Source organism: Mirounga leonina, unplaced genomic scaffold (genome assembly GCF_011800145.1).
Source record: "Mirounga leonina isolate KUSES-001 unplaced genomic scaffold, KU_Mleo_1.0 Mir_176, whole genome shotgun sequence".
NCBI lineage: Eukaryota > Metazoa > Chordata > Mammalia > Carnivora > Phocidae > Mirounga > Mirounga leonina.
The window spans coordinates 21,005,330-21,077,418 of NW_023270454.1; the positions used below are offsets into that span (position 1 = coordinate 21,005,330).

Below are 72,089 nucleotides of genomic sequence, written 5' to 3' on the forward strand. Positions count from 1 at the left end.
CATGATCCCAGGGTCCTGGGATCAAGCCCCTCACCAGGCTCCCTGCTCCACGGGAAGCCTGCTTCTCCTTCTCCCACTCTCCCTGCTTGTGTTCCCTCTCTCACTGTCTCTCTGTCTGTCAAATAAATAAATAAAATCTTTAAAAAAAATAAAAATTAAAAAAATAAACTTGTCCTGAACTGTTAGTAATGCCATACACTGAACACAAACAAAGAATAATCCTTCCAACTCACTAAAGGAACAAATAACTCCAATCTTCCGCAAAATTTCCAGAGTATTTATGAGGCTAACACAACCTTGACACCAAAACCCAACAAGAACAGTAAAAGTAAGGCCAATTTAACTAATGAACAGAGAAACAAAAATTCTAAAGTATGTATCAATAAACAGAATACAAGGATGTAAAAAGAATAATGGATTATGTTCAAATTGGGTTCATCCCAGAAGTGCAAAGTGGGTTAATATTAGTACATCAATTATCCTAATACACCATACTAACTGGTAAAATAAAAATAATCATATCATCTCAGTAAAAGCAGAATTCTTTAATCTGATAAAAATTATCTATTTTTTAAGGACACCAATAGCATAGCTGATAAATAATTTAAAGCATTCTACTTAAAATTGAGAACTGAGTAATCAGCCCTCAGTCATCATTTCCAAATAACACTGGAAGACTATTAGCACATAAGGCAAGAAAATTAAGTTAAATTAAAAGCATAAGAATGATAAAGGAAGAAACAAAGCTACAGGTTTACTGCAGATGAGCTGATTGCCTATGTGAAGAATATACAGATAAATTATTAATATGAGTGACAGATTGGCAAGGATTTGCAGTAAAAAGTAAACATATTAAAAATCAAATATATTCTATACAACAGCAGTAAATGGCTTAAAAGAAATTTCATAAAATGGTACATTTATGTCATCAAAAAATAGGAAATATATGAATGTGTCAAAACATGCAGAAAAAAACCTTTATAGTTAAAAATACTAAAAATGTGTTAAACCGTATTAAAGAAAGCCTAAACAAATGCAGATACATACCATGTTCATGGATTAGAAGACTCAATATCATAAAAATAATTCTCTCTAAATTAATCCATAGGTTCAAGGCAATTCGAATCTAAACAGTGGAACATGGCAGTTGATTTCAAAGTTAATAAATAACCCAAAAGTCCAAATATAACCAATATACCCCTGAAGGATAACAACCTGAGGGAACCTATGATAACAAACATCAGGTATGTGCAACTCAAAGGGATCATAAAACCTTTTTGCTTTACAAAAGACAAACTGTTTTTTTAAATTATTATTATATTCTGTGTTTCTTACCTTGCTCTTTTATATCCCTGTTTCTCCAGTCACTCAAGTGTACAGCCATGGAGACATCATCTTTGAGTCCTCCTTTCTTTCTCCCTCTAACCTTCACCCCCAAGGCTATCCAGCTGGTGACTGGTCTCTTAAATTTAATCCCTCTTTTCTAAAACTACTGCCCCAGTACAAATGCAAACACTCATCAACACTTGCCACTATTTTTACCATAGCTGTAACAAGTCTCCCTGCTCCCACAAGCTTCTTACCTTCCTACAGCTACCATATCAGACCATTCTTTACATTCCCACTTATCTCTAAAAAATAAGGTTGTTATAAGCCAGTAATCTGATCTAAATTTCCAGTAAATCCCCATCCTGATGCAAAGGGGATCAGGATTACCTCCACACCCCGGGCATTAAAAATTCTTTACACTGCACTTTCCCAAATCATTTCTTGCCAAAGCACGAACCCTTACATACCCTCTGCACTACCCACATTAGACTATTTACCACCTCCTATACCACCTCCTCTTTCATAGAATTCCATGAATCTTCACAGCTTCAGTTTTTAATCTTATTTAATTCTATAAGGTTTTGCACCACCTTTTGTCCTGGAGAAAAACTTGCAAGACTGAGATTCAACTCAAATGCACCTTCCCTGAGAAGCCTTCCCCATTCCAAACATCATTAATGCATTCCTTCCTCCATGTTACCACGATATTTTGTTTACTGCACTTTCATATTGATAACTGAAATATTTGTTGCTTTTTTTCTGGTAGATTTTGAAATCATTATAAGAAGGGACACATCTTATTTGTATCGCCCTATCTTCCTGAAACATACCAGGTGCAAAATATTGGTTATATTAATTTACATCTGTACAGTGCATCACACTTATGCATTTAATCCTTACTTATTTCACAGATGAGGTAACACTATCCCAATATTACAAATGAGAGAATTTAAGTTCAGCAGCATTAAGTAAGTAGACCAAAATAATAGATTTAAACACAGAAGATCTGAGACTTGCACCTAAGTCACCTAACACACTATCCAATGCTCTTTAAGTAAAACAACACTATCTAGATTCACGATACTAATGTCTTTCAGAGTTCATTCTTTACTATTATAAAGCTCAAGAACGAAAACTTCCTTTGGCAATGATTTGTTTGAGAATTTGAGACTCTTCATTAAAAAAAAAAACTATGAATACATAAGATAAATTAACTTATGATAAAAAAGTAGTTCTTTACTAGACAATTCAGATAAATTGAAAGTTTGTGAACTGAATTTTATAGAGATAATTAACAATATACACTTGTACCAAATGGAAGAATGTTTTCAGGATAGATATGTGATTAATTGATATAAGAATATATCTTTTAATATATTGTACATTTCATAAAATACTTTAAGCCAGAAAAACTTTCCCATAGATTCTTTGCCTATAGCTCTTGTTCTCTCCATTATGAATATTGACCTCAAACTTGAAAGAACTGAATTCTCCCCATCCACTGGCCATTTTCTCCCCATCTGACAAGCAATCATCTCTCCAGTGAAACAAATAGAGCAACGTTCAATTCTAATGGTAATGTGAAACTAACAAGTTCTGAAAAGCACATGGGTGATGTCTGCATACCTGGTCACTGTTTTGACAAATTTTTTACTGATGTACTGAGGCTGGAAAAGAGGAATGGGAAATTATGCATAAATGCTTTCAACGATAATTTTGGCAAAGTCAAGTCAAGGAGCTCCACAGTGATTGCAGCGGCAGTCTGTTGGTTGCTGAGATTTGGCTGGAACCGTGAGAAACCTGAGGGGGTACTTAACAAAAGTGCCCACTTGAGAGGTGTAAGCATCTTCCCTTCCCTCTCAATGAACAGTATAGGCCATTGGCCCTGCAACTTCCTTGTACCACTTCAGAAGAGCTCTTACTTCTGATGTCAGGGATATCAGGTTCAGAAAGCTTTGTAGCTTGGACAGTCTTAGATATCTAAACCTCACAAACTGAGGTCCCAGAAAATCAAGGGACATCCCCAAGGTTACACACAAATAAAAGAGCAGAGCCAGTAGTGGAAATTACATTTCTTACTACCAACCCAGTTTGTTTTCCAATTGCCATACCACTACCCACACCAAATTATTTAAAGAAAGCAAAACTTATATTTGCTTTTCAAAACCACAGTAGAATACTGCAAGTGAAAAGACTAGACTTTTTTTTTTCATTTACCATTTTTTTTTTTTTTTGCTTCTCTTGGACCTATAAACAAAGAAAAAGCCAACCATGTACATTTAAATATATTTAAGGATAAGGATATTGTGTGAAGAACAGAAATGTACTCTAGTAGATAATGTAGGAAAAATACGACAAAAAGTAGTTGAAATTTCTGAATCAAGCTATCTGAGAACAATAAATGGAAATCATATTACCAATACAGACTTCTTCCAAATAATTGCATAAGTAATTATTGGTTACATCCCATCCCAATCCACTGCCAAATAACAAGGTCTGCAAAGTACTTTCTTAAAAGTTTTTATGCTCTCCACAAAGCTTTACTCTTCATATATCATGAGTAAAGAAAATTTCAGAAAAAATTTATAAGAATATATATCTCGATTGTCACAATTTATAATAGTACCCATTTTCAAATGCATAAATTGAAATAACTTCAGCACTGAGTTAAGTGATTAGTGTACAAGCAACTATTTATACAGAAAATATTATCTACCTAAAAATGATAAAGTTAAATCTTTACACCAGGTCAGGCATTGTATCGTATTTCATACTTCTGGAATTCCAAGGATAAATCCATGTTTCATCCACAGTAAGTGTTCAATAAAGGTTTAATGAATTTATGAATATTTGTAGCTTAGAGCCATGTGCTTAAACTTAGCTCTGTGTAAACATAGGATTTTGAGTATGTAAGCTCTTCAAGTTAATCCAGATGGCAAATAAAATCTGTACCAGAAATTACTGAAAGACTATATAGCCAAGATTCTATTCACACATTAGTCAATGTGAATTGAAAATTGTCAATATATTTTGGGTCTATTAAGCATTTGAGGAAATAGCCAAGAGAACAACACCGAGAAGTGTGTACATTGGTTACCCCTGTTACCTTTCCAAACCTCCCTTACCTTTCCACTTGGAGATTTAACCTTTCAAATGCAAGATTTAGAGGACTTGAGAGGACTTGAGATATGAATGCATTTTTATATATGACAAGAAAAAAGAACTTTATCTACATATGTTTTTATAAAGATCATCTTCCCACAAATAAGTAGTTGCAATTAAAAAAAAATCCTCTACCTCCTATTTTTGGTACTACGAGTGAAAATTATAGTGTTTACTATGCTCCAGACAGAGTGATTTTTACTTTACATTCATGTAATAACACCATGAGGATCATAACATCATCTCCATTTTATAGATGAGAAAACTGAAGCATAAGAGGAATTGCAAAAAGCCACACACAGTCACCATAGGTGGGTCTGGTATTAGAAGCCATGCCTATTTCACTCCAGACCCCAAGTTTTTAACAGATGCACTATTTAGTCTCCCTGAAATCATAAAAAATAATTTTTGAGGGGCGCCTGGGTGGCTCAGTCGGTTAAGCGTCTGCCTTGGGCTCAGGTCATGATCCCGGGGTCCTGGGATCAAGCCCCACATCGGGCTCCCTGCTCTGTGGAGAGCCTGCTTCTCCCTCTCCCTCTGCTGCTCCCCCTGCTTGTGTGCGGCACTCTCTTGTCAAATAAATAAATAAAACCTTAAAAAAATAATAATTTTTGAAACCAACCCCAATTTTCAAAAATATACCTATCCAAAAGAGAGAGGGAGAGGGAGAAAAGAAAGAAGAAGCTGCAGCAGCAGCAACATGGCAACACATGGAATCCAGAGTTCTGGATTCAAATTCTGATTCTATCACTGGGTGCCATATGGTAAGTTATCTTAAAACACTAAGCTACGGGTACCATTCAATATAGAAATAAAATATGTTATGGGGTACTTTCTTCATGCTGCATACAGTTTTGTATATGAAGCCCCTTCCACCATTACACACACTGGAAATCTCTTCTTATTGTAAATTTTTTAACCCTGGACACACTGGAGGTGTATCTTATACTCAGTATCTTTTTTTCTGTATTTAACTCTTGGTCACAAGTTCACCCAGCAAATCTCACAAATCTCTTTCCCCACAGAAACAGAGGCAACACAAACGCCTGATTTAGGTCATTACTTCCATTACCCATTCCAAATGGCAAATCCTAATTATTCCTCCCTTGGTCGCTGCCTGCAGGCCACAGTCTACCCAGGTCCAGATATATACTATTTCTTCCCCTGGTACTAAAAAGTACTTATAAAAGAAAAACATCCCCTTGGTTCTTAGGTTTAGAAAAGAAGAAAATAGAAAAGGGAAGCCTGTTTCACCAGATTCTGTTCTTACCCATTTGTTTGAGAAAAAATACAAGCAGGAACTCTTCCTCCTGGAACACATGATAATTTGCTAAAAGTAGCATGTTTTCTTCAAAGAAATTGTAATTTAGTAAATATTACATAAAGTATATATTTTGAACATGCCAGACTTCCTAGTCTTAGGAAACCACACTGGAGTTCCAAGAAGTTTAGTTAACCCTATGATCCCCCAAGGCTTTCAAGCTTTTGACCTTAGGGCTTTTAGACAAGTTAGGATTGAAAAGATAAAGTTATTTAAGAACCTTCTCACAGCATATTTGTTTTCTCAAAGGCATTCACACATCATTTACATACATAATGTACACAATAATCCACTTTCCTGCATTGCCTGCATTTGAAAGGATGTTCTTCACACTCTTTATGGGCTCATAATCATGCACTGAATGAATACTCAGACAGCAAATCTAAAGTGTGAAACAATTTAACACATACCACACAAAACGTCAGAGCTTGTGCCAAGAATGGGACACTAATGACGGAATTCTGCCTAAATCCAACTCAGCTGCTGCCTTAACTGACATGAAAAGCCTGCTGTCACAATTAAATACTTGGGACAACGGGCAGCAGTGTCTCCCTGACACTATTTAGCACTCACATATTTCTTTAACTCTATTAAAATTAATCATATGCATTTTTATTTGTCCCATACATAATTGGGCATTTCATTTGCAACTCTCCACACTTAGGGAATACTCTTTTGCAAGGGACTAGGATCTGCCCTATATTACATTCTATGCAATTAAAAATACTGGCCTTACTCTGACAATACAGTAGTGGGTCATAAAATGCAAGAATGTTGAAGGCAAGATGTATTCTCGCTAAAGAAAGTCATTTGCCGCAATGGATAGATGTCCATGATACAAATACCATCACTTCAATTGCCAGTCTTAACACGTTTGTACTGGCTGAAGAGCCAGTGCAGGGGATTCAAAAAAAGAAGGGCATCTGAAATACAGAACCTGGGTTCAAGTTCTCACCACTTAGCAACGGTCATGACAGCCTGCCCGCTGAACCTTTCTGAGTCTGTTTCCTCATATATCCAAAAGGGGTAACAATAATATTAACTAATGGAGACATGGTGAAGATAGGAGACCGTTTAAGGACACAAACTGAGCGTTGCTGGAGTGGTGGGGGGTGGGAGGGATGGGGTGGCTGGGTGATAGACATTGGGCAGGGTATGTGCTATGGTGAGCGCTGTGAATTGTGCAAGACTGTTGAATCACAGATCTGTACCTCTGAAACAAATAATACATTATATGTTAAAAAAAAAAAGAAGAAGAAGAAGATAGCAAGAGGGGAAGAATGAAGGGGGAAATCGGAGGGGGAGATGAACCATGGGAGACGATGGACTCTGAAAAACAAACTGAGGGTTCTAGAGGGGAGGGGGATGGGAGGATGGGTTAGCCTGGTGATGGGTATTAAAGAGGGCATGTATTGCATGGAGCACTGGGTGTTATACGCAAACACTGAATCATGGAACACTACATCAAAAACTAATGATGTAATGTATGGTGATTAACATAACAATAAAAATTTTTTTAAAAATAAAATGTTTAATGTGAAAATAGGAATTATGTTATTTTGACATGAGTCACAAAGGCAATTCCTAGATATGTGAGGCAGATGGGGTCCAAGAATTCATTCCCTAGAAAGTTCTCCATGTGGCTGTTTTCTAGTTATGCATGATGTTCTTCCCTGGGGTATTTCAAAATTTAACTTCTACATATGAGGTATGCTTAATAACACAATAATCTGAATACAAAACACAAAATATCATAAACTCTCATCTACTAGGTATTTGTGGTCAGAAAGATCAGCCTAGAGGAATGGAGCACCATCCTTTCAGTATCACTAGTCCACAGAACTGAGGCCAAGGGGGTTCCCAGTGCTGCTCAAGAATAGTGATTATTTTAATAAACACTTCAAATCCACGCATGGCCAAAGAAGAGAGTTCAGAAATGTTGAGATCAGCTACCAGGCCAGGAACAATTCGGGGAGTCCCTGTGGTACACAATCCATGTGCTAACGGTTTAACACAGATGAGAAATGTAAAGAATGAAGAAACTATTCTACCCTCCTACACCTCCACCTCTGCCTCCCCCAACACATGAATTAAATATCGTCAATAGGAAGTTCACAACACAGGAAAGACATCAAATGCCGATAGTAAATACATACTTTGTGACTCCATCCCCATGGAACTCCCCTGATTTGTAAAATGGTGTAGTGTGTTAAAAACTGTTGAAATGTCTTTTTTAAACATTAAAGTGTATGCTTTGAGTAGGATACTAATACATAACATTAGATTTTGTTTGGGAAAAATAATATATGTGGAAGCACTTCTGACCTTCTTAATGTATGGTTTCAACTTTTTAGAACTATTATCATTCAAGAAAGTGTTTTGTTTTGTTTTGTTTTAATATGGTCCGTAGCAAATAGTTTAGCTCAAACTCTAAATGTAAACTGCAAGAGAAGAGCTGAGTAAGACAAATGCCTCCTTGGTTCACTTTCTGGATTTCAATTAACACCTAATTTACAATACTTCTTAATACAAATATATAGCTGAGCTCCTTAAAACAGCTTGACAGGATTAGCACACATTTTGTAAAGAGCTGACAAAACAAGCATTCCATTAGCCAACCCACAATGTCTCAAATCTAATAGTCAATATCCCATTTTCAGGGCTGACAATGGCAAGAACTAAATAAATAAGCAAGGGATTCCCTCCCTCCTGCTTTCTGGGAAAGAACACATTGTATGCAATTCATTCCATAGCTTTAAGGCTATAAATTTTTTTTTAATGTTCCTCCCTAAGCATCATTATTCAATAGATAACTAAAAGAAATAAACCACTAAAGCCATATTGCTAAATCATTCTACTGAATCCAGGGTTTCAGAGAGGACTCTTCACCCCTTCATTTAGGAAGGATAAGTCCAGGATTAATTCCAGATCTCAGAATATGAAAGAACTGTAAGAAGCCTCAAAATTCCCCCAGTAGAGGATATCCTACATCCCCAGAAACCTTGCCAGGCACCTGAGCCTCGGCCTGACCCAGGCCTAGCTATGGGCTCAAGATGCTGCAGGGGGCTCTCCTACAGTTCAGGGGAGCAGCATGGCCCCCTTCCCCCACCTCCCCAGACACCAGATGGTCCCAGCAGGATGTGCAAGGCCTCATTTTAAATGGATTATTTACCTCTATCTTTTCCAAGCATTCTTAGAAAAGCTTAGGGAGGTCCTAGTTTTAAATATTTTAAGCAGATGGGTCTAAGGTACTATTACAAACAATAGATAATATTCTAAAAAGACAAAAAGTAATGATGGTAAATCACTAGCACTTGATACCATCTACCTGAGTTCTAGAACAATTTAAAGGCTAACCTCTGTCCAATACACTTGCTGATGAAGAGGCTAAGAGATCATTAATGTGACCAATATTCTTAAGGTTTAGAGAGAATGTTATGGTAACTACAGACAAGTGAGACTAAATTTTAAATCAGGGAAAGCTGCTAAGATGTACAAAAATAGGATTCTTACATATACCATAGGGAAAGACAATATGGTTTCTGTAGAAGAAGCTATACACGGCATACATTAGGCTTTCCTAGAAAAGTGAGCCATCGGGGCGCCTGGCTGGCTCAGTCGGTTAAGCGTCTGCCTTCGGCTCAGGTCATGATCCCAGGGTCCTGGGATCGAGCCCCGCATGGGGCTCCCTGTTCCGCGGGGAGCCTCCTTCTCCCTCTCCCTCTCCCTCTCCCTCTGCCTCTGCCACTCCCCCTGCTTGTGATCGATCTCTCTCGCTCTCTGTCAAATAAATAAATAAAATCTTTAAAAAAAAAAAAAAGAATGTGCAATATTTGGCACATGCCTATATGAAAAATTATTAAAAAAAAAAAAGAAAAGAAAAGTGAGCCATCATGATGGCAAGAGGAAAAGTGTGGAATTATACACTAACTTTCTCAAAAAGCCTTTCAAGGCTCTTACACACTTTTAACTGTCCCACTATAGACTAAGGAGGCCTAAACAGGGAAGGGAGGACTCAAACAGCACCTACTGAGCTAGAAATCATAAAGATTCCAGTAATTACTACCCGAACTGCCTCAGTGAAGGGATTCCAGCTCGATTTTGAACTGGCAAATGACAGTACCCTCATCAGGGGCAAAAAAAATGGGAAGATCTCAGGAGACTACTTATAAACAAACAAAAAGGAGCTTCAAAGCTGGCTGACTCTGTGGGGATATATGTAAAAAAAAAAAATAGTCTATCCAATTCATACCTAGTAACAGGAACTGCCATTTATGGGCCAAAAATGGATGTGGACCCTCACAACAAGGGATACAGAATCACTACTGGCAAATGATGAACAGAATTCAAGTATACAGAATATAATATCTATCCATCCCCTTTGCAAAAATTATACTTTGGCCACTTCCAAGTTGGCATCAGAAGCAGGAGGAGGAAAAAGAAAAAAATTAAAAACAAGATCCGAGGAATGAAAACTAAAAGAGAAGAGAGGCTGGTGAAGCGAAGCCACTCTATGAAATGCATTTTTAACATGAGGGTTTGGCAACCAACAGAAGTGCGGACCAAGAAATATATGCTTCAATATTTAATATTATGAAAGAATAAAGTTGACACAGCGTTGAACATCAAATTCCAAAACGTCATACCTAGGAGGCTGACTCTGAGGCTAGAAAGTACAGCACTGAGGACGAAAAGAATGAGAAGATCTTACCAAGAGATTATAAACTTATGAAAATCATCCCAAAAATCAGTATACTAGGACACTGGGATACTGATTATAAAGAACAACAGAAAGAAGAATCCTTTAGGAGACCAAAAGCCTATCTCTATGTAAACAGGCTTGCATATGCCACTCTAAAGGCAAATTTAACCTTGCAAGTCACTGACCTTTAACCATGTTTGGATTTTTTCCAGGAAAAGGAGACATTTACTCAGAAGATTCAAGATAGAAAGCCTTTTTTTTTTTTTTTCAGGGTGTTCACACTTGTCCAAAAGGATAAGGACAAGCTTCTGAACAAACATTCTACATCATCAGTCTTCTCAGCCTCTACCCATCATTCAAAATACTAAATTCTTCAATCCCTCTTATTACATATTATATTTTCAATTGCCTGAGCTTTCCTGATATCCCCTTAAATACAAAAAGAGAAAAGAAGGAAGGGAAGGAGGCAGGGAATACAGAGTTGGTCTATCTGGTCTCCAGGTAATCTCCAGACAAATCTGGAACATTTAACTTGCACACTGAATTTAGCTCTTCACAGATATTAATACTCTGATTAACACCTATTGGAACGAACAGTACAACACTGAAACAGGATACCTTAGTCTCTGTTCTGGAATGACTTCCTGCAGCATCAGCTTCCCAGCGTCCCTTAGGAACCTTCTGAACTAGAGAGAGTAAGACTGCAAACTCAGATGACTATGTACTATGCTGAAGAAAGACAATCAGATATCCCTTTGAATTATATGCATCTTTGTGTTTATCTATATAGAGAGATTAATTACCTATATTCTGTCTTAATGGATTTGACTATATAAATATATCTGAAGTTATGCTGCACTAACTTACCTACTTTCACTTATACCAAAATGTCTTTCTAAGTGAAAGTTCAATTAAATTAACACAAGGTTTCCTTTCTGTCCAATAGTTTCATGAACTTGAAATTAGAGTTCTCATAGGTATAAAAATTATAGTGTTTCACAAATATATTAAGAATGGCACAATTTTAACAAGTTGTATTAAGAATATTTCTTCTTGGGTAACATTACTGGTTAGAATAGAAGTTTGTAGATAAGAGGTGAAGATCAATATTTATAGTCTATAGATATTGAGAAAGAATTGAGAACTTACTAGATACCAACAGTGGTAATCTATTCCTGGGATAAATATTAAAAATCAGGTATGATCTCTGTCTTCAAAGACTTTATATTACAATTGGGTTTGGAAAAGATGAAACTATGTTCTTAGTCATTTCATGCTTATCAGATATGAAAGTAACTGCACTTCTATTAGTCTAGACTCTAGGTAAACCTGGACAAATTTCTATTGCTTGCATTTCTAGGAAGGCCTCCAAAAGGCCAGCTAAGGATGCAGTGTAATTATTTTATCTATCTATCTATCTATCTATCTATCTATCTATCTATCTCTCTGTCTACCTAATTGCATGACAGGTTTTGCAACCAGGAGACTTCAAATCAAGTTCTGGATAATCTTAACAACCATTTGACCTTGTGGAACATCTGTTTTCCTATCTGTGTAATGGGACGATTAACAAGTTCCACCATATTGGACTGTTGTGTTGAGCTGAAATAATGTACTTAAGAGTGCTTTGAAACTATAAACCTATGTTAGTCATTATGACATCAAGCTGCTGTATAATTTGAGGAAAATTAGTATTTTGTTAGAGAAGTGCAGAAAGGACACTTTATTTTATGGTCCATGCCCTCCACTCTGCTCTTTGGAAAGGGCAGATTAAAGGTACCCCAGAATCTGGAGGGCACCCTCTCTGGCTTTTGTGTGGCCTTCTTTCACATATCTGTCCTCATCTTTCTATTTTAGTGACCTTTTTTTGACTCTTATTTGGGAGTTCAATGTGCTATTAAATTTTCTTTCTTGTTATTATAACTTTTACTTGTCTTACACAGTGCCAAAAGGGAGGCCACTCTTAGCCAAGACTTTGCCACTCTTTAGCCAAGATGGTAAATTAAAGTCTTTCATGTCACTAAATTTAAAAAGCAGGGTTGATCATTTAACAAGTGATCTCAGATTTTGGATATACTTCTCAGCATTCCACTTGGGCCATTCTTCTCTTTTCATTATACATATACAGTATACACATAGACACAGGTATGCCTCTTGTACTCAAAGGTTATGCTCTAAAATAAACCAGTATTAAAGGAAAAACAAAAGTAAATGCTCTTAAAGTTTTTTTTTTTCTTGCCCTAGATGTTTATTTGCTGAGGATAATAAACATTTATGCTTGAGGCAGATTTCAATACACATGGTGCAACCACTTAAATTTTAAAATTGAAAACATTCTTAAATAGAAAAAAAAGTTATGTTCACAGAACCTCATTCTGGACAATTTCTAACATAAGATAAGCCTAAACAACATAATTTCTGAAAATAGTATTAGCTCATTTTTGACACTTCTTATTTGAAATTAATGATTTTTAAAAGGCATAAACGTTTACTTGAATCTGTATAGAAAACTATATTTATTTTCCTGAAATCAGGTCAATGTATACATATGCACTGTTTTTTTCATATTAATAGCTGGTCAAATCTTTCATACATCAGAGCATCAGAATAGATGTTTTTCCTAGACAATCTTCAGAAATAACACTTCATTTCTGTATTATCTAAAACAAGAAAGTACACAATTTTCACCCAGTTGCAAACATGATTCAAAATTAATTTCTCAATAAAACTGCGGAGTTGTATGTATGTTTGGGGAGTTGTATGGTATTGAATTCTGGTTGTCCAGCCACTAGTCACCCATCATAGCAGAATGGTGTCTTGCTCCCCAAACCATCAGGGAAGGCCCAAGAAACTTATGGTGGGATAGACTGAGTGTTAAAGGTGATAGGAGGAAACTTATAAACAAAACAGAGTTAAAACAGAATTCTGAGTTCCAGACTGACAAGTTTCTACTAAGCTACTGCAAGTTTTGCATAAACCATCTCCAGTAAGCGCGAACGAAGAAAGATTTGATAACATGCACAGAACACACATACGCTCCTTGTCAGAGCAATGTGTCATCAACAGTACAAATTAACAAGGGAATTTCCAGCATTTTCCCTCACTGTGTGCACTTCTCCTTCCTTCAGGACCAAGAAAGGTTGAATAAGGTTTACCTTGCTATGAAAGGGAAAGAAATCGCAGTCACATACCGACCAAGCCCGCACAGAATCCGCAGAAGCAGAGGTACTTTGGGTCCTTTGCCCACTCCCTTCCTCTTTGCTTTGCCAAAGCCCACACCTCTAGAGATGGGGCAGAACGTGCCTTCAGCCCACAAACAACTCCACGAAGGCGGCCCCAACAACCCTTGTAACCCTCCTCCCGAAGTTAGTCGTGAGTCCACAATGAATTCCGGTCACCTCAACCTCAACTCCGCAGGGCCAGGGACCTGGGGCCCACCCCCCCGCCCCGGGAGTCCCGGGACGCTGCGCTCACGTGGTCGCCGGCCGCGGCACGTGCGGCTCCGACCTGAGGCGGCTGGAGTGAAGCACCGCCCCGAGCGGGAGGAGAGACCCGCAGAGGCGCTGGACGCGTGGGGGAGAGGGGAAAGACCCGGGGCGCCCCCGGACGCGCGAGGAGAAGCTGAGCTTCAGGCAGTGCAGGTCAAACTGCAATTCCCAGGGGTGTACGCAGGAAGGAAGGCGCAAGTTTGAATGGGTAACAACTTGGACTTTTTTTTTTTTAAGGTTTATTTTAAATGGGCAAATGCATTTGAATATCATCTAGCGTGAGAGCGTCCAAGGTCGTCACAGTCCCCTTCTCGCCTGGATCCCACATTTGAAACCCCTGGCAAAAAAGGAGGCAAAGGTGTCCCGAGGTAGCAATTCCATCCCCACCCATCTTTTGGGGAACTCTAACCAACTCGGTCTCGGGCGAACACTGGGGAACCGCACCCTGGAACAAAGAGGAGGTGTAGTCCCCTCCAGATGCATATAGTCCGCTGAGTGCTGGTATTTAAAACCCTCGGCAGGCCAGCTGTGTTTACGGTTTGTTTCGTTTTGCTGGGGGAGGGGAAGGGAATCCGAACTCTGGACGTTTTTCCCAAACTGGGAGCCGGGAGCTTGGCATTCGATCCCACCAGCACGGAACTCCAGTCAACTCGGGCCGTGGCGACTGTCACTTGGGGGGTGGGGAGGGGAAGGGAAGGAGGGCAAGAGACGGAGCGGCGGAGGGGCTGGCGAGAGAGGGAGGAAACAGGTGAGCTCCCACCACCACCCCTCGGAAATCCAGCGCGGCGGCCCCCCGCACGCCGCCGTCCCGACCTGGAGAGGCACTTACCGGCTTTACAAGGGTCCTTGTAATCTATCGTCTCCGCTTTATCCTCTTCGTTCCCATCAAAAGTGTAATCATAATCGAGGCCAGCGCAGACCCAAAGCTCCCCGTAGAAAACAATCCCCGAGGCCACCAGCCACACGAGCATCCTCGGGGGACGCGTTTGCAACCCCATCCTCCTCCCCTGGAGGAAAAGGAAGGGACGGGACCCGGAGGTGAGGCGTCCGCGGTCCGCGCTGATGTGCGGTGCGAGGGGAACCGGTGCTCCTCTCCCTACCGGGAGGCTCCTCGGCGACACTGGGGTGTTCAGGTGTCCGGAGACATACGGATGCCGTCGGGACAGTAGAGAGGGCAAGAAGTGCCTGTTACCCCCAGTTGCAGGGAGAAGTTGGCTAGGGGCCCGCGGCTGGGCGGAGGGCAGGTAAGGAGCTCGGCTCCCGGAGACGGGGAGGGGCAGCTGCGGGCAAACTCGGCTCTGGCGGAGCGGGCGCTCGCTGCCTGCCAGGTCGTCCTTCTGGCGGCCGAACTTCCCGCGGCCGCGGCTGGGCGAGCGGCGCCCCGCGGGCTCAGCTGCCACCGAAGCTTGGGCTCCCGCGCCGCGCCCCCGCCGCTGCCAGGACCCCGCGGTAGAGCGCGAGCTGCCGCCGCCGCCGCCGTCGCTCGGGGAAGATGAATCCGGTCTGCACATCAGCACATCTGAACTGAAAGGGGAGACCGAGGAAGGGGGTGGGGGGCAGGCATTTCTACGCCGCGAGACCTTAAAAGCCTGCAGAAGCCAGCAAAGCAACTGGCTGAAAAGAGCAAAAGTGTGAGGATTTGGGGATGCACCGTTTGCCTCCCCCCCCCCGCCCGGCTGTCTTTTTACCCTCTTCCTAACTTGAAAAAAAAAAAAAAAAATCTTCGCAGCATTTAACCCAATCACTTGCATCCTGCTTACTTATTCATACAATCAGGGTCAGGATCCGGGCCACAGCCTCCTCTCTGACTTCTTTTGATAGCCTTATACAAACAAACAGACACGAGCGCGCTGACAATCCATTTATATTTTACTAAAGATAAAAATGAATATATTATGCATCTGCGTCCGCGAACAGCAATTAATAGATGATGTACGTGTCAGCCAAGAGTGCCAGACCGGGGGTGGCGCGAAGAATCGTGATAACTTAACTGCAAACCTCTACTTCCCCTCCCCCCCAAATAAACAGCGGGTGTGTGTTTCTTTCCTCTGCTGCGGTTTAACCTTAGTGCAGCCCGGGAATGGAGGAAAAGTGTCTGAGCCTTCGCGACTTGGGTAAGGAAGGAGACTGCTGTAAAAGTCCCCCAACCAACAAAGTTTTGCTAAGAACTAAGATCTCCGGATCTGCAATTTAAAAAAAAAAAAAAAAAAATCCAAAATCAAGTTACAGATTGCAGCAGCAGGAAACGCTAAGACCTTGCTGATGGGCTGGCGCTATGGCTCACGTGGGCGCAGGAAGGGAAGTTGGAAGGAATACTCGGGAAGCAAATTTTCTGTGACAGTTCTGGCGCCCATACCCGGAGTTGCTCAGTATCCTTCGGCTTCAGTTGTTTTACTTCTGAGGAGAGTGTGTAAAACCTGGCAGCAGGATCAGCGAGGTAAACCACATGTCAGCCTAGCAGACGCAAGACAAACACAGGTTGTGGGAAATTGGGGAGGAAAAAAAATCAGAGGAAATCTCTGCAAAACCCCTGTTGTGAGCAATTCAGTGGTTTCCCCACATCTGCAAGTAGTTTCCAAAATAGGTGAGAGGACTTCTCCTCCCCCAGACTGGTGATTGGGAGCCTTGCCTTTTCCAACTAAATCTTGAACTGTCACTTTAGCAAGGACTTGTAAAAAATCTTCTCTTGCCTTTACATCTTTATTTAACATTTAAATGTCCCCCTTTTCCAAGTTACCATCAATATACAGTGTTATCTAGAGGAAAATGTGAAAGTAACTACCCTCCCACCCACACACATACTTTTGACAGGTAAGCCCAGTTAGGTTAGGGTATTTGACCAGGTTTTATGGATGTTAAAGAAAAATTGGAGGCTAAACTTGAAGTATCATCTATTTCCCACTTAAACTAAGACTAAAAGGATGGGAGGACTAGGTAGAGATGATCTGATATTCCTGGCGAAACTGGGTCTTTCTCAGAAGCCAATGCAGTAATGGAGACTTCCTTCTGTAGATCTCAAACTTTTAACCCCAGGTCACAGAACAGAGAGCAGATCTGAAAAGAACATGTTCAATAAGTAGGTAGAGGTATTTGGTTTTGAAATCTCTTGCTGAGTCATTCTCAAATTCTTTTACCCATCCAAAAAAAAAGGTTTGCATAATTAATAATGGTGTTGCTCTCGTGCAGGGCCAAACAAGAATGTATTGTGCTTAGCCCATCTGAAAGCCCAGAAAATGCAACTTTCCTTTAGAGGATCCTTGCTGTTGAGCTGCTGAAACTGTCTCTACTTGCTATCCCCAAACCTTGAAAATGTCGCTTGTTAATCTAAATGACTACAAATATCTCCTTAGGCTATTTTACCATAGGTAAGTTGGCAAGAGTTTGTACCTGGAGATTACCTAAAACATCACTTACTTCGCAGGAATTAGTATATTCATTCATTTTTCCTGAAAAAAAAAAAAGTAACATATAGGGACATCTGCCTCATTATATAATGGTGCCTATTATGGATTCCTTACAGAATTTATCATTGCTTAGTTTCACAATTTCATAAATTTACATTCTAGATTTAGAATGACTGACATAGTAAAACCTCAAACCAAAATATAGAAATGTTTCTTTATGGCTAAAATAGCTGTGGAGAATAGTTATTTACACCACAATATCCTAGGCCTCAATCCCTGATTTAATTATATTACTTTAAAATATTTATTAAATCTAACTCTACAGTAATAAAATAACTACTTTTTAAATTTTATTACTATACTTGCTATGATTGCAAACTAACAAAAGATTTTGCCCTGTCTGTTAAAAAAACATAAATTTGCAAGAATTTGAAGAAAACAGAAAATAAGAGTATGCATGTGAGAAAAGAGTTGAATGCTCAGAATATAGCTACAAACATGTGCAGTATGTGAATACAATCTCCTCAGGAAGATAAAAAGAGGTGATTGATTCCTTTAGTAAGACATGTGCTGAAGTAACTTTGGCTTCTAGCTGGCAACCGCCCCTGACCACCATCACTACCTGCAGCAGGACCCCAACAGCCCCCAGCAATCTTAGGGAATAAAGCCACCCAAGAGAGCTGAAGCAAGAGGTAACTCTATGCCAATTGGCATATACTGTTTTCTATCACAGTAATTAAAATAAACTTGCCCTGTGGATAACATGAATTAAAAATGTGTATTTTGCGGGCGTTTACGTGGCATAGTGGTTAAGTGTCTGACTCTTGGTTTTGGCTCAGGTCAGGATCTCAGGGTCCTGAGCTGGAGCCCTGGGTCCGACTCTGCACTCAGGCAGAGTCAGCTTGAGATTCTCTCTCCCTCTCCCTCCCTCTGTCCCTTCCCCCCACCCTGGGATCTCTCCCTCTCCTACCTCCCTCCCCCATGCCTCTCCCTCTTTCCCTCTGCCCTTCCCCCATGCTCTCCCTCTTTCTCTCCCCCTCTCTCTCTGCCTCTACCCCTCTCTCCCTCTCTCCCACTCTCTCCCTCGGCCACTCCCACTTATGCTCTCTCTCTCTCTCTCAAATAAATAAAAACAGATTTATTTATTTGTTTGGGAGAGAGAGCGCATGCAGGAGCACAAGCAGGGGGAGGGGCAGAGGGAGAAGCAGGCTCCCTACTGAGCAGGGAGCCAGATGAGGGGCTCAATCCAAGGACCTGGGATCATGACCTGAGCCAAAGGCAGACGCCTAACCAACTGAGCCACCCAGGTGCCCCACTTTTAAATAAATAAATCTTTAAAAAGAAAAAAGAAATGTCTATTATCTAGCCATTTTGTGAAAAGCTAGTTGTTATTGTTTTTTGTTGTGAAACCAAGTAATACGTGAATATACCCTTCTCATGTCCCTTGTTTAAAAAAAGATAATTCAGGGTGCCTGGCTGGCTCAGATGGTTAAGCGTCTGCCTTCGGCTCAGGTCATGATCCCAGGGTCCTGGGATCGAGTCCCACATTGGGATCCCTGCTCCTTGGGAGCCTGCTTCTCCCTCTGCCTCTTTCTCTCTCTCTCTGTCTCTCATGAATAAATAAATAAAATCTTTAAAAAATAAAATAAAAAAGATAATTCAGATAAGAATGGAATAAAATGTGTTTCCCTCTCTCTCTTGGTCTTACTCCCCTTGTCTGAAGTAGAAACTATTAACCTGTTTTAACCAAATAGTATATACAGAGACTGACTCCTATAAAATTGCCTTATCTGCAGATTAAAAACAGCAAATACTAGCAATTTCATATGGTTCAAACTATTATTTCAAGACTTAAAAAAATCCTGCTTTGTACTAATGCTACTGTTCTTTTGAATTAAATTATATGCATCTCAGTTAAATATTTTTAAATGAGAAGATGATTCTCTGGACCTAAATGGCCTCTGACTTCCACATTTTTAAATCTCACATTCTATGATTTTTTTGATATCACATTATTTCATATGTCACTATGGCAGGATGCTCCCAACTCTTGGTAATTAGGATGACGCTACATTCAATCAAAATCTGTCTTTATTGCTGTTTCCTAAGTAACAAATATAGTTTCAGAGACAGAATGAAAAAATGAACAGAAAGCAGTATTTGCTTCACAACGGAAGTGTTACACAAGGTGTTTATTTGTTTGTTAAGAAAAAGACATACACCTCCTCCAGGAAATGAAAAAAAAAAAAAAGAAAGAACCTTCCTCCTGCGGTGGATTCTGGTCTGAGTAGAGCCCACTGACCTAGGAGTCTCTGGTTATTCCTTGGTACTTGCTAGTTTGCTGTAATACTTTCTTCTCTAGCATATCCTCGCTGTGGGGGTTGGAGATCCTCTTTGTTTTTATGGCTTTTAGCTACTCCAGACCTTTTAACTCTCCCTTTCACCCCATTCTTATGTGACCATCAACAGCACACTTATGCTGTATCTTACTTTCTTTTCTCTTAGGGTCTCTCTCTCTCTTTCTCTCTCTCTCTCAGCCCTGAGCAAATCAACATAGCATCTCTTAAGTCTACGTCAGTGTCCCAAGGTGTGGTAAAACCCTGATACCACATGAGATCATTTTAGGTAACATAGTGATGAACTTCTAAAAAAAAAAAAAAAGAATAGTTACATATGTGTGTATATTATATATCCATATATGTTATAAAAATTAACAAATTTGCAATTGCATGTTTCTCATGCCACTTAGATTAAAAAAACAAGTTAGTTGCTTTATGAAATTAAGTCAATAATAAAGGTGGCACATGAAGGTTAACTCATGTTTGTTAAACACTGATCTAATTTAATTCCTAAGTCCCCTTAAAACCTCACACTGTCTGTGGACAACAACCTTTTTGCCCCTTCCACACACCAAACCTCAGTCTATTCCTTCTCTTGCTTACTTATCATTCATTCTCATTTCCAGTAGCACAATGCGGAAAGGCTACGTTTGGACACAAGAGCTGCATGTATTTACCGTTAGCACTTTTGGTTAGTTCGCTTGTTTAAGTATGATTTGCTGTTTAAGTCTCAAGAAGAGCCACTGACTTGTTTGTTCAGAAACCATGTATTATTGCTTAACGACATCTGGAAATGATTGTATTCTTCATTCAGGCATCAGCTTGCCAAAGGGAAATGGAGGGAATGGGATAAAATAAGAAGAAAGTCATTTCATTTCTCACCTGATGGGACGCTAAGTTTGAGTCCACCAACAGATATTCAATTGTGTGACCTCTAGGCCTACACTGAATCCGCACTGTTTTCCCCTGAACACCTAGCTAGAGAGGCACAAAAGTATGGAGCTCAGAAATCGTCCCCCAATCAAAATTCCAGCACTCTGCTTACTAGCTTAGTAACGGTAATTTTGAACCCACTTTTTTAACCTCGTCTGCCCTCACTTTCTTCATCCATAAAACAGGGATAATCTTTTTTTTTATTCTTATGTTAATCCCCATACATTACATCATTAGTTTTAGATATAGTGTTCCATGATTCATTGTTTGTGCATAACACCCAGTGCTCCATGCAGAACGTGCCCTCCTCAATACCCACCACCAGGCTAACCCATCCTCCCACCCCCCTCCCCTCTAGAACCCTCAGTTTGTTTTTCAGAGTCCATCGTCTCTCATGGTTCGTCCACCCCTCCGATTTCCCCGCTTCATTCTTCCCCTCCCGCTACCTTCTTCTTCTTCTTCTTCTTTTTTTCTTAACATATATTGCATTATTTGTTTCAGAGGTACAGATCTGAGATTCAACAGTCTTGCACAATTCACAGTGCTTACCAGAGCACATACCGTCCCCAATGTCTATCACCCAGTCACCCCATCCCTCCCACCCCACCCCCCACTCCAACAACACTCAGTTTGTTTCCAAACAGGGATAATCTTAAGGGTAATAACATTTCATAGAGTTGTTACAAGGATTAAGTTGGTTAATATATGTGGTGTGCTTTACAGTTCCTGTACGTAGTGCATTTTTGGCATGTGTTTGCTATTATTATCATCTTAAGTGAGTTCTTAAAAGTCAAACTATTTCCAGCCTCTCTAAATATATTATTTGAAGAGAGCCTTCTCCTCCTTCACTTTGAACTAAATGGTATAACTCCAAGGTAGCGTAACTCGTTCAAGGCTGGAGAGGCAAGGGACAGACTGGTTAAGAGCATATGTTTCACTAGCAGGAAAAGTCTGACTTTGTCATTTAGTAGCTGTTTTGCTTCTGACAAATTACTTCCCTAGTTTTACTCTCCTGGTTTTTGAAACAAGAATAAAATACCTCACGGGTTGAAATAAGAATTAAGTAAGATTATGCATGCAGTGTACTTTTTGGTAGGTGTAAGCATATTTTAAAAGGTGGTTATTATTATTAATTGGCATTCTTCTAGTGATCTATGGGAAAAATTTGTATGCTGTGAGCTTTTCCACTATCAGGCAAGAAATTCACACACACACACACACACACACACACACCGGTGTACAAATTAAATAAAGCTAGGACAATTTTATTTGAAAAATCCCACTAATACAAAACATATCAAATTGAAGTAAAGATTTAGGTGACATTGCTGGTGTTGCTTATAAATTCCCCAATAATATACACCTGTGACCAGAATCTAGAATGTCCCTCACCTGGCCACTATCTGTCCCCTTAGTTTCATATTTTCATATTGTGAACATGAGGTAAGTCTCCCAATTTTTCCTGCCTATCAATTTCCCTATCAAATAAAATGTATACTTCATTTCATTCTACTTTCCTCATGAATATTAAAAAATAGGCACTGAAGGCTTCAGACATACTATATACTTCCAATGCAATGAGAATAACTTAATTTTATTATTTTTTTAATTTTTTTTTTTTTTTAGATTTTATTTATTTGCGAGAGAGAGAGAATGAGAGACAGAGAGCATGAGAGGGAGGAAAGTCAGAGGGAGAAGCAGACTCCCTGCCAAGCAGGGAGTCCAATGCGGAACTCAATCTCGGGACTCCAGGATCATGACCTGAGCCGAAGGCAGCCGCTTAACCGACTGAGCCACCCAGGTGCCCGAGAATAACTTAATTTTAAAAATAAAATAATTAAGCAGTACCAGCTTCTTGTGAGAAAGAAATGTCCAAACTTCATAAGAGCTTTGATCCAAGTCAAGGATCCTCTGATCTTATGCTATTTTAAAGATAAGGGATAAGAGAATGAGTGCGTCGTTCATGAACACAGTACTGTCACCTCCTAACCTCTGACCCTCCACTGGCTCCTTCAGCTGTCTGCTCTTTGGGGGCCTACAGTTCTGCTAATCCTGACGACCAGTGATGGGCAGGGAGCATGTGTGACAGTGGCCAAGAGCCTCTGGCCCCAGCTAAAGCCCCCAGCCTTTCTTCAAGCCTCTGGTGAAGCTTCATTTTGCACTGTATCCCTCCTGACTCGCCAGATTATATTCTAGACAGAAGCGCCTCTACTCTGCCTTGCATTCAAGTCATGCCAACTAGAGGCCATGCCTTTTCCATGCACATCTTTTCCATGACAAAGGCCTGTATTTTCTGGGCATGAACGCCAGAAGATACATATTTTGCATGTGTGAGTGCAAGGTAATTTTTTAAATGACAAAAATAGAACTGAGTTTATTTCAACAATCTAAGTAATATTCTAATATTCCATCACTGGAAACATTTAATACTAGAATAAGAGTGAAGATTAATTTTAAAAATCTATTTATTTAATACAAATGCAGCATTTGGAATCAGAAAATGTCTTTGAATCCTTGCTCTACTTATTAGATGTCTTTGGACACTTACTCTTTCTCAGCTCGATTTTTCTCACCTTTAAAATAAAATGCTTACTTCATACGGTTATCTTGCAATGCGCACACATCAGGTACATAAATCACTTAGCATGGGGCCTGGCATTTGAGAGCAGTTCAGGGGCTAGGAAGTCCTTGCCTCTTCTCCTGCCCACAACTAACAACTATCCACGAGAGCATCAGTAATCAGATCAGAGACTCAGAAAGGAGGCTTGTAGCATTTATAGAATGGTTGGGGAAAACTAGATTTTCCATCACAGGTAGAAAGAGAATCTGAAGGGAGACCAAAAGAGGAGAATGCCTTTCCTCAGCACAGGACTTGTTTACCTCAGGTTTTCGTCTCTCCTTTCCATTCCCTACCTGGAAACACCTATATGTCCGAATAGCAGTTATATCCCATAACTAACTTTATTAATTTACCTTCATAAAATAAATTTCTGGAAGCCTGGATTTATCAAAACAAACCCCCTTCGGTAATTAGCAAATAGGAACATAATACACCAAAACTGAGTCAACTTGAAAAAGCTGACATTGTCTACCAGCCTCTAGAATAAGTTGCTGGGTAATTGGTTGGTATATATTTACAACGTGAATGACTTCAGTTTTTATGATGCATTGTAAAATCACCAGGTTATTTTATAACTTATTTAACTCTGTTCATCATAGGCAGCTGCAGTTGCATACTAGTTTTTCTGTATTTCTAAACTCTCCTTTATGCTCTGGGTCTGGTTTCGGGGCCAGGCCAGATTCATTTGGTAAGCTGCACTGAGCTTTCAAGTGGCAATAATTAATGACCTGGGCCTTCATCTCAGACATTATAACTCACTTTGGGTCACTTTTCCAACCACTAAAGCAGTGGTTTTGCACTGTAAAACCAACTTCCAATCCATATGAAGCATCTGAGGTGTGTTTATTTATCTATGTATTGCTTTTCATCTTCAGAGCACTTTCACAACATTAACTAATGGTCCCTAAAATAGGTGAGCATGGTTTGTTCAAGGTTGGCAACACCAACTCTAAAAATCCTGAGACGCTGCAGTGGGGAACAGCATCCCCTCAGGATTCAGAGGGGACAATTTCCTTCATGTTATTTCTCTTCCTCACTTCCTGGGGAAAGTTTTCATTCAGATTTACTCTGTGTCTGACACCCAAAAGAAAAAAAAGAAAAAAAAAAAAATCTTGTCAACAGAAGGGAGCACAACCGGGGCAGGGATATCAACTGTCTGAACAGTGGATTCTGATTGTCTCACAGGTCAGTAGAGCACTAGAATATCCACATTGCTTTTGCCAGGGTACACAGGAGAGCTGGGTTATCAAAAGCTAATTACTCAGACAAGGTTTTGAAAGCACCCCTCATCCTCAATTATCTAGCTATTTCAGAGGAAAATGGGTGTGGTGCTTTAATTTTTTGCTAGAGGGAAAGTGCTGACATTTCCGGATAATTTCCTCCGTTTTCTACTTTAGTTAGCATGTATTAGATAGGAGATTATACCCAGTGCTTTCCAAATTATTACCACTCCTCTAAAAACACCACCATCTGTGAGTGGAGGTCACAGTTCACTTATAAGGCTGTGCTTAGTACCACACTCCTCACTATTAAGTATTCTGGTTGTAACAGAGACGTAACTGGGTTGCTATCCCTTTTTTTCTCTGTTCTTCAAAAAGACTGAAAAAGTCTGCTCATTCATATGGGTTCCAACATTGACATAAAAAGCAATTAAATCATATTGCTAGACCAATTTCTAAATACAGCCCCCTTTTAAAATAAAACGCTTTAGTAATTCCAAAAAAGAATAACAAAAGATTTAAACATTTCTAGATAACCTGTAAAAATGAGTTGGTTCTCCTTTGTTTTCTTCCTCTATAATAACAATTGCTATGAGAAATGGAAATTGTCATGTGTTTGGCTTTAAAATCAGTGCAAAGTTTATGATTTATGCTTTTGAAATCATCAGACCACATGCAAAGAAACTAAAGCTGTTTGCTTTTAATTACTAGTAAAACAGGAAAGCAATTAGTAGAGCAATTAATTCAATATGTAGTAGGACTTTTTATTAGCCATTTTTATTATAATAACCCAACATATAAATGCCACAGTTCACACGCCATGCTCCCAAAGAATAAGATTATCATGAAACAAGAAGCTCTTCATAAAAACAGAGGGCCAGCTAGTGATCTTCACTATACAAAAAACATCAGAGTGGACAAGTTACTAACTTGTGTTCTTCTCAGCCCTCAAAACTAACTTGCTCTTGACTAAATCAATATTTACTGCTTTGATCTCAGTATCTGAGTTATTTTTAATAATTTCCCCAAATAATAAACATCAAAGTGAATAAAGTGATGATAAATTTTAATTTAGCTCAAAAGAACTTATTTTATTGCAGAATTAGTTGTTTCTTCTCTCACACATCAAATACTATAGGCTGAAGTGAGGACAACTTTTTTGATCTGTAAGATTTCCTGTGGCTTTTGAATTGCTTTTGAATTTCCCTCAAAGATGAAATCTATTTTTTCCCCAATTGTCATATTTTTCCATAAGACTAGTCCTTTAACTCTTTCGCTCATTTCAGGATAACTTTTCAGAATGATTGCTCCATTTAAAAGTTCTCCTGAGGGGGGAGACGAACCATGAGAGACGATGGACTCTGAAAAACAAACAGGGTTCTAGAGGGGAGGGGGGTGGGAGGATGGGTTAGCCTGGTGGTGGGTATTGAGGAGGGCACATTCTGCATGGAGCACTGGGTGTTATGCACAAACAATGAATCATGGAACACTTCATCTAAAACTAATGATGTAATGTATGGGGATTAACATAAGAATAAAAAATTAAAAAAAAAACAAAGTTCTCCTGAGGATTTATAATTGGTACTTTTGCACCACAATTGTGAGAGATTTTTGGATATATTTTAAGCATTATTTTGATTTGTCAAAGTTCTAGTTACTGTGATAGGCAGACAAATCAAAAGCAGGAGAACCATATCAGAGCTTGAATATTGAAAGTGCTGTTATAATAAAACCTGACAATTGAAATTGCCAGAGGAATATTTGCATGTAAAACCTACTAACTTGTGCTAAGAAAGAGATAGGACAATATTACCTCTTTTTCTAGCAATGTGATTAACTAAAACTTTTAAAGAAATAATGATTTTTGTAAGAGTTGAATATGTAATATTCATTGTGATACTAATTAAATATGTATATCACTTCACAAATGAGAGAAAATAGACCCATAACCCTGGTCATCAACTGACCTGAACTATATTGAAGCATTTACTCTGGGGAATGTTATACCAGTCCTTCAGATCCAATTCTTCTAGGTCTTTAAAGGCCACGTAGCATTGAAGCTCTTAGTTTCAAAGACAAAAACAGTGCAGGAGGTGGACGCTAATTAACCTTAATGTGTTTTTGAGTCTGGTGTTCTAATTGGCTCACTGTCTGAGGCATTGCCTGGACTGTACAAAGAGGATGCTTTGTGGAGACTACCTTTGGCAACTGTGTTCTTGTTTGCCGGTCAGTTTTTTGACATCCTGCGACCTCTAGTGAGAACCAGAAGTTGTCAGCCAACATAAATTTCCTCGCTTGGTCTGAGTCCCTATAGGAACCACAGAGAAAGACAGAAAAGAACTTCGGCAAGTCTCATAGAATATTCTTTTCTTTTTTCAGATCACAGCATTGATTCAGGTTTGAGGGAGTGAAAATATTTAAAAATATGTACCTTAAGAAATTTTTCCTCAGGTTTTCTAGAAACTACATTGCAGTCATTAAAGTACCTTCAAATACTACACTGAAAAAAATTAAAATGCATGCAAATGAAAGGGAAAATGGTGAGAAGTCCAGTAACAATATGAGCCGAGTATCAAAGGAAAAAAGAAAATAATGTGCCTTTTCTATATATTACAAATAATTTAAAGTGGGCAGCTATTTGACATTTGTTTTTCAGTAAATTTTTGCAAATTATATGTATATGGAGTATATAATTATACTGTATTTTAATTAATCCTATAAAGCATAGTATTATTGCCTGAAATTAAGATATCAAATAAGTAAGTGCATTTCTTTTTTTTTTTTAGATTTTATTTATTTATTTGACAGAGAGAGACACAGCGAGAGAGGGAACACAAGCAGGGGGAGTGGGAAAGGGAGAAGCAGGCTTCCTGCGGAGCAGGGAGCCTGATGTGGGGCTCGATCCCAGGAGCCTGAGATCATGACCCGAGCCAAAGACAGACGCTTAATGACTGAGCTACCCAGGTGCCCAGTAAGTGCATTTCAATGTAAAACATAAATGCATAAACGAGTATATGAGGTATGAATGAGAATATATCATGGCCTTAATTCTCAAAGCACAGAGTATACCACCCGGCATGCTGCTCATTCTAAAAAGTTTAGTTGTGGTAACTAATAACTTTTATAATGACGCATAGTTGTTTGAGGTCAAATGTATTTATTAAGAGTATAGTGTAGGCACAGAAGGATGAATGACACATGGTTGCCACTCTGAATGTACAATCTAATAGGATGAAGGACAGGTATAACTTGATAGAATGTGGTAAGTACCTTATATGATGAACAAATGAAAAATTACAGATGTTCTCTGAAAGTGATCACTTTCACTTTAGGAAATAAGGGAAGAATGTTTATAAGGTTGTTGGACTTTAATAGGGAATATGAGAGAGAATGAAAGAGGAACAAGCAAGCACCTTTCAGCTTCCTTTGATGCCATATAAATTCTGTTCTTCTTCCTCAGCCTTATTTTAGCCTTTACTTAATCTGTTATATAAAGATGGATAATACTATTTCTTTGATCTTACCTCGGGTAATACTCTTATATTTCTTCCCAAATTTTATTTTTTTTCCAAAACCAAATTTTACATATATTCTATAACTTTCTGTATTATAACTTTCTATTATTGATAACGGTAAACATATTAATGCATCGTTTACATCAGGACATTCAGTATAATTAATACAGTTAAAATGGGTTTTATATCTAAACATTTATATATGGTTTTTCAGTTTTTCAGGACTATAGTTGCTATGGGAATTATAAAATTTATCCACACTTAAAAAATTAGAACACTCCATACCTTTTTAATGCTGTAACAGGTAAGGATGTTTCAAGAAACATGAGTTCAATCTAAAATTCTTCCTGAAAAACAGGTAAGGTTTTTGATCAAATAAATACTTCCTTGGAAATACATTTTATGAATAATTTTATATTTTATTTATTTTATAAAATACTTCATATCCCCAGACTAAGTTAATGTATTTAATTTAACTGAATCCCAAGATGTAATCGAGAGAAAATAAAGTGTACATATCTTAAATGTACAATTTGATACATTTTGACATACGCACACACCCATGAAACCATCACTACCATCAAGATTGTAAGTATATGGATCACCACCCAAAGTTCCCTCATGTTCTTTGTATTCCTTTCTTTTCACACTTTTCTGTGCTCCTCCACCAGGCTTGTCTGCATTTTCTAGAGTTTTCTAGAAATGGAACAATATAGTATAAACTCTTTTTAGATTGGCTTTTTTCACTTAGCATAATTAGGGATCATCTTTGTTGTTGATAATCTCAAACTTTTTTTGACAATCTCTTAAGACTTCTGTTCCAGGGTCATTTTTTGAGAAATATGCCTATAAGTACTTATGCACAGCAATATTTTATGCTCACATACATATATAATATGTATAATGTTGAACTATGATTACAGAATTCTAAATTAGATATGTATATGTACATAGTTATTACTGCAAATGTAATTTTTCTGAGATTTGAGTGTGAGAATGATTCTCATTATGTCCTAAAGATTCCACTGGATCAGTTCTACTCATAATGACAAAATATTTTCTTATTTGTCAATTAATAGGGCACATAATTAATGGATTAAATTTGGCCATATTATAACTTGTTTGTTCTGATCATCTTTTCTTTCTCTCTTCCTTTAAGATAGGGAATTTAGTCTAAATAGTCCTAAAACTATTTTTATAGATCTAACTTCCTAAAATTCTTATAATTTGTTTTTTTAAATTGAAGTATAATTGGCACACAATGTTACATTAGTTTCAGGTGTACAACAATGATTGGACAAATAAATCTGTATGTCATAAATTCATTTTAAACTAAAGAATACTATAAGAAAAAATAGGGATTTACATGATTTTTTTCCTCCATTGTATCTGTCAATAAGGGGCTGGTTTCAATTTTTTTTCACTAGTAGTTTTTGAAAATGTAATTTCAATTAACCAACCAATATAATTCACTAAACAAATATATGGGATAAGTTGACATACAGGCAAAATTTTTTATTAATTTTTAAAACATCAGCTATTTGAGTCTTTTAATGATACTTTGTTAGCATGAATCATCAGAAGCATAGCAACTGAAATGATCACAGATGATGTCCAACTCCTTCATTTCTAACATAATTGAAACTTCTATTGCCTTGGAGATCCACCTGAGTGCCAGGTAACCAATAAGAATCTTAGCTGTAGTCACTTTCTTTGGGTTTAGCCTGAATTTTCTCTTTACATTTTTAATTGAGGATCTGAGCTGGGTGACTGAAGTTGTCACAAGTTGTTTATAATATATGTGAGTGTTAGCACTTTAGAAAGTACTTGAGGTACATTGCAGCCAGCCATTGGGAGCAGCACTGCTTAGCTTTGTCTCCTTATACAGAAGAATATGGATAAAGGCCTTTTCTTCTACATAATGAGTGGAGGGGAACTGGCCAACAACATCCAGGTTGCTCTCCTGATCTTCATTTGGCCGTCATCTTTCCTTATAAACAGGCTTGATCACTCAGAAGCTCTCTAATTACTCAGATAGAAATTAGTATTGAGTTTAATCATATTCAAAGATTATATGGTAGAATTTGTTCTTGGTATTGGTGGTGTTTTATTGCTCTCTGAAGAAACTGACACACAAAGTAAACCAACCAGGGAGATAAATTCAATTTTATTTTATTTCCAACTCAATTCAACCATCATTCTGTTATATACTCTAGGGAATCAAATGCAAAAGACATGATTTCTTACCTGAAGCAAAGTATGCTTTTACTATGTGAAAATAGTGACCCAGGAGCTGATTATTTGGCTGCCAAGGAAATTCAAAGTGGGTACAACATCATAAGATGATGACTAAAGAAATAACTATAAATCTTTTGAACATCATACAATATTTTCTGTTTCTGTCTTATTCAACCTTTCACAAACACAATGCTGGATAAAATAGGCTCTGCACGACTTCTTTAGTAATTAAAAATAGTGAGTAAATATTAATTTATAATTTATAAATTCCATGCTAGATACCTGTCTCTCTTCATGAGTAATTGTATCATCTGTTTTGTTGGTTAGCTGAATTGAAAGATGTGCTCAACTTGACAATGCCAGTAAGTTGGAGAAAGATTTTGCTCCCTTTAAACTGTTGAGAGAATGACTTTTCAATCAGTGAAGTTCCTTTGTAGAAAGATGACATTCTATCTTCTGAGATGCTTGAGTCTTTCATGGATATTGAAGTTTTTACTTTATCTTGAATCAAATTTGATAATTTCTTTTTTTTTTTTTTAGGAAGTTGTAGTCTCCATTTCATTTGTCTGGTCCAGATTTTCAACATGACAGTGTCAAACATTGATGTAAATATAATGTTTTATAATGTTTAGTTTTGCTATTGAATAACTCATGCTCTTTTCATTTCCAACTATTGTGTTCCAATTTCACTTTCACTTATTAAGCTAGTCAAAAAGATTTTCTTTTTTTTTAGTTAATTTATCTTTTTCTTTATTAATTACTTCTTCATTTTTTGTTCATTTTACTGAAATTCCTTTAAAAAATAATCATTTTTAAATCCTCAGTGTGTTTTTATCCCTTTAAACATGAAAAGATTTTTTTTTTTTTAAGATTTTATTTATTTATTTGAGAGACAGAATGAGAGAGAGCATGAGAGGGAAGAGGGTCAGAGGGAGAAGCAGACCCCCTGCTGAGCAGGAAGCCCGATGCGGGACTCGATCCCGGGACTCCAGGATCATGACTTGAGCAGAAGACAGTCGCTTAACCGACTGAGCCACCCAGGCGCCCTAAACATGAAAAGATTTATGATGATGTCGTATAACACCTGGAATTCGCTTGCAGGAGGAAAAACCATTCTATTTTAAACAGAAAGAAATTCGGTGGAACCGTACACTTAGATGTTAGAAGGCCTGAATTCAGAAGCAGGCTTGATACTAACCCAGTAGGAACGACCCCAGAAAAAGACCACAAAACTAGCCTGCCACGACAGGAGACCACATTTGATACAATCAGAAAGCAAGAAATCAGAGAGCCTTTGCTGGAAATGTTGACTTCAGGAAGACATCCCGTTAGCTTTGATCCAGAAATTAAAGTCGTGGTCACTACCGCACCTGTGTCTGATGCGACACCGAAACGCTGCTGCAGGAAGTCCAACCTGCCTGCTGCAGTGCCTCCTAAGGGAAACTGCCTCCACGGTAGAACAAATCTTCCACGTTCATCTTTTGGAGCACTGCTACCCAACACGGTAGTCACTGGCCACCTGTGGCTACTGAGCCTTTGAAATAGTCCGAATGGCAATGTAGTCTAAGTTTAAAATACACACCGGAGTCCAAAGACTCAGTGGGGAAAGCGGAATGTAAAATAGCCCAATATTTAAATACTGATTACATGTTGTAATGATAACATAGTGAATATATTGGGTAAAATAAAATGCATTTCAAAAAATTCATTGTTTTCTCTTTACCTTTTGTAATGGAGTTACTAGAAGATTTAAAATTTCATATGTGGCTTACATTAAATTTCTTTTGGTTGGGGCTGTTCTAGGACTCACAAGAGTGCATCTTTTAGAAGAGCCAATTTCACATCCAAAAATTTAGTTGCGAGGAAATCAAGTAAAAGTAGGCTTTAGCTTTCTAGTTCCTGTCACTCAGAAAGGCCTCCTAATCGACTGAAATGAATACTGAGCAAGCTAAGTCACTGTATCTTCTACATGAAGTATTTTTTAGTAAAAAGCTCAGGCAATATCTCACAAGGTTACTTTTCTCTTTGTAATGATTTTTGATGAAATGTGTTTTATCCTAATTTTATTACATTCACTCACAAATTATTTCGAAGATTTATTTTTTTAATTTCAAAGTACCTGAGTTGCTTTCTCTTTTTATCAACTTAATACTAATTTTCATTTCCTTTTTTTTTTTTTTTTTTTGCATTGTTACCAAAGAAGGTGGTGGTGTACATTTTTGCTGTTTGAAATGTATTAAGATTTTTTTGTGGCCAAAGTATAGCCAGCTTTGCTAAAGCTCCATAGACATGGAAAAGAAATAGGTTTTCTCTGCTGTAACATAAGAAACTTAGCTTGTGGGGCGCCTGGGTGGCTCAGTTGTTAAGCGTCTGCCTTCGGCTCAGGTCCTGCTCGGCGGGAAGCCTGCTTCTCCCTCTCCTACCCCCCCTGCTTGTGTTCCCTCTCTGGCTGTCTTTCTCTCTGTCAATTAAATAAAATCTTTAAAAAAAAAGAAACTTAGCTTGTATGTGTTAATGTCTTTATTTATATTAGTCATACTGTCACTACCTTTGCTTTTTGTTTTGTTTTTGTTGTGGTTAACATTTTGTTTTGTTTTTGGTCAGACAGATCTGCTAAAATAGATTTACAGAATGTTTAAAAGTCTGCAACTTGCTACAAATAACTTAAAATGAGGAGATGAAGTAAAACATTTAACAAATTATCAAAATATGGGCTGCTAAGTGTAATCTAAAAGGTAAACATAGGGTTTGTCTGCCTGGCTCAGTTACTAGAGCATGCGACTCTTGATCTCAGGGTTTTGAGTCTGAGCCCCATACTAGGTGTAGAGATTCCTTAAAAAAAAAATAGGTAAAATGAGAAGCATGAAAAGTTCTGTGTGATGAAACATTCTGTCTGTAGGGATTGGAATAAGACACCATATAAGATGAGACATTTTGTGATTCTTCAAATATGAATAAAATTTGGGGTTATAGAAGAGGAAAAGAGCTTTTAGCCCATGAGAACAAATAATCCAAGGTTGGTCTTGTGACAATACAAATGTTTGCTAAAGCTAATGATACAGAGTGTCTGGAATGTGAGCTACATACTGGGAAGAAGAGTTACATATTGAGGAACCATTCACGATTTTGAGAAAGAGAGAAATTTAATAAGTTGGAGGTTTTGGAAGGTTTAATCTGGTGACGTTTCCAGGAATTATTCAAAAGTGGAAGGTGTGGAGGAATATATTGCCACAGTTCATGTCACAGTCATGACAGTGAGCATGTCAGTTCATTGAATGGAGTACTAAGTACTCCATTAAGGAAATAAATTACTATGAAGGAGTAATTCATAGAACTTGATAAACTAGATTAACTTTAGTTTTCCAGTGGAAAGGGGCAGCAAGGGAAAAAGAACAGTCAACACACACAGAGTTCTAACTAGAATGACCAGAGATGCTAAAAACAAATAAAAAAGTCATGGGGCACCTGGGTGGCTCAGTTGGTTAAGCGTCTGACTCTTGATTTTGGCTCAGGTCATGATCACAAGGTCATGAGATGCAGACCCGCATCAGGCTCCGCAATGGGTATGGAGCTTGCTTAAGATTCTCTCTCCCTCTCCTACTGCCCCTCCCCACCTAAAAAGCAAAAAAGAAATAAAAAGTTCAGGGAAATTTAACTCCCCAATTTACATCTCCTCTGTGCTGAAGTCTCATATATTCAATTGCGAGTCTCTATTTGGATATTTCTTATACATCTCAAAGTTAGCATGTTCAAACTAAGTTCTTAAACCCAAACAGATCTCCCAACCCTGACTCTACCCCCTAAGGTAGCCATATTTCTTATCTTAATAAATTTTCTGTCTTACATATTAAAATTTCTTTGAAAGTATTTTCTTAATAGCTACAAAAGATTTTACCTTATGGAAGCAGTAAAATCACCTTTACCAGGGGCTCCTGGGTGGCTCAGTTGGTTAAGCGACTGCCTTCGGCTCAGGTCATGATCCTGGAGTCCCAGGATCGAGTTCTGCATCGGGCTCCCTGCTCAGCAGGGAGTCTGCTTCTCCCTCTGACCCTCACCCCTCTCATTCTCTCTCTCTGTCATTCTCTCTCCCTCAAAAATAAATAAAATTTATAAAAAAAATCACCTTCACCATTTCTCAATTGTTGGACCTTTAGGCTTATCCCCAGTTTTGTGGTGCTTCAATGAACAGTCTTACTTTTATTAAGATCTTAAGATACTTTCATTATTTCCTTAGAATATATTTTTCAGGATTACTCAAGAGAATAAAAGCATATAGTATGATCATCATTTAAGCCCATATTATATATTATCTTTTCAGAAGGTTTTACCATGTTAGTATTCTATCAGCCATATTCTCACCATATACCTACCCAATAGTGAATATAATCTACTTTAAATCTTTGACAATTTCAATGTGCAAAAAAGTATTATCACATTAACTAGAATTTGTTTGATTAAATACTAGTGGTGTTGAACAATTTTTTCTTCTATTTATTAAACATTTCTATTAGTTTTTCAGGGAATAAACTTTTATATTCCTTGCTTAGTTTTCAATTGGACTTTTTGGGGGATAATTTCCTCATGTATATTTTTTTGTAATCACTTGAAATATTTTCCCCCAAGTTTGTTATCTTCTTTTGAATTTATGTGACATATTAGTGACACAGAAATCTCTACTTATTACAGTCTTAATTCAATCACTCTTTACTTTGTGGTTTTATTTTACTTTATGATCTCTTTATTCATATCTAAAGATCAGATAATATATTTAATTTACTTTCTGTACTTTTTATTTATATTTTTGCTAATTTAATAAACTGAGAAATCAATTTTCCTAACACTATTTTATTGACTAATTCTTCCTTTCACAATAATTTGTGATACCAGCATTTACTTGTAAACTATCGATTCTGTCCTTTCCAAATGTCCATCTATAAAATGCTGGATCTACATTGTTCTAATTACTTGGTTTCATAGTATATACACATAATATGGTATATAACATATATTACGGAATATACATTTTACAAGGCATATAGTTATTTGCTAACACTGTTCTCTAATTAGTCTTCTTGTTCAAATTCTCTTAGCTAATTCTGCCCATGAACTTTTGTGAGAGTTAATTTTATTGACTGGGCCACAGGCTGCCCAGACATTTGATTAAACATTATGGGGCATTGTGTCTGTGAGGCTGTTTCTAAATGAAATTAACATTTGAATTGGTAGACTGAGTAAAGCAGATTGCCTTCCCCAATGCCAGTGGGCCTAGGTTCTGTTTTTTTGGAAAACTCTGACTCATACAACTTCTAAAAAATTTAAACAAGTGGGCGCCTGGGTGGCTCAGTTGGTTAAGCAACTGCCTTCAGCTCAGGTCATGATCCCGGAGTCCCGGGATCGAGTCCCGCATCGGGCTCCTGGCTCAGCAGGGAGCCTGCTTCTCCCTCTGACCCTATCCCCTCTCATGCTGTTTCTCTCTCTCTCTCTCTCTCAAATAAATAAATAAATAAAATCTTTAAAAAAAATCATTTAAAAAATTTAAACAAGTAAAAGTCCAGTGAAGAGTTTTTAGGATTTTTTTTTGAAATCATATAAAATCTACAAATAATCTGCAAATTAATTAAGAGATAATTGGCATCTCTATATTGATCTATGTTTTTATTCAGAAACATGTTTCTTGTTTTATTTAAGTCAGCTTTATTGTCTCTTAGTAAAATTTTGTACTTTTTCTCTATAAGGCTACTGAGCTTTCATTATTAAAGTTATTCTTAGGTATTTTTTATTGCAAATAAATGGAATGTTGTCAATCAGAATAGCTCGTAGGCTATTGAGCTTAGTTGGTATCAGTGGACTCTGTTCATCATTATAGGAACCTGATTTCTTCCCATGACAACTAAGCACTCAAATATTTGTTTAATAAAGGATATGGCTTTTGCCTTCCTTTAGCTAATGCTCATTAAAGAGGTTAGTGAGTTTTACTTACATAAAAAATATTCTTTGGGCCAAGTTCACGTCATGGTTTAATTTGGGGGGAACAGTTCTTCTAAAACATGGAGTTGAACAGCCAGTAGAGAAAATACTGGCCTCCAGTAATATATTTGGGAACTCTCTATCTTAGCTCTCTCAGAAAGAGGAAGATAGCTCTCCTTCCTCCCTAGAAATACTGCACAAATATAGGAGGTAAAAGAGTAAACATGTTTGTTTGTTATTGTTAGCATGTTTCACACATGTCATCAGTTAACATCAGCAGATGAATCCACATAATGAGGCTGGTATGATCGGTTCCACCCTTGACTATTAAAATACTCAAATCATTTTGATTTGCCACTCACATAATACTGTTGCAACAGCAAAGTTTATTGAAAGAAGAATAAAAGACCTTTTTTATTATAAATTAAATATCCTTTCTAAAAGCAGCACATCAAACTTAAGTTGTTTTGTTTTTTTGCATATTAAGAGAAGTGGAATTTAAAGTTCTAATACCAGTCAATAAAGTATATACCAATTAAACTTGGATATCTGCATACATTCTCTATAGGTGTCAGCATTGCTTTGTAATAGTTCTGTGTGCAGAACTGTATTCATCATGTCATAGGATATGACTTTTATTTTTAATTCAGACTTAAAAATTGGAAGAGCCAATTTAAGACCTTAAGATATCTCTTGGACTATTCATTTTTTAACATAACAAGTTGTGACTGAATGATTAAATTCCAGTTGGTAAGAAAATGTATATTTATGTTTCTGCCTTAGGCATGAATAAGTACTTCCAAGGTTTTGCATAGCATTCTCTGGGTTTAAAAATAAGATGCTTTGAAATATATGCTATAACATTCTTAGAACCTCATTCTATTTGGCATCTGTAGAAATGATATTCCATTATTTGTAGTTGAGAGAACAGTTAACAACATTCTATGGTTTGATTCAAATCGCAGACACCCCTGCATCACTGTGTGCATTCCACTGTTCTTAAGGTTCCCTGAAAGAAAGGTCTAGATTATGATGTGAGAGATATACAAAACCATGTAGCCAGTTTTGCAATTGGTATTGTAAAAATAGCTACAACTAAAAACCATAACAAAACCATGTAACCAGCTTTACAATTGGTATTGTAAAAATAGCTACAACTAAAAACAAATAAAAAAATACATACAATTACATAGCAGAAAATAGTTTGAACTAATTATGTTCCGATTTTTTTTTTTTTACTGGATTGAGTTATTAGAGAGCATTTATTTAAAATGGAGAGATGTATATAAAATTTATGTTCATACCAAGAGTGCATCTATTCTTCGGGCAATTTCTCATTCCCTGAAATTTCAATAGAGATTTTATTAATACTATGTTCAAGGCTCCGAAGATTTGTGATTACTAAGCTCCTGAAGTTGTGGAATATGATTTAATAAATGCTTTATGCATCTGACTCTGTACCCACAAGCAACCTCCGCCCCTAGGTACTTACTTAGCTCTGACACATTCTCATTCTCGACAGCATTGTGGATAAGAGGAGTATGTTAAAAGTATTATGGACATGATAACACTTACAAGAGACCCAATCACTTGAATTATGTTCAAGTTTGTCATTACAAAATCAAGATTACATATGTTTATAGTTATAAATAACTATATACTGTAAATTGTAAGTGACTATTATAATTGTAAATGTTAACAGAGAAAAATCTGAGTCTTAGAAAACGTATAGCCAGGTGTAACTATTCAGTGTGGAAGTCACTTGAAGCAAGACAAAGAGACCTGAAACTTTTTGTTCACTCAGTTGCTTTATTTTTTATTTATTTTTTTCTTTTAGAGAGAGAGAGACAGTGCTAGCCAGTAAGAGGGGAAGGGGCAGAGAGAATCTTAAGCAAGCTCCCTCTCCAGCCTGGAGCCTGAAGGGGAGGGGATTCCATCTCAGACCCTGAGATCACCACCTGAGCCCAAATGAAGAATTGGGGGCTTAACCTGGTGCTTAATCAACTGAGCCACCCAAGCACCCCTACTCAGTTGCTTTAAATGGTACTCTAGTAACTAGCAAAGTTACTAGCTTCCTTCTTTTATATGTGATGGTGTGATAATATGTTAGTAAATACTATTCATTTTTTCTTCAGTGAATGATGCCAGAATAATTTTATAATCTATCTTGCAACTCCCTTTTAGGTAGACATTCTTTGGAACATCTGAAATAGGGTAGTTCAGGTGTGAAAAAAATCAAGAGCAGTTTCTCTTTAAATACCACACAACATATGGAATCTCACTTGTAGCTGGCAGTGATTTGGGGGGAAAAAAAAATCAGAAATTTCCTCCGTATCTCTCCAGAAATTGAATCCTTATGAGCCAACTTTGATTATTTTCTCATGTAAAAGTGAAATAAAAATGCAGCTGAAACACACTATTTATAGAATGCCACTATGTGCAACTGATTGCCAACATGAAGATATTTAGAGTAAAACTCTAAAGACACACTCTTTACAGGTCAAATTCTTTTTTTTTTTTTTTTTTTTTTTTTTTTAGGTGTGGCCAGAGAGATGAGTCCCTTTTAATTGCTGAGGAATTAACTTTGGAAATAACCTTCCCACTCCCTGCCCCTCCTCCCCACCCACACTCCTCCCCCAAGGCAAGCCCCATCCAGTTTGGGCAGGAAGCCACTTTTCCCTGGAACAGCCCAAGCAGGGATGGTGCGGAAAGCCACTCCCTGGGGACTGGAGGACTGCATCACTGGCAGCCAGAACAGCAGCAGGGAGCCTCAGAGGACGACGATGTGCTTGGCCAACCCCTGCATCCCGTAGTCCTGCAGCAGGGGGGACCATCCAAACCAAAACCAAATCCAAACCAAAATCTTTCCTACCACTATTCATTTAAATACAGTTAATTTTTGACACATCTCAGTGAAAGCCATTCTCCGATACATAAATACTTACAATACCAAGTGGATAATCTTCTAAAGATTAATGGCCAAAAAACAGCAACATGGTTTCGGTGGTTTGAATCACTAGGACACAAGTATCTGGTGTCAGAGCTGGAAAGGACCCATTTGTACAACCTAATTCAGTACTTCATTTCTATACATTAGGAAAACTGAAGTCTAGAAAGGCTTAACGATGAACTGGCAGTTGTTCAGGACTAGTTCCACCAAGTTAGGACTCCTCTATGTGATGTCAGTGTTCCTCCTACATGAAACCTACAGATGGATTTTGGATTTGGAATATCCAAATAGAGTCAGATTGTGCCACTACCTACAACTGGTTCACCTTTTTAAGTTCATTTATTTAATTAAAACTCAAATGTGTGTATTTACTAGTTGTCCCAGATCAAATAAGCTAACTTTGGGAAAAATTTTACATTTTAGTGAAATACAACATTTTTACGTAAAAACGGCCTTAAAAATTAAGCTGGGTAACTGGGAGAAATTACTAAGTTTAGCCCAATCCTTTGTGTTTATGTATATGTAATACTATCTTCAACACAGACTTATTTTTTCTTAAAGAATTTTTCAGCATTTTTAGTTGTAACTACTTCAGTCTTTGGGCGAGATGTTAATTATAAACATCCTTCCACAAAATAGAAACATAATGGAATTTCTGTGTGATGATCCCTATATCTGATAGAAATTTCCACAATGTTCTGCTGGTACTTAAAACAAAAACCACATCCTAGGAATATTTCACTAATAGACCTATATTTAGACCAACATTTCATACCATATTTGCAATTCATACACGAGACTTCATTTCTGATATTTACTAGACCATATTTTTATTGTCTATTGAACACAACTTTTGAAGTGTTGTGATTAAAATTTGGGTAAAACTCAGTCATTTTTCCTCCTGGCTACAAATCTCAGTTGAACTGGTTTATTTTTAGATTGCCTCAAAAAATTAGACGCTACTAGCGAGGGTCTCTAAGGTATATACTAATTCATATCCTGTGATAATAAAATCTTTTCTCTACCACAAGTACCATGTGGTACTTACAGGGACCATGAATCCTTGTTTCCCCCAGTTAGTCCCAGTTTATTCCTATTGCTCTAGAATAGTCTTATCCCTGTCACTCTTGAAAGCATCTCAGTTTAGATGGTAACTGATATGATTACTATAGCAATATTGCAATCAAAAATAGAGTCTTTAAAATCCTCCTATACAAAAAACATACTATACAAGAAAGATAAAATATGGACAAAACCCTGTTTAGAGTTTGCTGTGTGAGTCTGATGTTGCTGCTGTGATTTAAAACTGAATCCCTTGTCACCTCTACCTAGCTACTCCATTATTGTTCATAGTCACAATGAGGTTATTTTGAGGGTCAACACGTTATTTGTTCCACAGAGGTTTCAATTTAGCCTTAGGAATGGTCACATGGGACTGCAAGGTCCATGTTGCTAATAATCTTTATCTTTTCTCTTTAAAAAGTTCTGACTCGTTTCCAAAAATCTATATGCTGTGGTTTCTGACCTTCCTTCATTACCACAGAACACAAAGCTGTTCTGCTTTCTCCTTTTTTCCTTATCATAAAAGAACATCTGAGGGAGTTCTGAGTTGAAAGAGCTTTCAAACATTGGCCAGAGTCTTCAGACAGTTGGCAGAACAGTAAAAATAGCTCGTTTACATCAGCCTCTGTGTCAGGAATATTTAAAAATAAGTAATATATTAATTTTTACATATCATATTACGTGAGCTTATAATCTTGAATTATTTAACTTGTGGTTTGGGGATGATCAAAGTTGATAGTAAAGAGTAATTCACAGAGCCGTATGCAATTACACACTGTTCTGACAATGTAAGAGAGAAAAATGATGTCTCTATTGTTGCTGGATATTATATGATTACTGATAATAATTATAGTACTAATTTGCTAACTGAGCTCTGGCAAAAGAGCATTTTTTCCCCTATATGACTGTGGTGCACATCTTAGCAGTCACAGATATCTTGGCACAAATGTTCTTTAACAAAAAATGCACTTTCCTGTGGGCAGTCCAAGGACTCTTCCACCTAGAATTCCCCTGGATTGCTACAGATTAATAATGTTTCTCAGTGCATGTGTATGTGATGTGTGGTGTGTGTGTGTGCACAATAATTGGTGTGTGTGTTGTTTGTGGCTGAACGTGGCTGTGTGCACGTGGGAAAGAAAGAGAAAGAAAAACAGGCTTCAACCACATCCATATCTGGAATGGCTCTTGCCAACCTAACCACCATGGCAGTTCACAGGGCAAGAAATGATTTAAGGCAAAAAAAAATGTCCTTTGAACTAAAAGATAAAAGCTTATAACAAAGAAAATTAATCCAGTTAGAATGTTAAAGTAGAATAATATTCTTGGTATAATATATTTTAGATAAGAAAAAGAATATATGTGTAATTTTTCATATTAAGAAAACTCATGATCAAAATGTTTCATTTGAAGGGACCATGTTAACACAAAAAACTCAATTAGGGGCCTACATGATTTTCAGAGTTCAGTTGGAAACATAAAAAAAATGAAATGTCTTAGAGTCAAAATTGTGTTCTACACAGATGATCAACTCTTTATCAAGCCATAGCAAACTTAATCGTGTCAAACATTAGAGACCACATGAGTAAATGAAAATTAGAGATGAAGTGAGGAGATAAGCTTGTGGAACTTCACAGCTCAAAGAGATAATGAGACTCAGCCTCCCTAAATTCAAAGAGGATAAACAAGAAGGTTAAAAATGAACAAACAGGGCGCCTGGGTGGCTCAGTCATTAAGCGTCTGCCTTCAGCTCAGGTCATGATCCCAGGGTCCTGGGATCGAGCCCCGCATCGGGCTCCCTGCTCTGCGGGAAGCCTGCTTCTCCCTCTCCCCCTCTCCCTGCTTGTGTTCCCTCTCTTGCTGTGTCTCTTTCTGTCAAATAAATAAATAAAATCTTTAAAAAAAAAAATGAACAAACAAAAATATGCCATTGAATAGCCTGTGATATTACCTTCATTTTTTTGGCTCAGAAAATAAGGCATCAGACAAATGCACTGACATCTCCAAAGTGTAGTGTTTTTTGAGATTGTTGCCTAATATTGGTCTGCACCACTTTCAGTGCTCTTTAATTCTTATAACATTTTTAAAACTCTAAACTGAACTATGAAGATGAACACTAATATTAAAGAGCAGACCCTAATCTGGCCAAGTGTCAAGATTAGGTAAGGCACAAAAAAACTAAGACAAGATTATTATAGCATTATCTAAGAGACTCTTGAGTAGGAACTATATAGTTATCTTGATAATTTCATTAATATAATTATTATGATTTTAAAATATTTAAAATACATAAACACATTTGGCCTTTCCTTGTAGCTCCATATGGTCTTCTTGGAAGTCCTGACATACTTGGGAATGACCAACATCAGCCTCTGTCTTAAATTCCTGAGACTCACACAGGTGTAGCTTCTCCCAGGATTTACCCTTCTGCTCTCATCCTTCTGCTCCCATCAGTGGAACCCAGGCTCCCACCAGGTCACAGAGAGAAGGTCTGGCTTCATTTTTTTTCCTTTCTGGGGTTCTCTCAGAGACTCCAATGGCTCCTAATTATCCAAAGCCCTTGAGGACAAGTCATTGGTTAGGTTAGGAGAGATAGATGCTATTAACTGAGAGCTAAGAAAGTGACACTGTTTCCAGAATTCTCCTCCAAGCAAGGCACTTTAAGCCTACATTTTCTAGACACTTAGATAATCATTTGTTGCATGGATTCCATATGTCTATTGGCATCATGTAAGTCTGCTGCAAGTATACTGAATAATGCCTTGCTCTTAATAGGTTGGTAAGAAAAGATTGGAAATCTCCTCTGACATTTTGAAGAAGTAGGAATTTTTCTCATCATATTGGCCATGATTATATCAATATGCATACCAACATTTATAATATTAATTGTATCACATATTATATTCATATGTATATCAATACAGCATTTTTTTCTGTGTGTATATTTAAAAAAATAGTGTCTCAAAGTTTGTTGTAACTTAGTAGCCTGATACAAGAAAAGCAATTTTGTTTTAATTTAATAAACACAGAAAAACCGAATTTCTTTTTTTAATTAATTAATTTTTTTATTTATTTGACAGAGAGAGACACAGCGAGAGAGGGAACACCAGCAGGGGGAGTGGGAGGGGGAGAAGCAGGCTTCCCGCGGAGCAGGGAGCCCGATGCGGGGCTCGATCCCAGGACCCTGGGATCATGACCTGAGCCGAAGGCAGACGCTTAACGACTGTGCCACCCAGGTGCCCCAGACCTATTTTCTTCTATGTAAGAAAAAAGCACAAGAATTTTCAACACGGTAAGTTGTTGTTTTCTCTCTGTTTTTGTTTCATTTAATCCATTTTGAAAAGCGGGGGCCTCTTCAAATTACCGTACTCAACTTCTACATACATGGCTAAGTTCTTCCTAAGAAAAAGCTTTCTGTCTAAGTAATATGAATATCTAATAGCAGATTCCAATTCATCTTCACAATTTATGAAATTTTTTAGATTATGGTAGAAATACATTGTTTTTCTCTTAATGAAAACTGACTATCTGTTAGAAGAACAGATCCTAATGATTGCTCCAAAACTGGCCAATTTTAAGCCAGGAGCTTCTCACCTTGTTATAGAAAATGACTAATTCATTGTAAGTAGGTTTGTGTATGTGAAAAGAGAGACAGAGAGAGACACAAAGACACTGATAGAGGAAGTTTTGGAGTAACAGAAACACATTTTCAAAACTGACTTTTTTATTTGTACGTGAAAAAAAGATTTATAAATTGATTTAAAAACATTTGCAATTTTTGAAAAAGTATAAGGGATTTCAATTCTAAATTAACTGAAATTTTTCTGGCAAAAGGTTTTCTCAAGACTCATCGCTAATTAAAATTTTTTGAGTGAATATTATTTAGTTTATTTTTTGTAATTGTTTATTAAACTTTTAAGGGTCATCTTTAGGAACTACAACCTGGAGAAAAATAATTCGTAATAATGCTACATAATTTGGTAGGCATGCAATAAATACTAACTGATCATGAATCCATACCATACGATTCTAGGCTCTGGCATCTCATACTAAATTTGGTTAAATTATTGAAAGAAGAGTGTCAAGTATACTTCTTCCTTAATTCATTCTGTTATCTAACCTATATAATTTATAGGCCTTTTAAAGAATAATAGCAAACTGGGGCACCTGGGTGGCTCAGTCAGTTTAGAGTCTGCCTTCGGGTTGTGCTCCCAGGGTCCTGGGATCGAGCCCGAGGTCAGTCTCCCTGCTCCCTGCTTGGTAAGGAGCCTGCTTGTCCCTCTCCCTCTGCCACTCCCCCTGCTTGTGTGCTTGCTCTCTGTCAAATGAATTAAAAAAAAAAAAAAAGGAATAATAGCAATCCTAACTTTTCTTTCCTTATAAGAAAGCAGACATTTTTTTGTGATCTATAGAACAGAGAACAGACAGATTCACATGGCTACTCATCCCTACAGATTTGAAAGTGCATGTGCTTGTGTATGTTCATATTAGTGTGTGTGTGTGTGTGTGTGTGTGTGTTGCAAAAAGACTTGTCAAGAGGACTTGTATGGTTGACATAGAGAAGACAGCACTTATTCTACAGGCAATTTTCACTAACTTCCCTAACTCCTCTAGAGTTTTCAAGAGGATATTTTTGTTCTGAGATCAATGGTTACATTTTGGTCCAGGAAGATCTGTTAACAAAACAGGATCCAAATAAATGTAGATCCCATAAAAAAAAAAAAAAAAAAAAAAGAATGCTGTGCAAAAGCATATTGAATTCATTTCTTTATTTTTTTCTCCTCAAGTAGTCAAAACCCACCAATGATTTAAGCCAGCAGATAAAATCCTAGAGCATATTTGGCCCCGGAAATAAAGTCCTCATGTATATTTGGCCCCAGATAACTTGAACACACTGAGTTTATCCTGTGGACACAGCCAGTGATAACAAACCATTCATGAAGCAGACCCAGGTCAGGCATGAAGCAAATGAGAGGTATCACGGACTCTGACACTTGAAAAATCTTTTGTACCAGTTATGTCCACTCTTCCCACCTCCAATCACAAAAACCATTTTTTAAAATTAGACTTTATCTAATATTGTTTAGGACTGATCATCACTGCAACAGGAAAACTTGAGTTATCTTTCTTTTTTCTTTTTTTAATTAATGGGCTTGGAAGCCTAAAGCCCAAATGGAGGTGATACCACAGAGTACAATTTCCTGATGCTATTGGAAAGAAAAGCAATTAATTTAAAAGTACTTTTTTATCTTAGTATCTATGGCAAAATGTCAAGCTTTAGCAAATGTTAAATGCCATTTCTTTTAGCCTATGCTCTTGAATTGTTACTGTTTTATTAGAGGTTATCAGTGACCTAGATTAGTGGTATGAATGATTTGACAACTACCTCTATGTCTTATTACTTAAGAAAAAAATATACATTGCTTAAAAATCTCATTTACTAGAATAAAAAATGTTAAGTAGTAGCAGCAGTAATTCATGAAAGTATGTTTTATTGATCAGTAAGTTTTTATTTTAAGTACAAGCCATTTCCCTTTAGGTTGAAAGTCTTGACTTTGTATTTATTTATTTTTGATAAAACCTAGTGCTTTATTTGTTTTATTTTTTATTGCTTTTTGTAAATGAACATCCCTGAGTTAACAGTTTATGTATCGATGTGCTATTTAGATATTAGAAGTATTGAATTGGAGACACCTGGGTGGCACTGTCAGTTAAGTGCCTGACTTGACTTTGGCTCAGGTCATGATCTCAGGGTCATGAAATCAAACCCGGTGTCAGTCTCCATGCTCAGCACGAAGTCTAAGACTCTCTCTCCCTCTCCCTCTGCCTCTCCCCTCTGCTCTCTCTCTCTCTGTCTCTCTCAAATAAATAAATAAATCTTAGAAAAGAAGAGAGAGAGATTGAAGTGAAGTTATGGAAGATAGAATTTGGAATTCCTAGTAGTCCCGTAATTTGAATACAATTTTAATATACCTCTTTTCTTGATTGTACTTATGTTTTAGAACTCTGGCTGACAGGTAAGAAAGGAGGGAAAAAAGAAGTATATTAGTAGGAAATTCTGTTGCTTAAGATTTCTAAATAACTTTTTGTTACATTTTGAAAATGCTTAAATACTGAAATCTAAGATAAACTTACAGTCAGGTCCTTCTATTTTTGTCCTACCGCATGTTCTTAAAATAGAACAAGTTATTTTTATCATTTTATAATCAAGTGATATGATATTTTTGCTATTCCAAAACCTCAAATTAGACACTTCAGAGATAGAGGTATTTTTACATACAGGCTGAGTATAAATAAGGAAGAATAAGTCTCAGATCTTTGCCTTAAGAGAAAGCAATTTCCAAAGCATTTAGTTCCATCTGATCATGTTTGAGTGTTCCCTAGGGAAGAGAAATCAATAAAATTGTCTATCTCAGAAGTCTCCATATATATTTTAATACTTTTACCTGTTGGTAGATTGTTTCAATTTCAAAGTTTTATGCACCAGCCTATATTGAACTCTTGCAAGCCCCAATCTTCTGTGCAAACATGTTACCTAAATTCAGCGTCTTTGGCAGATTTTAGAGCTGCAAGTTTGCTTGTTTGCCTATGTTGCTACAGAAACATTATTCCATAAGGTTACCTAAGACATTTTCCCCCAAGGACCTGTAGTATCTTTGGGTTCTAATTCAAAACAATGTTATCTATTAAAGCCCTGCATTTATTTGTAATCTTTCCAATACTTTTTTTTTTTCAGCTTAAAGAGAAAATGTTTCACCTTGTAAAAATAATATTTAAATATTTTTATTCCTAGACAGAACATAGTCTTTCTGGAACTTAAATAAAAAAGAATTCCAGGGTATGGTGTCTGTCAGAGACATATTGAGCTGTGCTTCCATCTATTATAAAGCCTGGATAGAATTTCCCTTTGCTGCTATAAATATTTCAGAGCTTCTGGAAGCTAAAATATCCCCAAGTCAGATGAGACTGTTGATCAATTTTAACCAAGTTAAAACAGATCACACTTAATTATAGCCTTAGTCTTCACTGTGGAGAAAAGTCTAATAATTTAAATGATAGTAATAGCAACCATTTAGACACTATACTAGATCTCATTTAATCTATACAACAGCATCATTAAGTGGGTACTAAAATTTCCCCATTTTCTAAATAAGAAAACTGAGATTGACAGAGGTTGAGATATAGTCCTAGTCATAAAGTTATAGATGGTTGAGCCATGATCTAATCTTGTCCATTCCAGAGACTGTAGTCTTTACCGCCATCCTATACTTCCCATGTTCCCCATTGTAGGTGGCTTTAAATTAATTTACAGTCCAGAATTATTTACTTTTAAATATCTGGAAAAGTGAGAGAAGATACACCGAGAGTGGTCAGTATCTCGTGATTGGCCGTGGAAGCTCAAGACAAAATAAGAAAGTTTTTATGCCTAAATATAATTTAAAGAGGCAGTTTTGGAGAGGAGGAGAGAAGAAATTTCCCTTTGCAATGAAGCTGTTCCAGAAGGACCACCTTAAACTTCCATTGCTGATGCCTTGAGTATGTGTGTGCATGTGTGTTTAGGCTACTCAGTGAGCGACCAACCTCAGAAATTTGGCTCTGATCCATCCTGTGCTGCCAATAGAGACCTGGCCGGAAAATGAACTCCATTAATTAAAGTGCAGAGTCAAACATGGTTTTATTCAGAGGACCAGACACAAGTCAGAAAACATGCATGATATCTTTCACATTAGATAAAAAGGATGCACAGAAGCTAAAATCTGACACTTAGACAATTAAGTTTTATTGAGAAATGTTCCAAACTGTCTAATCTTGAAGGAAAGTGTTACTCCAGCAATGTTTGTATAATACAAATCAATTAGTATCTAATACAATTAAATCCTTCTATTTTAATTAGTTACAATATAGTGTAAATCCAAAAAAAGAGGGGGCAATAAAGGGAGGCAAGAAGGCCATAGGAAGGGAATCCAATGGGGTTTGCACAAAAAGGTGGGACATTCTCAATAGGTAAGAACTTGAGGTTGAAATAACAGGATAAGCACTTCTCTGGCATTCAAGGGCAGGGGAAGGGTGGGTTAAAGAGCTAGAAATAGTAATTATTAACACTAAACCAGAAACAAGTTATAAGTATATCCATTAAAGTTTTTAAGTTTCTAAAGAAGAAATTTTGATTTCTTTTTGAAATAGCAAGTACCAAATTTAAAAAAAAAAAAAAGGTACCTATACTTTGCTTTTGCTCCTAGCATAGCACTGTTTTTTGCATAATCCAGAACAATGCCGCTCTAGGTAAGGGAGCTCCCCAAATACAGAATGTCCTGGAGGATAGTATGCACACTGTTAGTGACACAGACAGCATGTTACCCAGGAGAGGAGTTTGCCCATAATAGAGGGATGTTGCTTCTGTGATAGTCTGTGAATTACTTGATTTTAACTGAGAAGGTGTTTGGTCCTGGTTCACAATGAGGCAGATGGGATATGGAAGAGGGTGTCCTTGTATAGCTAAGTAGTTCTGAGGATATTAGGATAAATCAAACCGTAATTCAAAACATACACTATGAGCTGCTTCTACATATCTTTTCAATACTAACTTCCATTCTTAATATAGTAATATTTCTTGTGACTCTTGTTTCCCAACTTGGTTTGTTAAAATGTAGTTTAGTCAGCCAAAACCAAGCATTTTCTTTCTTAAAATAATTTACAAAATCATTTCACCCACCATGAGTCACACTTGAAAAAATACACAGGAAAAAAAATGTTAATTTAATAGCAGTTTCAGTATGAATATTGTTACCATAATTGATTTTTAATTATAACTTGTACATAAAAAAAAAGACAGGTTTGATTTTTACAGGGAAATTTGATCCAATGGACAGCCATATTTTGAGTTTAGTTCCTCTTAAAATGGTAACTAACCAGAAACTCTAAAACATTATCAATAAAACATCTAGCATTACATGGTCTGCGGTAGAGAGAAATTTAATACCCTCTTTCTGTCCTAGAGATAATTGAATTTAGAATAAAAACACCTCAAGACAGCTAAAATGTCACCCTCCATGAAGATACTTATTCTCCTTTTTTAACAGTGTTGGGAGAGTGTTCTGAGATTGAGGGTGTCCTTGTGCTACATTAACCTCTTGACGATTCATTTAATTCATCTAGGCTGAATTAATAGTGAGAAATAAAATAAATCTTAGGAAAATATTAGCGGAGTTGGCTCCTTTTTTTCTCTTGTTCTATTGGGGAGAAGAGATAGGGGAGGAGTCAAAATTTTGTGAAATGTTTATTTATTTATTTATTTATTTATTTATTTATTTATTTATTTAATTTTTGAAATGTCCATTTAAAAGGGAAACTACATAAATAGGACCTGAATCTATTTTTAGTGCTTCATGATCAAGATTTTACAAAGAATGAACAATAAGCCAACATAGGCCTATATATTTAGAATATTTTTTTATTTAGAAAGGGAGGTAAGATAGGGCATTGGGGTTATCATTTACTTTGTCTTTTTACTTTTATTTATTTTCCCTCCACCTTCTAGTTGCTTATGCTGATTAGGTTCATTAATCCAGGCACAAGATATCTCATTCGCAAAGAAGACTGCCTCAGTGTCTAATGATTTCAGAATTGTCTGGAGAAATAATCTAAGGATTTATTCAGCATCAAGTTAATTGTATATTAGGCAGTGATTTTTCTAGCACTAGGAAAAAATTAAATTACCTTAAATATTGAAGTATATTTCTCCAGCCCAAATTTACTAGATAACTCAATTTCCTGTCTTTTGAATTGTTTTTTGTTTGTTTTTTGTTTTTTGTTTTTTTCCCTCCCTGAGGGGCAAAAGAAAATATCAGGTCTTAGATTAGGCAGGCAAGAGGAAAGGGGACTTACAGTTAAACGTAGCCTGTGTATACCAGGTGTTGTGTTAGATGCTTTATGTATCTATTCTGATTTAATTCTCAAAAAAGAAACCTATAAGCATTATAATCTCCATTTTATGGATAAATAAATGAAGACTTACAGAGGAAGTTATTTGTACAGGATTACACTCTTTTAAATTTAAAAAGCTTCTATTAGAATCCATTCTGACGGATCTCAAAAGTTCTCTCCACTGGGTCACATTGTGCAAACCCATAAAAACAACTGTTTGCTCTTCCCAGGCCACCAGGAAGTGAGATGGTACAGCTCTGACTCCACAAAATGAGCATTAAGTATGTGAATAAGGGTTTCTGCATCCTTATCCTAGATGTGAGTTACATTTGTGACTCAAAATGATTCATTCAGTCTTTTTTGGCTAAATGGGAATTTAAATAACACTGATTTGATGGCAGTGTTAGAGTGCTTCATTTTATAATATTGTTGTATTAATAAGCAGAAATGAGATGTCTCTCAAATACGATTTTTTGTCATTGCTCATTTCTGGCACTGATTCCATCGTATAAATTAAAAATCAGATGCCTCTAAGGCTCTGTTTTGCTTATACTATTTTTTTCGCCTTTTTTAATGCAGTGTAATTACACCTACTTTTAATATATTGTTACGCCAGTTCCTTCGAGCCTCAAAGGGCCTATCATGTCTCACTTAAATGACTCATTAAATGTTTCATAATGCAGAAATATACTAACAAATGAAACAAATTTCTCACTGAGTGATTCTGTTAAAATTAAGTTCTCCTTTCTTTCTTCATCCTCCTCTTCCTCCTTCTTCTTTTTCCTCCTCCCTCCTTCTTTCTTCCCCTCTTTCCTTTCCTCCCCTTCCCTTTCCCTCCCTCTCATCTGCTTTTCTCTCTCTATCTCTGCCCCTTCTTTCCTTCATTTCTCCCTCCCTCCAGTGAGGTAAATTTTTACAACCCTGCCTTTTTCCAATTAACACCTACAATGGGCCAGGCATTGTCCTTGGTGTTAAGCACACAGACTACTGACTCAGTCAGTGTTTCCCTCTTGCTCATTCCAGTAAACTTCCTCTCTTCTTGAATCCTAAGCTAAAAGCCCTCTATGAGGGCTTCCCCAATTTCCTCCAGACAGAATAAAATCCCTTTGTATTTCTGTTGAAGGCATATAACGATAGTATTTAGTTACAATGGAATAATTTCACTATAAATAAAGTGGGAGGTGACATGATGTGTGCTCCATTGTAAAGAAAACTGGTGGAAGATTGCGTTTTTGTGGTAGAAAATTTATAAATAGAGTATGTTACATGTGGAAAAGCAAAAGTTGACTGTAATCAAATCTATAGCTACTCAGACTTTCTATCACCTACTGTGATGAGCAATATTTAAGCATGTAGTACATGTTAGTCAGAAAATCCAGGGGTCCTCATCCACAACTTGATTGTCTCCCTAACTAGCTGTTTAACAAGGGGCAGTGGATTTATTCTCTTTGATTCTGAATTTCTGTACACTTGTATTCTGAACATCTGTAAAATCAATAAATTGTCTCTAAATCAGGCAACTCCTAATGTCCTTCCCACTTACAAATTCTATGATTTGAGGAAGTTTAAATGCCCTCAAGGAAGTAAATCTTAGCGGTTGATCAACTGCCATCTTAAAAACTACCTTATATCCAAATACCACAAACATTTAAGAGCACCTAATTTTGTAAAGTTATCTTCTTTTAGACTTTTTAGCTGTTTGGCTGTGGTAGGTAAGGTTTTGTTTAGCTTGAGTTTTCTTCCTGCTGCTTCATACCGCGCCTTGAAAACAATACAGTAGTTTCGATGAAGTGAGATGAGAATAAATATTGTCCTCACAGCAATGGTAGTCAAAGTTCAGCAAGTAGAGAGCGGGATAATGGCCCATTTCCTCTTTTGTATAAGCATGGGTGGTAGCCAAAGGTACTCTGTTGAATTTTGCTTCCTGTATACACTGTGTATCATTGTGTATGCTACTCGGGCCAAATTTTAGAAAGTATGCCAAGTGGAATTTCACACCAGGTTTGGAGGAAGGGAAAGACAACAAAAGGAACGTACTTCCCCTCTCTTCACCCTATTCCCACCCTTTACTAAACAACAAAGAAGACTTATACATAACAAACATTTTCAATGGAATAAAACTCTGGCTTCCCAAGAAGGTGAATCAAATATCAAGTTACTGAGAAGTCTAAACAGTTACAATCGACTCTAGCCCACATGACAGACGGAGTATGCTTTCCTGCCCTCTACTGACAGAAACACTCATTATGACCAATTTCCCAGCTCCTAGTTACCTTGCCGTCAAAGAACACACCTGGAAACAGGGCCTTGTGTACCCCCAGATTTACTGCTGACTCTCAGATAATGCCTAGGGATTTATGAGGTGAGAAAGAACTCACAATTGAAATGGAAAGGCGATTGGGAAGGAACTTAGCCGAACTACAGAGTCATGTCAGGAAAAGCCAGTGCAGGAAAAAGATAGAGGGGAGCCAGCAAAGGAAAACAGACAGCTGCAGAGGTTAAGGGTCGTTGTTTAAAAGAGAGCTTTGGCATAAGTCGAGCCAATGAATAGGTGAACTGGAGAGTAACTGAAAATGTGGGGTGGATTAATTTTGCTGTGTGCCTCAATTTCCTCATCTTTAAAATGGTACCCAAATGAAAAGGTTGTTGCTAAGACTGAGTGAAACAATGCAAAGCACTTAGCATTATACCTATTACATGTTCCAGAAATACAAATTATTGATATTAAAGTGATAAAAATAAAGGATGGGTAGTTATGTTGAGCAATTTTTTTTAAAAAGTATAGTTATTTGGGATTAGAAAGGGGCAGAATGTGTAAATTAAGGAATATAAACCATCTTAAACTGCAGAAGATAGAAGGATGATTCTTAGGTTGATAATAGAATATAAAAGAACTTCACAAATATAGTGAAGCATAATTTGTTTAATTCTGATATAGACAAGTGAAAAATGGGTATTAGAAGCAAATGTAACAACCTAATATTTTTAACAGGATTTAAAAATAAGCTTAAAAAGAAACCTAAGCAGGTGTCGAACAACGAAAGAAAAATAAATATGAGGTAAATGCAAAACAAAGAGAACAGGGAAATCCTGGAAACTTCTATTAGCCTGCGTAACTTCCTTCCCAATTATACTCATGGAAGATATATTAGTAGAACAATTTGTAAACAGCTTGATATATTCCGAATCTGACCAATCATTGATAACATTTTTTTAAGCAGGGTCATCATTGTCCTCACCATTAGTGAGGGATAGTACTATCTCTATGTGAGAAATTTCCAATGACTGTGGAGATAGAATTCTCTGGCAGAATCAGTTGGCTGCCTTCCATGATAGTATATCCTCTCCAGACTGAGTAAAGGAATTGTCTCATTTAAATGAACTGAAAGTTACTTTCATTATGAGGTGGATTCTAGTGTGCAGTAAATAGTAAGTTCTTAGATCAGCTTTCGTCTTTTGTGAAAGTTTTAGGTATCTATTTAAAAAATGGGTAAGAAATATATACTCCCAAAAAACATTGAGTAGAAACATTTTAGAGGGCTCTGTGTGTGTGCGTGTGTGTGCGTGTGTGTGCGTGTGTGTGTGTAATCACATACATACATATATACATATCCCAATACTAGACATTTTTGCTGCTCTGGAAAAGAAAAGTGAAAAGTTGGAGAGGAGGTTAGAAATAAATTGTGGAAATTAAGATATCGGGAAGATGTGCTCTCCCATATTATAGATATAAATAATTATGAGAAATGAGCTTATAATGGAGCTCAGTTACCCCGTTTTGCTCAGAAGGCAGCTTACAGATGAGGCTGAATAAGAAAGTGAGCTACAGTCCACATCTTTATGAAATCATGGTGTGCTGAAAGATCCTGGATGTCATCAAGAATGTTATTTTAACATAATATTTTAATATAAGATAATGTCATTTTAAATACTACATGCTTTCTAGATAGATTTAGTTACTGAATTTATAGACATTGGTATGTTTAGTTCATGGCTGATTAGATTCTGGGCTCTTTGATAACTAGGATTTTCCAAATTGTTGTTTTCCTAGATGGAAATTGTCTTTTATTCCTGATATAAAATCCTGTCATTTATGTCTTTTTTAATTCCATTCGTGTGTAATAAGTAATAAAGTCTCTCACAGGCTGTTCATGCAATTAATTCTTATAGGGAAAAGGAATCATGATATTAGGAAAGAAATCCTCTTCATTCAGGGAATGATAGGAAAATGTCACTTTCGGATGTGTAAATTTTACTTGAGGAGATAAACAACATTGACATTTGACATACTGCCTTATCAATCCTAAAAGTGTGTGAAAGGCATAGTAAAATCTTTCATTTATTAATAAAGCCCATTATCATTTTCTGTATTTACAAAGAAAAAAAAGGGTTAAATTTCAACATTTGTGCGCATCACAGAATCCAGCTAGAAATCTGAGCCAAGCTGTGTAGGGGCTTTGAATATACTTCAGGAGACATAAACCAATTCAGTGGATCAGACAGACAGAGTCAGGAAAGATATTTGTGCCTTTAAGGTTTTCCCTCCTCCTTTTTCCTTTGTACGTTAGGTTCCTTCTCACACATGAATGTGCAAAAGAAAAGTTAGCAGTTTACAGAAATGTAAACTACTTTGAAAAAATACTTTAACACTCACAGTCACTTTAAAAAATATTCTACAGGAGCATGAGTCTTTTGCTCTGTTGTCATTGACACAAAATATTTCTGACAGGTATTTATTACTTCCCCACCCCCCCACCCCCCGCATTTAGAATAGTTTTCTACTCTGGATAGAATTCAAAGGAATGGTCCACATATTAACAAACTGGTAGACTGAAGACTGGCAAATATAAAGTAACTAAAATTTAATTATTTGAAACGGAATTTAATGGAAAGATAAAGAGACTTGAAAGAAAATGAAGGCAAATTGTCTAAACCAATGATAGGATAAAGCCAAATTGAAGGACTTAAAGGTTAGTAATGAAACATGAAAGGATGATTATGTGTTGCCAGAGGGATCAGATTTGCCTGATTTTATTTAAATCTAGCTAAAAAGGTAGGCAGCCTAGTAATCAAATTTACAAGTAATACTGAATTAAGAGGTATTGAAAACCTCAAAGGTTTGCAGCTTGATTTCCTCTCCAACTAACCTTGCAGACAGATTAAAAGGACTATTTTAATAATTCATATCTGACTAATCTGGCTTATAAAAACTGAGAAATATTCTGTTACCATAGAAATTCTCAATTTTGTAGATTTCTTCTCCTATATCTTTAATAGATCTTTATCCCAAATTATGTGGAAATAGCTAAACCAGGAGACTAGGATAAGCTCCTTGGAAAAGCAGACACAAATGTAAAGACAATGGAGGTTAGGAAAATTCATCTAAATCTAAGCCAAATATTGATAGGAATTTTGATTCATTCAAAGAGATACAAATTAGACATGAATGTAGGCTATAATCTAAATTATGTGTAAACATCTGTACAGTAAAGGAACTTTTACTAATTGCTTACTAGCAAAGCTTAACTTCACATAAGACATTAAGGAGCTAGTCAACATCAAGTATAACAGAAAACATTCAGTTAATGCAAATTACACTGAAGACCTTTCCGGCAACTTACGTATTCAGAGAGGTATAGCTGATTATTTACTCTCCTTTTTAGCTGTATCGCAATCCCAAATGCCAAAAGAAACTACCTACCATCAGAGAGACTTGAAATCATTGTTTTGCAAGGAAATGTCCATTAGAAACTCAATTTTTCCCAAACCTAAGAAATTCATTATTATATATAGTAGCACTGTAAAGCCAAGATGAGCTCAATCAAAATGGTTCCCTCAAAATTTTAAATATCCAACATGCTTGTATCTGATTGACCCAAATCCAGTGAAGTTGATTCTACTAAATCAATATATTTAGCAGAGAATTTGAATCTCAAACATATACGGAAGAAAAAATACTTATTTTGAAACAAAGAGACCTCATCATTTCCCAGTGCTTACAACAAATACAGTGGCTTTGATGATCATTAATGTTTTCACTTCCTGAAGGCAAGCTTTGCCATATAAAAAACAAAAGTTGGGTTAAAGTTCAATAGTCTAAACGCATTTGCATTTTTAACTTGTTTACCATCATCTAAGTCATTTCTAGGCTTAAGAGATAATAGCTTTTCTTCAACTCATCTTTGGGCTTGTGGGCATTTTCAATAAGCTATCAAAGAAATTCACCCACCAAAACTTCTAAGCTTTGGTATAACAGGCTTTTACCAAGAAGTATTGGATAGAGAAAGGCATTTTTTTAAATTGTGGGTAGACCCACTCATTGTTGGAGAAACAGGTGGCTCTGTTTCCCCCTCCAGGCACCTTTACTCTCTTCAAGTCACATTCACTCATGCTGTCCCTCGCTCCTACAAACTTGCTGTCTCCAGCACCTTCTCTGATCATTTCACTCTCTTCAAAATTAATCAGATTCGTCCCCCATTTCTCTAGGAACCTTCTCTCTAACATTTCCGGGAGATGACTAGTTAATTCAATAAGCAAATCTGTACTTCACGGATACATTTGCATGTACATAGTAGCTCTGACAGGCAATGTTCTAACCAAAGGAAGGAGAATACCTGCAGCCAGGATTCTTGTGGTTGCAAACTGCTCTGTCAGTATTTTTCAAATTTTAACAGGTAGTCTGTCTTTTAAGGGTCATCTACTCTCTGAAATGAGTTCCAGCAGCATATCCTAAAGCAAAATACCATGGAAATATATGGAGGTAAGTTTCATCCCTCCTACTTGCTCTAATAGAATCACTACCAGGTACTCAGATGGCTGTTAAACCATAGACACTCATTCATACAGGGAGTTATTAAGTTATTTCACTTAAGGAAAAAAAAAAACTTCCTCGTTCAAAATCAAATCAGTATTGCTTTTGTAACATGTGACAGATTTGTTCTCTTTCTCTCTTTCTTTCTCTCTCTCTCTCTGCCAGCATTGGCACCTGGCTCTTTTCATGCTGCTTTACATAATTGGTCTCTGAGTAGATGAAGCTGCAACCTGTTCACAAATATAACAAATCACTCTCCTCTGAGAGGATGATTTAACTGAATCATGATGGGATAATGAGCCTAGACAGCAGTTTCACGTCCGTATACACATATAATCATTTTGTAAACTCAGTCTGATAATTTCTCATGGTAGAATAAGGGTTCTGTTTAAGTGATAACAATGTAATTATTATCTTGATCTTATTTTGATTTTCAGTAATTCTTCCACTTGACCCTTTCTACTTTTCTATTCTACCCTCTTTACCTCACCTCCGCTGAGAATATGCTGTATCCAGATTATCCGATCAAAAGCAAACATAGATCTCTGAAAAGACATCCCTCAATCGAATAATCAGGAAATCACATTTCTGGACTTTACTTCTACATCTTTCCTTGCTCAAAGAATACAGAATATTTTTATTCATTTCTAATATAGTGGAGTTTTCTAAAGATTTCCAGCATTAGTACATAGCTGGAAAAATACTGTGTCTTTGTATTTTGAAGTGCTTTAAAGGATTTAAAAGGATTAACTGTCATTATATTACACAACATTTAACAGGTGAAAGAAAATCTCATAGCTGCGGGGCTATTTCTAACCATTTTCATGGGTTCACGGTAGAGGTATCTTCTGTGAACGGGTGTCTGAAGAAAATTTACAACGTTTCCTCTAATTGCAGACTTGGTAGCATACATAATTTCTACTTAAAATAAGTGACTTAAGAACTAATTCAACCAGACCCCACTCTATCTTGAACATCACCATATTTTCTATTGGAAACATTCCCAGTGCTACTTGTAAAATACATATTAGTAAGAGAGGAACTTTAATATACTGATGACGTTGACATGTAGAAATATTATACACATCTGACAAAAAGTATATACAATATACAAATTCTTAAATCTTCTGACATCATCCTGGTTCTTGATTCCTAAAAGGAGGAAGGACAATATTTTCACCCAAAATCTAAAAAAGACAGAGGATATATTTGATAATGTCTTTGACTACCATACTTAATTATCAAGTGACAATTTGTTTTCTACCCCCCCAAAATCCAACTTTTTATGACTGTCATGTTTTTATGATATACTACCTATGAAGAAAAACATGTATATGTATTTTATGTATAAATATATAATGCATAATTGTTTATGTCTTTTTTTTTTTTAACTTAGGCATGGGGCCCAATACAGAGCTTAAACTCATGACCCTGAGATCATGACCTGAGCTGAGATCAAGAGTCTTAACCAGACTGAGCCAACCATGTGCCCCAGTTCATCTCTTTTAAATAAAGATATTTAATCCTACAAAGTGTCTTTTGCTTATGAGTCTTCATAATTTTAAAATTGGAAGAAACCTATGAGATTATATAACCTAACAGATAAAGAACTGAAATCCCATAAAGCCCCCAAATCCAGAGAGTGGTGGTCTATGAGAGCAAGAACCAAGTCTGTTTTGTTAATTTTTATATCTATAGTGCTTTACAAAGCAGCAGATAGGCATTTGATAAATATTTGCTATGTTAATGTGTGAGTGAAAACCAGGACAAGAAAACCAGGACTGCTCTATGTACCTTTAGCACTTAGATTTACATAAACAACATCTATTTGATCTTTAGCAAATTTGGTTCAGTAATTATTGAATACTTTCTACCTATAAGAGAGTATGCAAGATAATAGGGATAAAGCAATTTGTTAAGATGAATAACTCCTGCCTAATGTAATTGGTTATTATAGTTTAATATCACTGAAATAAGGTAATTGCTAAATAATAGTTGCAAAATACTGTGAAGGGAGAAGGTATTTCCCATTGGTGGTATCTGAAAAGTATTCATGAATGAAGTCGTATTTGGCCTACACCTTGAAAAATTGTTACAAAATCAATTAACAGAACTGTTAGAAAGGTCCCAAGAATGTTCTAGGAAGAACAAATTTGAACAAAAACACAAAGGCAGGAAAAGGCATGACTTGTTACCGTATGATGGGTGGTTGGCAGTAGTATAGTATATGTAGTTAGAAATAAGCTTGGAAGAGATGTGAAGGGCTTTGAATGTCCACGTTTGTGGGCAATGAGAAAGGAAGGCTTTGACCAAGAAGATGTAGCATACTATAGAGCTATCAAGGTTGTTTTGCCTGCAGTGCCCAGAAGAGAGGAAGGATCGAAACTTTCCTTTAGAGTCCTTATGTAGGGGGCTGAATTATGTGTTGGATTGTACAGACAACAAATACTTCCTTTAAAAGATCCAATGTGAGGGGCGCCTGGGTGGCTCAGTCGGTTAAGCGTCTGCCTTCAGCTCAGGTCATGATCCCAGGGTCCTGGGATTGAGTCTTGCAATGCGCTCCCTGCTCAGAGGGAAGCCTGCTTCTCCCTCTGCCTGTGCTTGTGCCTTCTCTCTCTCTGACAAATAAATAAATAAAATCTTTTTTTTTTTAAGATTTTATTTATTTATTCATGACAGACAGAGAGAGAGAGAGAGGCAGAGGGAGAAGCAGGCTCCCTGCTGAGCAGGGAGTCCGATGTGGGACTCGATCCCAGGACTCTGGAATCATGACCTGAGCTGAAGGCAGACGCTTAACCATCTGAGCCACCCAGGTGCCCTAAATAAATAAAATCTTAAAAAAAAGATCCAATGTGATTGTCTGGACATAATCCTTTTATTCATTATAAGATGGCTACTAGTAGTATGGAGGTAAGAGAGAGGCATACGTGGGTGGAGTGAGCCACGAAAGGAGAGGAAATAGAGCAGCAGCTTTTGTATTTTGAGGACATTTATTTTGTGAAAAAAAAATGTTTTATTTTCTATAGATGCTGTCAGTATTGAAGATGTTTTGAGACATAAATGCTGAGACCAGGAGATAGAAACAAGAGACTAGGAGAAATTATAGGAAATTAAAAGAGACATGATACAAAAACTTGATATATGACCTCTCTCCTCTTGAGAACTTATAACAACTGTTGCAGGTCACTACAGCTACATTTCAATCCAGTCTAGAGAGCACCAAATGTCAACATACATCAGGTTATTTCCAAACATACAAACATCCATCTAAGAGTAACTTTGTTTTGTTTTAATACTAAAGTAACTTCAACCTAACTGTGGTCTTTTAACTTATTACATTGCCAGACATTAGGAAGTATTACAGGATTTCATTTGATGGGATTTTTAAATACTTTAAAATTTCATCATCCAAGTCGAATTTAAACAACGCTGGAATCCAAAAGCATTAATGGTGAGACAAACTAAACAGTGTAGGTATAATTGTTGACACCTTTTCTTATGTGTAAGCTACGATTAAAACATATAGGGTAAGCTAAAATGGATCTCAATTTTTTATTAAATATTAATTTGTTTAAAATTAGTGTATGGGTAGAATGCTATCCTTTTTATAAACAAATGTATGCAAGAATCATTATTGCTTTGGCATGAAGAAAGCAAAACTTACAAATTACCTTTCCTTTTCCCCTGGCATTCTGCAGCAGTCTCCCATTGAGATTTAAACTCAGGACCTCCTGAGAACAGATGGTGGAGACCTTATCTTCTTGCTGATCACAGCGTGGGGCAGTGTAACTTGGTCTGATAATGCAGTCATTTGAAATACAATGCTTCTGTTAGTCTTCCATTTGCCTCTGTTTTTCAGATAAATGCTTTATTTTTGTCAGCAATAAATATTTCATTTCTATTTGGCCTGCCCCCACAAACCGACCTGGAGCAAATAAAACCAGCAGAGACAATCCCTTCTCTTAGATTTAGGTTTGGATGGTAGTATATAATCAGTAATCCCAATTTCTCCCTTCTGGCAATTTTCATCAAGCAGTTTTACTTCAAGTTGCACGTACAAGGTTTGCTGAGGACAAAGTAAACTGAGTAAATTCTCAGGAGAAGGAAGATGGAGGACAAGATAGATGTTATGATCTAAATAATCCCTCATTTTCAACAGATAAATAATGACCCCGATAAGACACCGTAATGGATTTTTTTCCTCCCATTTTTTATCTCAGACTTATAAAGAGGTCTCACTGATCTAGATCAGAGAACAGGTATTTAAAAGCTACTAGCATTCTCTTCATTTCTTTCTCAGACACATATATCTACATTCATATACACAAGTACATATTGTAAACTTTGTGACAGAAACTACTTATAAAAGGCAGAAGATTTGAGAACACAATGGAAACAAGGAGCTATAATAACAACAATAACATTACTTTATTATCAATACTATTACTTCATTATGTTATTAATACATGGCCCAATTTTTAACCTACTCATATTATGCTTGAAAGGAAGCCTTAAGATATAAAAAAGATGAGAGAGAAAAAAAAAAATCAAAGGAAACGTTTGAAGCCTATCACTTGATTTATACTCTTTAAAGGACATAAAATATAGCATGTGAAAAAAAAATTAATCATACCAGAAATCACATTATTTTCACTTGTGGTTTAATGAGTAACATGTGAATGATCTCTCATAGACAGATAAGAAACAAACATAAAAATGAGCATTTAACCAATAATCCTTATTAAACCAACTCAAAGCCTTGACAGATCAGAAAGCATTTTCAAATGTGTCAGAGCATGCTTAAGAATGTGGCACCTGGTTAGAATTCTATGCAGGAAGAATATTATTCACAGTAAAGTTCTGGGGAGCAGCTTAATTGGCATACAAAGAGAAAATGGACAACAGGACATTACTTAAGATTTGTTTACTCTTACAACATTTGAAGAGAATACCCAATTTCCCCAATTTCTATTAGTTATTTCTAAAAGAAGCAATTGAGGCAAAACCTTGCTACTTCGAGAAAGGAAAATGTGCTTATCACTTGCCTTTATTGTGCACTATTGTGGGAAACACTGATCAAGTATCATTTGTGATACATGTTTCATTTTCATTCATGATGTATTAGAAACAATTTACAGACCCACATCCAGAGAAAATGATTACTATAGAATAGCTACAGTTCTGTTTTCTTCTTTTTCAGTTCCTCTCTTGGTATTAAGATAATCAAATCTGCATATTAGACACTTTTTTAAAAAAAAAAAGGCTATTAGACAAAAAAAAATACCCAGAACCTTCTAAATTAATAAAGACCTCTTTCTAAATGCATCATATGGTAGGGATACTGTTTCACAGTAAGTGACGTTTACCAGACATAATAATTTTTAATGTTTGAGTCGTGCTTACTTTTATGAGTTTAAACTTAACTCATAGTTGAATTAATAATTTCATACCTTAATAACTACAGAAGCTTTGGAAAGCCTCTATTTCTATTTTATCCACAGAAGAGTTGAATTCTCCTATTCTTAAAATCTGGCTTCATAAAACTTTTGACTTTGCCTTACATCAAAATGTCACAAGCAAAAATTCTAGTTTCAAAAATAGTATATTAAAACTACACTACACCTTTAACTTAAGAAAAGTCCATAAATATTGATGACATATGGATAGGAAGCAACTGTAAAGCAGATAATTTTATTTAAGAAGTAACGGGTCAAAATGATTTATACAGATAATCTATAGCAGATAACACTGAGCATAACTTCTGTATAAAACAAATGCTTACTGTTGTCACAGCTGGGAACGTGACCTTTTCAACTTTTTAAGGCTCCACCTTTGTGAATTATTGGCAATTTCCTCACTATTGGGAAGGCATCCCCTTCCTCAGCACCATGTTCTTTCTACCTCTTTCTGTATCTGTGTACACAGTAACTAAATAAAAACAAGACTATTGGCAAGTTGAATGTTTTTGCTGTGCAAACCACAGTTTTTCCGGGAACTCCTTTTTAACCAACATCTAGAATCTTTGAGTGACAACTGTAATACCAGAGTACCTTCTGGGAAGTGCCCTGGAAATGCTCTCGTTACAGGGCGTTTATTTGAGGACCATCTTGGATGATCCTGAGAAAGGAGTCAAGAACAAAGGACATTAAAATGAAACTATTCTGTTTGTGGAATAAATAGTAATCATGACTTTGTTCTTACCATTTTTAGAAATTAATTCTTAGGGATGCCTGAGTGACTCAGTCAGTTGAGAGTTCAACCCCTGATTTCAGCTCAGGTCATGATCTCAAGGTCATGAGATCCAGCTGGGGCATGGGCTCTGTGCTCAGCAGGGAATATGCTGGAGATTCTTTCCCCCCGCCCCTCCCCCCATTCTATCTTGCTCTTGCACATGCGCACTCTCTCTCTTTCCAAAAAAAGAAAAGAAATTAACTCTTAAAACTTGTTTGGTCTAACACTCCCAGTTAGCCAGGAAAGGCAACAGAACTGCCAGAAGGATCTGAAGCACTTCAGGCAACTGATGAGGAGCTGCTTCCCTGGGTGAGTGCCCAAAGTCACCCTTGCGCTGTTTGAATTCCGCAGGCACCGGCGCTGGTTTAAATAGTCACAAGGACCATAAAACCAAGGGGAAAAGATAGTCTCAAGGGAGCCCATGAACATTTCTAACGAGTTTGGTGTTATTTTACGTGTCTGTGGCACTTTTTGCCTTTCCAAAGTCCTTTTAATCTATTCTTCGGTTTGCTCCTTGCAACAAGTCTCTGTTACAAGTGAAGAAGTCAAGGTAAACTAGTTTCAACTTTCCTGCACGAGACTATGCCCAAAAGGGCCAGCTGGGATCAAATCTCTGCATCTTAGCCCACTGTTTGCCATTAGACAGTTCCACGTCCTTGGGGCTCCCAACTCATTTCAGGGCATTTTTGTTCCTAATGGGGAGGCTTCTTCAGAAAAATAGTGAGGCTCCCACAGGACTAGATTTATCGAGGGCCCTTCTAAGTCCCAACAAATTGCCAAGTAACTACCACGTTGAATTCTCTGAGTCAGTGTTTTCAGGAATTACGTCTCTATTATTTGCCAACTGCTAGGTTCCTTATAAACGTGTTAAGGTGTTCATCAAAACCACATCTGAGGGAGTCAATTCATTGAGGAGATCAATACTATTATTCGAGAAAAACAGTGGGGACCTCTAAATCTAGCAATACAGAGAATTGGGGTGCCTGAAAACCTTGTCACCAAAAGACCTAAAATTGACAGAATCTTTTAAAATTAACTATATATTTGGCTCATTTATTTATTAAACATTACACATCCCGTGTAAATAAAACTGAAAAATAGGCAAGGAATGTAAATCGGTACAAATACCTCTATATTCGTTTCCTATTTCAGCATAGATAATTGCAACTACAAAAATTATAGGACCTCACAAGGAAGCAGAAACAACAATGTGTTAGTTTTTAAAAACAGCATGTATTAGGGGCGCCTGGCTGTCTCAGTCAATAGAGCATCCCACTCTTGATCTCAGGGTCATGAGTTCAAGCCCCACATTGGGTGTAGAAATTACTTTAAAAAGAAATAAAAATAATTTAAAAACAGCATGTGTTCCTCTGGCTGGGTTAGAACTGCTAAAATGAACTTAAATTGAGATTTAGATAAGAGAGTAATCCCTGGAACTAGAGTTCAAAGAGAATATGGAGTGGGAAGGGGAGGGGTGTAGGAAGGAACATTATGGTCAAATAATAAATATAGTACAGAGGTTTAAACTTGCATGGAACTTGTTTTCTCCTCTCTGTTAGCATCTCCACCTCCACCCCCCCCCCCACCGTCCTTCTTCCTTGGTAGACCCAATGGTACAGGGCTAACAGGAGAAAAAAATGACAGAGTGGTAGAAGGACCACAAGCTTTGTAGGCTCTCAGAGCTGTGCCTCAGGCCCAAGATAGAAGGTCACTGATGGACAAACTATGTGAGTCCTTAGAGTGGAAAAAAGAATGCTACCAGAAGCAGGTCATTGCTACTCATGAGGAATATTCCTCCACTGTGAAATAGGACAGATTACAGAACACTGCTCTTTGATATTTCACAGATATATTCATAGTAATGACCAAACAGATTTTCCTTTGGCACTTCATCATTTCTCTCCTTTGGGTAGTTAAATTCCTCTTTGAAACAGATATTTGCCTCTAGCATTTGCCTTTTATTTTCTTGCTTCTTTATTTAAGTGCTGCTTGTGATAAACATTTTTTAAATACTTTGAATTTATTTTTACGCCTACAAAAAGGAAGGAAATGTAAGAAGACAAAAATGAGATAAAATCAGGGGTCCTGAGAGGTAAGCTAGTACTGAAGATGGCTTCTAACCTGAGAGCATTCACCAAAACTTGGAGTTTTTTTGGTCAGTTTTGATTGTATTTTTAATTACGTACAAGTTTATAATTAAAAATCAATTATGGTAACAATATTCATACTGAAACTGCTATTAAATTAACATTTTTTTCCTGTGTATTTTTTCAAGTGTGACTCATGGTGGGTGAAATGATTTTATAAATTATTTTAAGAAAGAAAATGCTTGGTTTTGGCTGACTAAACTACATTTTAACAAACCAAGTTGAGAAACAAGAGTCACAAGAAATATTACTATATTAAGAATGGAAGTTAGTATTGAAAAGATATGTAGAAGCAGCTCATAGTGTATGTTTTGAATTACGGTTTGATTTATCCTAATATCCTCAGAACTACTTAGCTATACAAGGACACTCTTTTCCATATCCCATCTGCCTTATTGTGAACCAGGACCAAACACCTTCTCAGTTAAAATCAAGTAATTCACAGACTATCACAGAAGCAACATCCCTCTATTATGGGCAAACTCCTCTCCTGGGTAACATGCTGTCTGTGTCACTAACAGTGTGCATACTATCCTCCAGGACATTCTGTATTTGGGGAGCTAAGAAAACAAAATCGGCAGATTTCCCAGGGCAGGAAAGCTAATCGAAACACATAACTAAAGTGGGGAATGCAAAGAGTAATGCCTTTAGTATAAAGGCATTCCAAAACAAACTAAGGACAGAAATATATCGCAAGAAAACATGCCTGTCTTGTCTGGGTAAAAGGAAAAAAAAATACCCTGATAATTAAGAACCATAAATTAGGAATCACCTGGGTTTGTGGCCAGAATTCACCAGCAGGTCTCCAAAGCCTCAAGTTGAAAATTTACTTTAAATTGGTCTTGAGCTGGTATAAATAAATATAATCTTAGGTACAAATACCTGGTATAAATAAATACAATCTTCTTAGGACAAACTCACTCTCAGGCAAGGTCTTAAACAATTCCCACAGATAAATTCTCAAAACACATGAGTGTACAGTAAAATATCACAAAATACCTAAAGAAGCAGTAGAAACAAAAGACTGAAGGCATAGACTTCAGAAACTCCAGATATTGGAGTAATTAGATAAGAATATAAAATAATAGTGTTGGGGTGCCTAGGTGGCTCAGTCAGCTTAGCGTCTGACTCTTGATTTCAGCTCAGGTCATGATCTCAGGGTCATGAGATCCAGCCCCGTGGCAGGCTCTGTGCTCAGTGGGGAGTCTGCTTGAGATTCTCTCTCTCCCTTTGCCCCTCCCCCCACAACATTCACTGTCTCTGTCTCTCTCTCTCTCTAAAATAAATAAATAAATCTTTTAAAAATATTAAAAATAATAGTATCAACTATGCTTAAATAAATGAAAGAAAACACTGAAAATATATACACGCATAGAACCAGAGAGAAACTATTAAAATGGAATACGTAGTTTTGGAAAAGAACTAATCAGAACTTTTAGAGACAAAAGTATAACTAAAAAGTTCATTTTGGGGTTAAAAGCAGATTACACTGTCTCAAAAAGAATTGGTAAACGAGAAGATAAATCCGGAGAAACTGTTTAGAATGTGGCATACAGAGGCAAAATGCAGATTAAAGAGACATGGAAGATAAAATGAAGAGAGAAGAGAAAGAATGGGAGACAGGTAATTATGAAGCGATAAAGACACAGGTGTTTTCCAAATTGTCGAAAGACAGCAATGCTCAGATTCAGAAAGCCCAGCACAGTTGAAACCATACCTAGACTCACCATAGCAAACCACAAGGCACAAAAGGCAAAGAAAGTGTCTTAAGAGCCGCCAGGGAAAAAGGCAAATTACCTGCAGAGAAATGATGCTTCAAAGTGGTATCTTTCTCCTTGACAACTATCAAAACTAGAAGGACTGTGAGAAATCAGTTGTCAACCAAGTTGTTAAATTACTTTTCAACACTGAAAGCAAAATACAACCATTTCAGAAAAACACACAATTTGACACCAACAGATTCTTACTAAAGGAAACTTTAAGGGTGATTCTAGGAAAACAAATGTGATTTCCAAGTAAATGGCCTGAGCTACGTAAGGGAATGATGATCAATGTGGGTAAATTTTAAATTAAAAATATCTTGTAAAACATAACATTATTGCCTAATTTAATGAATTAAAAAATAGACAAGAATAGAATGTAAAATAGAGGGAGTAATGAGAGTCCAGGAATAGGGTAAAATTATTAACATTAAACTTTTTAAAATATGCTTGTTAAATTTCATAATACAAGCCTGAAAGGAATAAAAATAAACTATTAAACTTTCAGACTACTATAAGGATAAAAAGTAATAAGGAGAAAAATAATCCAAAAGAAGGCAAATAAGGAGAAAATAAAATAAACATTAAAATTAGGACAAATACAAAGCTCAAAAAGTAAGAATGGTAAAAATAAATTCAATTATGTCAGTAATCACAATAGTTGTATTTGCATTAGTTCTTCCACTGAAAGGTAAAAATTTCAAACTGGATTTTAAAGGCAAAAGAGAAAGAAAAATCAAAGACACCTATAAGAAAAAAATGTTTTAATGGTAACAACATAGGGTAATGAATGTGTTAATTAATTTGATTGTGGTGATAATTTCACAATGTATATGTGTGTATGTATATATATATATACACACACACACTATATATATATTAATAATTTCACAACGTACATTATATACTCTATATATTAAATACACTGCATATCTAAATATGTATAATTTTATTTTTCAATTATACCTCAATAAAGTTGGTGAAAAAAGTAGAAAAGAAAAGACAGCTTCAAGGGTAACACCTAAAGAATATATATTTGCTTATTATATCTTTTTTATGTTATACTTTCAATAATTCTTTAAAGTGAAACATGGAAAGAGATAGAATAAGCAAATCCTAAAAACAGAATGCTTGAAACAATACTAGCTTTCAGACAAAAAACATGACTAGACACACATACCTGTATGAAAAATATTTAATTTATAAGGACATTGCTATTCTAGACTTTTATATATAACTTTTATAATAATATAGCACTAAATATTTAAGCAAAAATTTATAGAAATGAAAGAGAAATTTGATAAGACCGTCATAGTGGGATATTTCAAACACTTCTTTCAGTAATTGGTAGACAAAGCAAGAAAAAATATATTTTGTGAAGATATCTCACAATTTAATAGTACAATAGTATCATTTGCAATGTACTACTAAATAGTACAATAGTACAATAAAAAGCTTTATCTAAAAATATATGTATATATTGTGCTTAACATACCCTTTTCAGCACGCAAATAATTAACATGTTCTGAGTCATCAACAAACCCTAACAAATATCAAAGGATTGGTATATTTCATATTATGTTATTTGCCACATTCCAATTAAAAATCAATTACATGTACAAAATTAGTTGTAACACAAAGAAAGAATAAAGGTTAGCCAATGACCAGATTAAATGGTCAAATTTCCATAATTGATCAAAGATGTCAATCCTTTGAGTTGGGATAAACAATTCTTAAAAAAAGAGGGAAAAGAATTCTAAACACCTTGTGGACAAAGAGGAAGTGATGGGAAGAAGAATATATATCGCATACATTAAAATGAACAAAAAAAATAACGAAAATTGAGAAATAATTTCTAATGTAATTGCTAGAGGGACATTTATAGCCCTAAACAGTTCCACTAGAAAAGGAGAAAAGTTGAAAATTATTAAAATAATCACTCAATTTATGAGAAAAAAGACAGTAGAATAAGCCTCAAAAGTGAGGAAATGATAAAGATATAAGCAGTAATATAGACCAGTAACATATAACAGAGAGGATCAAGGAAGCCCCTAGTTGGCTCTATGACAAACCTCTAGGAAGATTGATGAAGGAAAAGAAGATAAAACATAAAATAAGCAACAAAACAAATAAAAAGGTATATAACTATTAAAGAGATAACAAAAGGTACATTATGCATACTTTTATACCAATAAATTTAAAACAGTAAATGAAATGGCAAAAAATCTAAAAATTGTAAAATTCTAAGAATTTTCAATTAACTGAAAAAGAAATAGAAAGCCTAAATTAAAAACTCTGTAACCACTAAAGTAATCCCATACACACACACACACACACAAAACATAAACCCAGATGGTTTTCTAGGTATACACTACCACTCAAGGAAATGATTATCCTAAAATTATAGAAAATATTCAAAAACACAGAAAAAATGACAACTATCTCCAAATCCAGTTTTTAAAAGTCTGACCCAAGTTTAATATAAAAACAAACAAGGACTTTACAATAAAAATAAGGAATAGACAATTCTCATTCATAAAACATAGATGAAAAAACCTAAACCAAATATATGCAAACCAAAACTAGGTAGAAAAATTGGAGACTTTCCCAGGATTGAAGGTTGTTTTAATACTCAGCACATGGAAATACTCTATAATTAAACAATTACAAACTGGCATTCTGCATCAGCCAGGTTCTAGGTCCTAGGAAGAGCTGAGAGGCACAGAGGATTTAACTTAGAGAAAGAGTATAGACTCCATTTTCTTAAGCTGATTTCTTTATTATTGTCAACTCCTATTCTATTAGGATATTAATAATAAAGAAAAACACAGACCATTTATGGTTTTAAAGACCTCAGCGGGGGTGAGCAAACTACAGCCAGTGAACCTGTCAGCTGTTTTTGTAAATAAAGTTTTATTGGAACAGAGCTACAGCCATTTATTTATGTATTGCCTTGGCGGGTTTTGAGCTACACAACACAGTTGAGTTGTTGTGACAGAAGTAGTATATCCTGGAGCCTAAAATAGTTACTATTTTTCCATTTAAGAAGTTTGTCAACCTGTTTCTTCCCAACCCCCAGAAAAGCATTTTCCTCCTCCTTTGCCTCTGAGATCCAACCCAGTCTTCCAGATCAAGCTCAAGGTTCTTCTTAGGAAGCCTAACCAGAACTAAAATCTTTTCTCTTCTTGACATTCAGACATTCCTGGAAAGGATGACTAGTCTTTGGGGTGAATCAGATATCACTCCCTTCCATAATATACCTCCCACGAAAAAGGCCAAATAAAGGGAGAGAATTTTAATAGGATCCCATAGGCAGAATGAAGGAGTTTAGAAGCTATAACACAACTGCAGTGATGAACAATTGTGGAGACCAGGGATGACTCATGGGAGTACATGAGAGCAAGTAGAGAAAAGGGAAAATGGAAGCCATAAAAAAAAAAAAAAAAAACCCTACACCACAATTTGCTAAAAACTGCCTTTATGTTTAACTCATGATAAATTATTTTAATTCTTTTGTATTCTCCATGTTGTTTGTTTGTTTATGGAAGAACTGTCTAAAAAGATTAGAAGCATCTTTAAACAAACATCTGTTGTAATTTTTGTGTATTTCCCATAAGGTCAATGCAATGTGAATTGGGTCCCTGGAATTGTGCCACAAGGCACTCTTGGTATTGTATACATGGAAGGGAACACTAAATACTTGAATTAAATGAAGTGCATTAAAACTGTAAAGTGGGGGCACCTGAGTGGTGCAGTCAGTTAAGCATCCGACTCTTGGTTTTGGCTCAGGTCATGACCTCAGTGTTGTGAGATCCAGCCCCCACATCAGGCTCTGCACTCAGAGTGGAGTCTGCTTGAGATTCTCTCTCCCTCTCCCTGCCCCACCTGCATGTGCTCGCTCTAAAATAAATAAATAAATCTTAAAAAAAAAAAAAGCTTTAAGTGATAAATGCCTTCTAGACCCAATTCTTGACCTGGTCAGTCCTATTGCATTTGAACATATTCCCAAGTGGTTAAAACATGGTGCCTTCCAGTGCTGAATTGTCTGTCATTATAGTAAGTCTTTTGGGGGCATGGATTTTATTTTTTTATTATTTTTTAAAGATTTTATTTATTTATTTGAGAGAAAGAGACGGAGCGTGTGCAAGAGAGCAAGCGTGGGGGGAGAGCAAGTGTGAGCAGGGTGTGGAGAAGGGCAGAGGGAGAGGGACAAGCAGACTCTCCATTGAGTGGGGAGCCCCACATGGGGCTCAATCCCAGGACCCTTGGATCATGACCTGAACTGAGGGCAGACACCTAAATGACTGAGCCACTCAGGCACCCCAGGGGCATGGATTTTAGTGTCAAACAGATCTGCACTGGAATTGTAGTTACTTTACATAATCATTCATGACCATGGACAAACAGTCTACTCTCTCTCAACCTCAGTTCCCTCACCTACCAAATATTAGCTATTGAACACTTTCCCATTCCTCCACCACTGTGGAAAGCTGATTTATGACGATAAAGAATAGGTCTTAATTTTCACTGCTATTACAATTGTAAAGCAAATTATTTAACAGTGACAATGTATATGTTAGGATAAAATCTTTCACACAATCTCTATATAGGATATGTTTTCAAATGATTGTAACTTTTAGAACATTCATCTAAAATAATATTAAATCCTTGACCAATCTACACAAAGGTAATTTTGTTTTTAGAATGTGAAAAAGTCCAAGCATCTTTGAATTATAAAAAATGTTTTCCATAAGAATGCTACATTATTTGCTTCAAATAATAGTTTATCTGTGAAATGTCAAGTCAAATATTTCAGTTGTGTGGGATGCTAAGAGTTTGCCAAATCAGAAAAGAATAGGCCTGTGATGTAAATAAGCTAAAAATAAAGTTGCCTTTCAGACAATGTTCTGCTATCAACAGTGAGCAAATAATGATGACAATGATACACACATGTATATCTGTTTTAAAT

The 72,089-nt window shown here is 36.6% G+C and overlaps 1 protein-coding gene and 1 long non-coding RNA gene across 2 annotated transcripts in view; one reads left to right on the top strand and one right to left on the bottom strand.

The window, feature by feature from the left end:
- TLL1 (tolloid like 1) overlaps window positions 1–15,358 on the bottom strand; it is a 210,150-nt gene extending 194,792 nt beyond the window's left edge. The window contains exon 1 of the mRNA XM_035022757.1: window positions 14,832–15,358. Coding sequence (XP_034878648.1) covers window positions 14,832–15,000 — 169 coding nt within the window. The 5' untranslated portion in view covers window positions 15,001–15,358. The remainder of the gene's footprint in view (window positions 1–14,831) is intronic.
- A 28,091-nt stretch (window positions 15,359–43,449) lies between these two features.
- Window positions 43,450–58,411, top strand: LOC118022414. The gene is made up of 3 exons (XR_004682490.1): window positions 43,450–43,539; window positions 56,863–56,931; window positions 58,379–58,411. It is a non-coding gene; the product is annotated as an uncharacterized LOC118022414 (long non-coding RNA).
- Window positions 58,412–72,089: the final 13,678 nt, after the last annotated feature.